This window comes from Telopea speciosissima, chromosome 6 (assembly GCF_018873765.1).
Source record: "Telopea speciosissima isolate NSW1024214 ecotype Mountain lineage chromosome 6, Tspe_v1, whole genome shotgun sequence".
Taxonomy (NCBI): domain Eukaryota; kingdom Viridiplantae; phylum Streptophyta; class Magnoliopsida; order Proteales; family Proteaceae; genus Telopea; species Telopea speciosissima.
The window spans coordinates 23,100,639-23,172,727 of record NC_057921.1 but is presented as its reverse complement, the minus strand read 5'-3'; the positions used below and the strand labels follow the sequence as shown (position 1 = coordinate 23,172,727).

The 72,089-nt window shown below is 39.5% G+C and overlaps 3 protein-coding genes across 3 annotated transcripts; 1 reads left to right on the top strand and 2 right to left on the bottom strand.

Annotated features, from left to right (window-relative positions):
- Positions 1 to 12,514: 12,514 nt before the first annotated feature.
- LOC122664881 lies at positions 12,515 to 45,183 on the bottom strand. Its single transcript, XM_043860904.1, has 11 exons — positions 44,974 to 45,183; positions 38,056 to 38,111; positions 30,078 to 30,202; positions 29,833 to 29,927; positions 27,187 to 27,392; positions 26,643 to 26,831; positions 26,356 to 26,556; positions 13,608 to 13,761; positions 13,407 to 13,470; positions 12,855 to 12,920; positions 12,515 to 12,766 (listed from the first exon to the last, which is right to left on the bottom strand). The coding sequence occupies exons 1-11, from the start codon at positions 45,091 to 45,093 to the stop codon at positions 12,690 to 12,692; spliced, it is 1,353 nt and encodes a 450-aa protein (XP_043716839.1). The 5' UTR covers positions 45,094 to 45,183; the 3' UTR covers positions 12,515 to 12,689.
- A 5,263-nt stretch (positions 45,184 to 50,446) lies between these two features.
- Positions 50,447 to 51,004, bottom strand: LOC122665527 (uncharacterized mitochondrial protein AtMg00310-like). The gene has a single exon (XM_043861678.1). The coding sequence runs from the start codon at positions 51,002 to 51,004 to the stop codon at positions 50,447 to 50,449; it is 558 nt and encodes a 185-aa protein (XP_043717613.1).
- A 6,390-nt stretch (positions 51,005 to 57,394) lies between these two features.
- Positions 57,395 to 57,715, top strand: LOC122665526 (spidroin-1-like). Its single transcript, XM_043861677.1, has one exon. It carries the CDS (start codon positions 57,395 to 57,397, stop codon positions 57,713 to 57,715), a length of 321 nt encoding a protein of 106 aa, XP_043717612.1.
- The last annotated feature ends 14,374 nt before the right edge of the window (positions 57,716 to 72,089 follow it).

Sequence of the window (72,089 nt, the reverse complement as noted above, 5' to 3'; positions counted from 1 at the left end):
TAAGTACCCCACTTATGCTGAGGTGGTTGAAGCTGCTAAGCTGATAGAAGATCAGCAGAGGGAGAATTATCGGGCTATCCAGGCAAGCAAAAGACCGATATCATCTCATGATTCTAGGGTACCTGGCAAGTTTCAAAGAAGAGGGTCTTATACCAATGCGGCCCCAATTCAATTCGGTAGGCTTGATTCAGCTCAAGGGCCTAAATCTGTACCTGCTTCCTATTATGGGGCACAGACTCTTATATGTTACAACTGCAAGGAGTCTGGTCATATGGTCAAGGATTGTTCACAATTAGGACAATCAGGTTCGTCATCGGTAGCGACTTCCAAACCTCCCCTGGCAAGGACTACTGTTCGTCCACTTGCTCCTGCTCCAGTGAGCAAAACCCAGGGGCAAATCTATTCTGTTACTCATGAGGAAGCCCAATCAGACCCTAGTGTTATCACAGGTACTACACTTAACCATCTTAGTCAAATTAATTAAATTTAGTTTACTATATTTGGCTATTCGGTGTTTGTCAGGCATGATTTCTGTGTGCTCCTTACCTGCTTATGTGTTATTTGATTCGAGGGCGTCACATTCCTTTGTATCCCCCTCCTTTGCCGAGAAGTTACCTATTGAACCGGTCATACTGGAGCAAAAGTTAATGGTTAGTATGCCGACTGGAAGCAAAGTTAAGCTAGATCGATCCTTTCACTCTTGCCCTGTTCGAGTAAGCGATCATGGGCTCGAGGCCAGTTTGATCATCCTAGACATGAAAGATTTTTATGTGATTCTGGGAATGGACTGGTTATCTACACATAGAGCTAGTCTGATTTGTGAGGAAAGGAAGATACTCTTCCGGACAGGAGAGGATAATGAGTTTGTGTTTAAGGGCAACAAAAGTAAGAAGCCCAAGAACCCAATCATATCAGCCCTCTAGGTCCAGAAGCTTTTAGCACAAGGTTGCCAATGTTACTTAGCCTTGGTAGTGGACATTGAAGCTAAGATTACACCGATGGAAGAAATAAGTGTGGTAAGAGATTTCCCTGAGGTCTTTCCGAAAGATCTCACACAGTTACCGCCGGATCAAGAGACGAAATTTATGATTGATCTGATACCTAGTGCTGCTCCAGTGTCCAAGGCACCGTACAGAATGGCCCCATCAGAACTGAAAGAACTTCAGGAACAGCTTAATGATCTACTGAAGAAGGGTTTATTAGGCCAAGTATTTCCCCGTGGGGTGTGCCTATTTTATTTGTGAAGAAGAAGGATGGTAGCATGTGCCTATGCATCGATTATCGTGAACTCAACAAGCTGACAATCAAGAATCGGTACTCGTTGCCGAGGATCGATGATTTATTTGATCAGTTGCAAGGTGCTAGGGTATTCTCTAAAATTGATCTCCGCTCAGGGTACCCCTAGTTGAAGATCAGAGGCAGCGACATTAGCAAGACTGCGTTTAGATCGTAATATGGTCATTATGAATTCTTAGTTATGTCTTTTGGGCTGACCAATGCCCCCATAGCCTTTATGGAGTTGATGAACAGGGTGTTTCATGATGTATTGGATAAATACGTGATTGTATTTATTGATGACATCCTGGTCTACTCTAAGAGCGAAGAAGAGCACGCTGACCATCTTCGATTTGTACTTCAAAGCTTGAGGGAAAAATAATTATATGTTAAGTTCAGCAAGTGCGAATTCTGGTCACAACAAGTAGCTTTTCTGGGTCATTTGGTGTCAGCGAAGGGCATTGAAGTTGACCCCCGCAAAGTACAGTCGGTAGTTGATTGGGAGACACCTAAGAATGTGGTAGACATTCCTAGTTTCCTTGGTCTAGCCAGTTATTATAGGAGATTCATCAAGAACTTTTCAAAATCTCTGCTCCTATGACTTCATTGACCTTGAAGGGAGTGAAATTCGAGTGGTCGAACGAATGTGAGAAGAACTTCCAAGACCTGAAGCAACGACTGATTTCTACTCCAGTGCTTACCATACCAAATGGTACTGGGGGAATGGTAGTCTACTGTAATGCATCAAAAATGGGACTTGGATGTGTGTTAATGCAAGGTGATAAAGTGGTGGCTTACGCTTCTCGTCAGTTGAAGGAATATGAGAGGAATTACCCGACTCATGATTTAGAGTTGGCAGTTGTGGTCTTTGCTCTGAAGATCTGGAGATACTATTTATATGGAGAGAAAAGTGAGATCTACAGTGATCATAAAAGCCTCAAGTATTTCTTCACTCAAAGGAACTCAATATGAGATAGAGGCGCTGGTTAGAACTCATGAAAGAGTATGACTGCACCATCCATTACCACCCGGGAAAACAAATGTTGTAGCAGACGCTCTCAGTCAAAAATCACAGACCTTATCTATAGCATCTCTAGCTGTCAGCAAGGAGCTTATAGAAGAAGCTAGAAAGATGGATTTGGAATTGTTAGTAGAGGGTGTTACCCTATCTTTAGCATCTTTATCGGTGCAGTCAACCTTGGTTGACAAGATTAAAGCAGCTCAAACTTCAGATGAACATTGTAAGGAAATTATTGAAGCTATCCAGGGTGACACGCGGCGTGATCTGGACTTCACATTGACAAATAGCGGCATTCTCATATTTAAAGATCATCTATGTGATCCCAAGAGCGATCAGCTGAGAAAGGAAGTGTTGGCAGAGGCACATTAATCTCCCTACTCAATTCACCCAAGTAGTACTAAAATGTACAGGGACCTGAAGGGACATTACTGGTGGAGTGGAATGAAGAGGGATGTGGCTGAATATGTAGCCCTGTGTCTCACTTATCAGCAAGTGAAAGCTGATAGACAGCGTCCCCATGGCCTATTGCAGCCATTGCCTGTGCCAGAATGGAAATGGGAACATGTGACTATGGACTTCGTCACAGAATTACCCCGTACACCTAGAGGCGTTGATGTTATATGGATCATTGTGGATAGGTTGACAAAGAAGGCACATTTCATCCCAATCAAAGTCACCTATTCTATGGATAGATTGGCCCGCTTGTACATTGATAACGTGGTTCACCTATGGAGTTCCAGTTAGCATTATCTCAGATTGGGATCCCAGGTTCACTTCTAAATTTTGGGGTGGATTCCAAAGATCTATGGGTACCATGTTGAGCTTTAGCACTGCTTTCCATCCACAGACCGATGGTCAGTCTAAAAGAACAATACAGACACTGGAAGATATGCTTCAAGCTTGTGCCATTGATATGTAGGGCAGCTGGGATGAGCACATTTCGCTTATCGAGTTCGCCTATAACAATAGTTACCAAGCTACTATTGGGATGGCACCCTTTGAAGCACAGTATGGTAAGAAGTATCAGACTCCCTTGTATTGGGATGAAGTGAGCGAACAGCGCATTCTTGGGCCGGAGCAAATCCAAGCAACCTGTGACAAGGTAGACTTAATCCGTGAAAGAATTAAAGTTGCCCAGTCTAGGCAGAAAGGTTATGCAGACTAAAGGCGGAAGGATCTGGAGTTCCTCGTTGGTGACAAGGTATTTCTCAAGGTGTCGCCTACAAAAGGTGTGATGCAGTTCAGTAAGAATGGTAAATTAAGCCTGAGATATATTGGGCCTTATGAGATTCTTGCAAGGGTTGGACCGGTGGCTTATCGGTTAGCACTCCCACCATCTCTCGACGGCGTACACGATGTCTTTCACATATCTATGTTGCAGAAGTATGTACATGACCCCAGTCATATCCTGTCTTAGGAGCCACCAGAGCTGGCGACAGATATGTCTTATAAGGAACAGCCTGAGAAGATTTTAGATAGTAAGGTGGTGAATCTCCGCAACCGACCCATTCATTATGTGAAGGTGATGTGGTGCAACCACTCGGAAGAAGAAGCCTCCTGGGAAGCTGAAGTGGAAATGCGAGCAAAATACCCTTCCCTTGGATTCCTACAAGGTACGTCAATTTCAAGGACAAAATTCTTGTAAGGTGGGGAGGATGTTACACCCGCGTTCGGGTTTATTATTTAATATTGTTTTCTCTCTCTTGTGACGTGTAGGTTCTACTACCGTGTATGCCAGCGAACTATTTTTTCTTGTGGTCGAACCTAGTCACAAGATTGTTGACCACATCACAGGTCTGCCTGTGGAAGAGAGGTTCCTTAACCGACAGTGGGGAAGGTTTGTCGATGGTGATTTTGTCGATCATCCTCCTAGCACGAGTCCGCAAAGTGAGGGGTACCGAAAGGCGTACCCCGTATCCCCACAGTTAGATACCTCCTTTGGAGATGAGCTTAGTATCACGATCGGGAAGCTATTCGGGATCACGAAGGACATGTCGTGATGGTTAAAGGGTGAGATTTTAATCTTGTAATGATATTGTACCTTACTCTAGTCGACCTTGAAGTGTCGGCCAAAGCCCGACCTTTTTCCCTTTGTTTCTCCCCTTACAGCAGCAACGGACACACTAGCAGACTCATCAGCACTACATCCGTCTGTTAGTCCGCCCGTGCTGTCTTTGGGGTTTGGTGTATTATCCTTGTGTGGGACCTACACCCCATACCTCGGGCACCCTAGTTTAGTCTGTTGGACGAGGTTGGCCTCATCCTTGTCTTTCCTTAGTTTGTAGGGTTGCCATTGGGTGGACCCATAGGCTAAGTAGGCCTTTTAATGAGTTTTGGCTCATTAAGCTCTAGACCAAATAGACCTTAGGAGGGAGATTAGTCTTAAAACCAAGACTTAACCCTCAAGCCTCATTACTTCTCTTTTCACCTACCCAAACCGTTGGAGCTGTGGGAGCATTGAAGGCTTGGGGAAGAAGGGCTTGAGAGGCTATGGAGGTGGAAGACATCGATTGGTTCAACTTGAGGTAAATGACCTCACCTACCTCTTCCTCTCTTCCATTTCTAGGTTTGGAGATCCTATAGGGATCGATTCCAAGCTTGGGGGTTCTCTGGGGAACCCATCAAACCTTATTATTTATTCCCTTTGAGACCTACAATCCCTCCGCTTGATGCATTCATAGCCTTGAATGACCTTAAGTTGTTAAATCATTGGAAACCTAGCTTAGGTTGGGAATAACCTTGGGAATGGACCTAAATCCCCAAATCCCCTTATCTTTGTGTAGGGCTACAAGTATTGGACCTCCAATGAAGGTCTGAGCTCACCTACCCTACCCCAATACTCTAATGGATCCATAAATGAAGGGCTAGAAGTGATGCTCTTCACAGCTGTTCAAAAGAGGGGCAACGGATGAACGACCGGTCTCACTATTGTGTATCCGTTCGTTAGTCCGTTCAACCTATTACGGCTTTCCTCTTGGGTGGAGTTACGAGCAAACTCACCTAAGTGAATCCGCCCGAAACCCAAAATCCTTAAGTTTCTTTCTGGCGTGTCTTAGGGTTGGAACTGATTTACGAACGGACTCACGTTCTGCATCTGCTCGTGAGTCTGTTCCATATATTTTTAAGGCATGGCCTGGGCAGATCCACGACCGGATTCACCTGCCTGGCTCCGTTCCTTCATCTGTTCCTGCTGTCTTGGCCCAAATCACATTCTTTTGTTGGGATCTTTTGTGGAACCCACCTATACAGTTCTAACACCATTCCCATGTATTCTCAGACCTTGGAATCTGCACGGAAGTATGTGCCCTAGTACAAACCTTTCCAAACACCCCGGTGGCCAAACAAGAAATCGATGAGTGGGCTTTGGGTGCTGTTTGGGATTGGCATATATATAGAAATGCAATATCTAGATTAATATATTGATTTCTGTGTTTACATCCATTCTTGCCATGTTGCATCTTGCATATGAAACCTATGGATATGAATTGATGAGATGTGGGCATGTTGTTTTATATTGTGATATTGGGTTACGGTGCCAGTTGCATTGGTGCCGGAATCCCATTACATTTATGAATACAATAACTACTTGTTTGCCATCCTGGTCTGTATGCGTCGTGTCGTGCTGGTACCCGGGTACTAGATGGAATGGGACGTTAATGCACCCGGAATACCTCTCGGGATGATAGGACTTACATTTAGTGTAACTGTGGTTAGGATGCTGGTTCCCTATGCTACGACCCTTGCCAACAGGGGTTTAGGTGTTGGATAGTCTGAGCACATGTGGTCTGTGGTGGTGGGAGAGGCCAGGACAAGGATTGTGATGACTATCGAGGTTTGTCACTGGGTGGTCATGATGGCCTCTACCGACGTAGGTCCCTTGTGATCATTGAGATTTCACTTGGGTGATAGAATAAGTGACCCTCAGTGTCTCCCGAGTTATCACAGTAGCATATGCCATGATTTAGATTGCTTGTTAGGTAGAAAAATTTGGATTTAACATTTCATGCATCATGGACTAAGTATGATTGTATGTATGTGCACTCCCCTTTCCCCTCACTGGCTCAGTGGAGCTAACCCCCTGTGTACACAACTTTTTAGACTTTAATGCAGGTGATGCTTACTCAACCGGCCTGGCTACGCAGTCGGTAGAGTATGAGGATATCGGGACAGAGGGACCTGGGTACGTGTCGGGGGAACACGGCGACGGTTGCCCCTGTGATGACTGTGCCTATGGGTACTGATACTTTCAGGGACCTTTCCCTAACTTTTGATTCTTTTGGGGTATTGTACTCGTTCTAGACCTTTTCTATAATAACTTATTATAGTTTTGAGTAGTTATGTCATGGTCAGTTGATGTCAGTACTACTACTATATTGTCACTTAGATGGCTGAACATACTATAACTGCTTATGTAATTAATGCTTCCGCTCATTATGACTCTGACAAATATTGGGATTGTATTCCTTTTTACTCAATGTATTTATTGGGTGGGCCCTTAGGTGATGATCATGCGCTAGGACATTGTGTCGCTGATCCTTGTAGGTATTGGGGTGACGTGTGCATCCCAATTACCCTCTTGACTGTGCTTGTGGCATAAGCTCGGGATACGGGGTGACATTAGGCTAAGCCAAATGTGCCCTAACCAATTAGACCTAATAGGGTTTGTGACCTTAGTCAAATAGGCCTTAAGGCCCACTTGAACTTAAGGCATTTTTAGCCTTGGGGGCACCTAGGCAAACAAGCCCTAAGGCCCATTTATCTTTTATAAAGGAGGGCTCAGCTCTAAACTCTCCCATCTCTCCCCCTCTAAGCCAAACTGTGGAGGAGAAGAATGAGAAAGAAAGAGGAATAGGAGGGGAAGGAAGAAAAAGAAAGGAGAAGGAAGAGGAGTCTTGTTGCCCTACCTCCTCTCCTCTTGTTGTCCGGACAAGGATTGAAGAAAAGAAGAAAAAGGGAAGGAGAGAGGAGAAGGTGGATCTTCAAGGCTAGCTGGAGTTGGGGTTTGACCTCCACTCACCTAAGTATGTCTCCATTTCATGTTATCTTCCTCTTCTCTATTTATTTTGGGTTTGGGTAGGTTTATTAGAGGAGGAGCTGATCTAAGGTTCCATTTGAGACTCAAGGTGGGGCTTAGCCCTTAATGGGACTCTATTAATGAAGACCAATCCCTACTGTAAGCTCCACTTAGCCAATTTACAGCCATTGTTGTTGTTCTATGGTTTTCAAACCCAAAGCCCTATATTGGACAAAAAGGAGTTAGATCCTTGTGTGACCTTGGATCCATGAGGTAGGACTAGGTTCTAGTGACCCTAGGAAGGCCTATGACTCTCCTCCATGACCTTGAGGGCCATATGAACTCCAGGTTCCAAGATGGGGAAGAAAATCTTAAGAAATCTTAGAAAGGCCTCGACGGATGCACGAACGGAGCCACCGTCGTGGTTCCGTCCGTAAATCCGTCCAGTGTATGTTGGTAACTGGTCCAAGCGGAGCTAGGAACGGATTCACTCTGTTGCCTCCATCCGTGGTTCTGTTCCCTCTCGGGAATTTCTCTAGGACCACACGGATTCATAGAGACGTTCCGCCTGTGGTTCTGTTCCTTCTTGGGAATGTCTTAGGGTTTGAATGGATGTAGGAACGATTCATGTGGAGGCTCCCTCCGTGAATCCGTCCCTCGTATTTTGACTTGTTAGCCTGAACTGAGCCAAGGATGGACTCACCCTATTGCTTCTATCCGTGAGTCCGTCCATGCTGTCATGTTTAAAACCCAACTTTAACTTTGGGGGCATAACATACGACCCCTCTATACATCTTTTAACACTTGCTTTCGGGTCTTTAGGCTACCCAACTCGTTGGAAAGAACGCGCACCAATGAGATTCATGTCAACCATGTCGCGTGATACCCGAGTTAGGTGAGTGGGTTTTGAGTGATTGTTTGGGTTTGCTATGCTTTAAATATTCATTATCATGTTATTATATGACTAATAAGCATCTTTCACGTTTGCATTATTTATCTTGATTGTGAATGGATTCGAATATGGATAGGTGAATCGCTTCATTAATGTATCGGGTTACAGTGTCGGGCTTACCGGTACCGAAACCCTAGAAATGTTATAAAACCTATTGACTGTCATCCTGCCCTGTTTATGACGTGTCGTACTGGTACCCAAGTACTAGATGGAATAGGGCATTGATGCACCCGGAATACCTCTCGGGACGAGAGGACTTACATATAGTATATCTGTGGCTAGGATTCTTATTCCCTTATACCACGACCCTTACCAACAGGGGTTTATATGTTGGATAGTCTGAGCACCAGTTGCCTGTGGGGGAGAGAGGCTAGGTCAAGGGTAGTGATAGCTATCGGGGTCTGCCAGTGGGTGGTCTGGCGGCTTCGACTAGTATAGGCTCCCTTGTGATAACTGAGGTTTCATTGTGGCGATAAGTTAAGTGACCCATAGTGTCTCTCGAGTTATCATAGTAGCATATACCTAACTTAAAATTTTGTGCTAGGTGGAAAATAAATCTAAGATGTGCATGCATCATGGATTGATTTCAAATTGTGTATTCGTGTGTATATGCATTCCCCTTTGCTCTCTCACTAGTTTATGGAGCTAACCCCGTTGTGCAACCTCTTTTAGTTGATATGCAGGTAATCTCTTGATGAGCTCCTAGGATGCGAATCGAGTGGAGCTAGTGACTTGGACTTGGATGTCGATGTACACCCAAGAATGGTGCCCCTGTGGCGTGATTTAAATCTTTACTTTTGTATTCATCTTTAGTCATGTACGAACTCCATGCATAAATTTATAGAATTTTTTTTATGAATACGGGATATAGTAGCTGCAATATATGATATCACTAGTGGACAAACATCTTGTATTATTCGATTTTTTTTAAAAAATGATTTACGCTTCCGCTAAATTCAATCTGTTTATTGTGGAATGAATTATTCCATTAGGTTAAGTTCTCTGACATTATCATGCCTTGATATTGGGTAGGCTGTGGATCCAGACACTGTATCTATGATCTTGGTAGTATTGGAATGACATCTGTCTTCCCAGTCACCCCTTTTCTTGTAATATGTCCTTTATTGTGATGGGGGCGTGACATTTGTAGTCCTGATTTACAAAAAATAAAGGTGATGTCCAGAGTTGCAATAATTACAAATGTATAAAACTAATGAGTCATATTATGAAATTATGAGAGGTTTATTGAAACACACTTGAGAAAAGAGACCACCATTTTGGAAAATCAATTTGGTTTTATGCCAGGAAGATCCACAATAAAAGTTAACCTACTTAGGAGACTCTTGGAAAGTTTAAAGAGAGCAATAAGGATCTCCAAATGGTCTTTATTAACCTAGCTAGAAAAAGCTTATGATAGAGTTCCTAGATATTTAATCGGGCATGTGCAAGGGAGGAGAAATGTTTCAAGTAAGTGAGTAGACATAATTAAAGATATGTATCATAGTGTGGTGACTAGTGTAAGAATCGTGAAGGGTCAAGGTAGTGAATTTCCAATTATATTTGGGTTACATCAAGGATCAGCATTAAGCCCTTATTTGTTTGCACTCATCATGGATGAGCTAATCAAAGACATAAAAAATGAAGTTCCTTGGTGCATGTGTTTTGTTGATCACACTATTTTGGTGGATGAAACAAAAGATGGAATTAATGCTACACTAGAATTATAGAGATCAAACCTTGGAATCAAAAGGTTTTAAGATAAGTAGAACGAAGACGATGTATATGGTATGTAACTTTAGCAACATCGGGACGGATAATGAAGGAGTGAAAATTGATAATATGGAGATTCCGCAAAGTAGCCTTTTCAGGTATCTAGGATCAATTATCAGTAAGAAAGGTGATATAGAAGATGATATCTCACAGAGGATTAAAGTAAGATGGTTGAAGTGGAGAGGTGCATCCGGAGTGTTATGTGATCGATGGATCCCTTTAAAGCTTAAAGGTAAATTTTACAAGACAATCATAAGCCCGGCTATGATGTATGGCACGAAGTGTTGGGTGGTTTAGAAGCGTCATATAGATAAGCTAAGTGTAGCGGAGATGGGGATGTTGAGATGGATTAGTGGCAAAACCAGGAAAGATAAAATAAGGAATGATCATATTAGAGCTGGTTTGGGAGTAACTCCGATTCAAGATAAGCTATGAGAAAGTCGCCTGAGGTGGAATGGCCATGTTCAACGGAGGGTGGCGGATGCTCCAGTCTGGAGGAGTGACTTGATTCAGATTGAAGGCTTTGAAAGAGCTAGGGGCAGGACTAAAATGACCCTAGGTAAAGTGATGAGGAAAGACATGCATAGTTTTGGTCTTGTTCCTAGTATGACGTTAAATAGAGCTGATTGGAAGGCAAGGATTCGTGAGGTCATTTGGGGTTGCAAGAGGTCATTTGCAGGAAAGGGGTTGCAAGAGGAGAAAGAAGAAGAAGAAGAGGTAAAAGGAAGGGAAGGAGAAGATAGCCGTAGAGGGAGTAGCAGCGGAAGGGGTCTCCGAGGGCTACTCGGGCAATAGCAGGGGACTCCAGCATAAGAGGAAGGAGTGGAAGAGGAGAGAGAAATTAACCAACAGGGTAGGGCTATAAATAAATGGGGGTAAATTTGTAAAAGCACCTTCATTAAAGGTATTATGGTCATTTAGTTAATATTTGGGTGATGACATCATCACTTAACTGTTCTCATCTAACGGTGGGGGTACGTTTGTAAGAATCTTTCAAAATACAAGGGAAGTTTATGAAATAGATGAAATCCCAAGGGTGGTAGACGTAATTCTTTGAAACCCCAAGGGTGGGAGATGGAAATTTCCCTATTATATATTATATATATTATATGGGCAAGAGATATCCGCTTGGTTGGATGGTCTCTACACCATTGTCTAGGACTCTAGGGCAATGGTATAGTGCGGCTTGGTATCCAGGAGCAAGGTCATCATTTCATGTTGCCTTATGAGATGGCATAGGGGGCGCAACCAAGCAAGGATTTTTTTCCCATATTGTATATTATAATATACGATAAGGAGGAAGATGGTTGAACACAAGCTTGGAAAAACAACTGTACTGTCTCTCTCAATCGAATTTTTTGGAAACTAAAATTTGTAAGTTTAATAAGAAAGAAAATAGTTACACTTCATCCTAGCAACTACCATGCAGCCATGCTTACTTGTTGGCCCAGGCAGGAAAAATGGCATTACTGTGGATGCCTTAAAGTACAGCCTTTACGTACAGCCTTTTTGAGAAAACTCCAAGAAATATTGAAGATATACTCACCCCAACCCAACCCCTAAAAGTCATTTGAAATAATACGCCTTTTCATAACCATGACTACTAATAAATGATGACCAAAGTCGACAATTGTTCATTTTAATTTTCAAATTAGCATTTTGTCAGTTTTGAGTAAGGGTGTCAATTGGGTACAGAATCGGATTTTCGATTCGGATCCGGTTCGGTTCCAAACAGTGGCAGTGAGATCCAAATTCGAACCAAGTCTTGGATCGGTTCTATAATTGAATACTCTATCCAATCCTGATCGGTTTGATTCGGATCTGAATACAATTCAGTTCTTCATTCTTGTATGCAGTTCTTATCTGGTTATTGCATTCGATTACTATATCCAATTTAAATTCGTTTATGCCATTCAATTCTCGTTCAGTTCTGATATTTAGGAGACGAGGCAAAACACAAATTTGAGAACAAAATATATGACATGCTTAAGTAAAAGAAATATTGATAGAATATTTTAATTAAAATAATATTAATTTAATTGGAACAGATTGACATAAAAGTGAGTCTATTTTCAAGTTCTATTATAACTATCAATTCATGAAGAGACCTGAGTTTTTTACTATTAAATCCTCCATCAAGCAACAGTTCTAAAAACTACCACATTCAGTAGATTACAGAGTACAAAAAGAAGACAGTTTTAGTTTCTAAACCTATACACTACTAGGATTTTAAGTTAACTTTTAAGGTGGGTATTCGGTTAGATCCGGATCCGATCCGATCCGATCTGATCTGAATTATAAAGACATTTTCAGATCCAAGACTTAACCATATTAAATTCGGTCCTGATCGATTCAGGTTATTTGGTCAGGATCCAGATTCGGTATTTGGTTCCTGGTTACTCCTTGACACCCTTAGTTTTGAGTTTTGTACGACTACAAAGAGATTGAATAAATAAATGTCAAAGGACTAAAAATACGGTAGGGGAAATATAACTGTTAATTTTATTCATACTTTTCTTCAGGTACTTCATTTATCTTTTCCCCAAAAAAAAAAATGTGAGGCTACAAAATTCTCACAAATGCAAGTCAATCTATAATTAGATAAAATGTGCACATTTTTATCATCAAGAAACAATAAGATACAATGCTGAATGGTTTCAGAATAAGAACTCCTCTGGAAGCTCTTGGAACTTACCAGAAATAAAGCTCTTGTACTTTGATTGGAGATCCCCAGCTGTGAAATTATAAAACAAATTCAGTAAACTACAGTTATCCCTGTTGACCAGGAGAAAGGAAAAGGGAATGATGATTGAAGAAGCTACCTTTAGGTTCAAAAGGAGATATAGTCTTGGACAGTGTGGATTCTGCCAGCTTAATCAGCTCCTTGCCTACATAAACATAAAGGGTTACTTTAGTTGCTTCAAAAATGGGCTCCAGAAATAAATGGCAGAATAGAAAAGGACTTTTAAGTATCGTTTGGAAGTACCCCAAAGCAAAATTTACAAAAAGAAAAAACAGTAATATAGTTGCTCTCAAAGAACAGTAATATCTTGTGTCTACAAATCAGTGACCCATGAGATTTTTCTTTTTCGTTCTTCTAGACGGTTCATAGACCAATAATAGACTGACAAAAGCTCCTAAGCACTCAATATTAGACCAATAAAACACAGAATTGTTTCAGTTGACAACATAAGAACTTTGGGGTAGAAATATTTTTCGCACGACTCGTCAAAATTCTCCCTTACACCGTCAACCCCAATCTACCAGCATTTCCATCAAAGGTGACAGGGAAGTTGCACAAGGCAACTCAATCCATAGGTGGACTACATTACGTGAAATTTCAAATTCCTCACCAATATTCCCCTCTAGCTTACCTGTCACTTTCTTTTCTCCTTCACTGAGGTTAATTAGGAAAGATGGAAGCTGCTTCTCATTCATCTGCAACAATCATACAGAAAACACAAGTGTTATAACAATAAGCAAGATCAATTAAACCTTGAAAAATATCAAACGCTAACGTTGACAACTGCACAAACAAGTAGGTTCCTTTTTTTTTTGTGGGGGTTTGTCCAGACCTTAGATAAGAGGGCCTTTGCAAGTTCCAGAGGATCAATAGCTGAGGGACCCTTGCTATAAACAGGTACAAACTTCCCATTCTGATAGCCAGCAAGGAAGTGATAAGCTGCCTGACCAGGGGAGAGCTTCGACAAAGAAGGAATGGTGCCAGAGCTGCTTCAAGGCAGAATTTATTAAAATTTTCAAAAACTGGAAACTTGGATGTATCATATAACTTAAGATTCGATAGGTTGCAGTAAGAAATGGGATCTAAGATGCTTGATGGAATAAAACAAGGTTAAGGTAGAAAGAAACAGATTTTAATACCAAAAAATAAATGTAGCAGCACCGTATCCAAAACTTTTAACTCAACTGAGCCTTTGCCAACTAAATGGGGTTGGCAACACAGGTTTTGTTTTGCCATTCAACCCTATTTTATAGTACCAAACCCAATCAATGGTAAAAATTACATCCATCAGACGGAAATATTTAGACAATGCTAGGTTTGTTTGTGGCTAATTGTTGGAACCGCTTCCTCCAAAAGGCCGACCTTGTAGGAAAGAGAGGAAACAATATGTATATCATACAAGAGCCCAAACACGGCGGACTATTCAACTGGTGGATAAATAATTTCAACACCTGCCCACTCCCAGAGGGACTTGATACCGTGATCCCTGCCTACTCTGATACCATGTTGGAACCGCTTCCCCTAAACGGCTGACCTTATAGGAAAGGGAGGAAACAATATGTATATCATACAAGAGCTTTAACACAATGGATTATTCAAAGGGAGACATGGGTGGATAAATAATTTCAACACTAATTAACAAATTGCAGTAATCTTTGGCTCCTCAAGTCGATGACGATTCCACACACTAAAACTCCACTATATGACAATAAATTTTGGATTGGTATCATCTCATAAAATTTTGGTTTTAACTCTTCCATGTTACCCAATTACAAAAGATGGCCAAAAGAATTCACATTAAAGAAAACAGTAGCTAAAATGACATAACTGGGATTTTGGCAACAGTAATTGCTCATTATTTTCCACAACACCTGTAATATAGCTCGCATAAGAAAGATATTCACTTCTTTATAGAATAATATGCATCTAGTATCCTATTGATAATCCAGGCTTCATTCCCTGCTTCAGTGTGGCAGGGGACAGACCAGCCTAACCATACTTCAGATTGAACTTGGTCCAGACACCTAGTAGCGCAACTGGTTTGGATGGACTCACCAATCCAAAAGAAGAAACACACAGAATTCATCTTGGCATACTGCTATATACTTTTTACCAAAGAAGAAACCATAATCCATCTTTCTATCCCTTTTTTTGTCTCCATATGTTCCTCCAGTCGGTCATCCTAATCAGATCTACCCTCACTATAGAGGGATAGTCTACTCTACATAAACGCTAACCTTCCTGCTAGGGCTTTTGGCTTGTAGAACCTTTTTACTGCCACCACATCCAAAGTGCTGAGGGATCCTTAGTACTATGACAGAAGGACCCAACCTGAACCCAAGTGATATGATCCTGAGTTTAAAAACCCCGTATGGGTCACTTAAGGGGCCACCCAAATATTAAACAACTCAAATATGAGAGTGATTGTTGAGACACGGTATATACACTTGGTTTTTGTTGATTACTAATTGCGTCCTCAATGGGAAAAGTCTATTGCAACTTGTGTTATCTAACCTCGCTTCTTGTCTCATAAGTGTGCAAGATGATTTGTAAGCAATGGTTGCTTGGATGGTCAAACCACTATCATGAGCTTGGCCTTCCCACGGTTGGCAGTTTCGTCCTAGCTACAAGAGGGGGTGTTTGGAGAATAATCCCACATCTGTTATCCCTGAGACCTTTTATTCCCTCATATACCTGTAAGTCCCTCCACCCAATAATTCAAGCTTTTGGATCGGAAACTTTACACCATGGTAAGTCCACCTACGGCATGTGGTGACACTCGGCAACATCAAAAGCATCTAAGTCCACCATTTTGCGGCATCATGAATGCTAAGCAAACTGGACTTATCAAGCTTCCATTAGTAAGACCAATTGGAGATCGTCAAAGTGACCATTCTTCAAAGATTTTATCAATGGTGGTGTATCTCTCTGATTTAGGATTTCACTTTTGTAAATTGTAATCTCTTGTACTCTTAAGCATGCATATGTGAGGTGATTCTAAACACTAGGACATCAGCAAGTAAACCAAGAAGACCTAACTTAAGCAAATTGGTATACCAGAATTACTTTTTGGGCATTTGGCCTTGGGTAACAAAATGTTTTAAATTGGTGATTTTGACTTGGAAAATATTGGAAAATATGTTCAAAATCACAAGTATCAAAATCTAGTCATAACACAGCCAAACCGAGGTTATTGGTCGATGTACCGGTCGACTGGTTCTTATCGGTTGGCGTTGCCCAAGAGCCTTGGGACCTACAGGCATGCATATCGGCCGACTTGTACCTGCCAGCCGATGTGTCCCAACAGGTGCTAGCTCAGCTGGCCTGAGCTAGTGGTCGGTGCTCAAGCACCGGTTGTCCGGCGATCAGCCAGTTACAAGAAACAGTCATAAATGGCTAGTTTTGCTCCAACAATCACTGCGTACTGGTCGACCGGCAAGCAAAAACTTTCCTGTTGGATTTGGTTTTTGAGATAAATTTTGGGCTCCTTTTGAGTTCTATTTAATGACCAAGTGAGAGAAATTTTAACCAACTTTGTGCCTTTAATTGAATATTATTTATTAAGTAATTAGTGCCCAAGTATGTTGCAGTTATCATTGTGCTTCTATCTTGCATATTTACCTACTTAGAGGTTTTCTTGTTAGAGCTTTAACTATCCTATTTGGCTTTTGAGCTTGTAAACTTCATCTCAACTCTGAGAATGTTGTAAGGTTTTTAGTGGTGAGCCTAGAAAAACACTAGGTTTGAGTGTGAGCCCAAACACTTGGGCATGTGTTGATTACAGAAAAGCATTGTGAAGGTTGATCGAGTTGATCACTTTAGTGGAAAGTCCAAAAGGATTCCTCTTGGTAATGGATATATGCAAGTTGCTGAACCACTCTAAAACATTGTATATCACTTATTGTCTCTCAATCCCCTTTTCAATTTTGATGTAGATCAAAACACAAAGAAGAAGAGGCCAAAACACTGCTCACGTTACTGTTCACGTAAACAGTGTCACAGCCCCATATTTTACTTGGTGAGAATGAAACTAGAAGATCCTGTGTGGCCCAGGACCAGGTCATGTGAAGACTTTTTAGAAGGTTCAATTTTCTCTATGCGTGGGGAATTAGGAGTTTAGTTTCTATTTTTAAAATTATTCTCTTAGATATTTTGTGGATGTCTATTAATCAACCTTAGCTCTTTAGTTTCTAATTCCAGATTTAGAAAATAGACTTAGCTTTTATTTAGAAGTTTCTAATTTTAGTTTGTTTCCTTTTCTTGCAAGTTTCTAATTTTCTCTTACTTGTAAGGCAAGCATAGCTGCCCATAAATATGTAATGCCCTTAGAGGCCCTCCATCAACGATTATGATAAATGAGAATATGCCTTTTGTGCAAAGTTTTATCATCCTATTGTGTGGATGAAGGGTTGAGAGGCCTGGCTGGTGAGAGCCAAAACCCTTAGGGCTGAGAGAGCCGAATCTCCTTGTCCCCTATTTTCTATGTTCTCTATTCTCCTTTTCCTTGCAATCGATCCTTGTACTTCTGCTGTTCTCTGTTGAGCAATCCCAGTGCTGTGAAGACTCATTCAAAAGTTGCAATCAACCCCAAACCATAGTTGTCACGTCGTCACGGCGATCCAAGTCAGTGGAGGGGTGTCATGTCGATATATCGACATGTCGCACGCCACGGCGTTGCCATGGCGATCATATCGACCATGGTTTATTTTTTATTTTCTCTATTTTTAATGTCATTTAGTATGCTATAATATATACCCTCTAACATCAAAAATTAACATGAAAGTGTACTATTAATCTACTATGGTTTAATTCATGAAAGTGTAATATCCATTAGTGTATATGAAATCATGGATTATCAAATAATTGATGGCAATAGTCTTGCTGATAATAAAGTTGAAAAATCATGAGAGTTGAGATATGATTCATATGAAAGTGACTACAAAAGTAACAAAACAAAAAAACAATTACAAGAACATATGTTATATAAGAGTGAATAAAGCTAATTAGTGTTAGTCAATAGTGTATTAGTGTTTTCTGTTTGAAATTTTTTTACTTTTTTTTATGTTAAGGAAAAAGCATTAAAATAAAAAATGGTTTAAAAAAATTATGATTAAAAAATTAAGTTTTATAATTTGAAACAACCATGTCGCCCGATATGGCTATATGTCGTGGTATGGCATCCATGGCGGCGCCATGGCGACGACATGGAGGCCATATTGGTCGATATTCTTACATCATCCATATCGGTGGTCGATATGCCCACTTCTCCAGCGATATGATGCCATGGCGCCGCCATAGCATCGATATGCCGACGCCATGACAACTATGCCCCAAACACTCCGAGACTGTTGCTTCTGTTGCTGCCATCGATTGAAGCCAGTTGCTGCTCCTACAAGGTGAATTGTTGCTACAACTCCATATTTCCATAACTCCATATCCCACCACCAGAACCTGCTGGGTTTTGGAGCACAGAATCACACCACCTACCCCTCCACTTGATCCCAATTCTAGCTTACTCTGCTGGCTGGATTGCCCTATACCACTAACCTTCTATTTTCAAGTTTAACCTTCTAATTTTGTGACCTGTGCATATCTTGACATCAGGCCATCAGAATTAGGCCCAATTTAGAGGCCTAATCCAGCCTACCTACATCTACACTTGACCTGAATTTTAACCCCCATCACTTGTCTGATTCTAGAGGTTCTGTCCACTTTCTAATTCTGATTTTGTTTAAAATTTGATGTTCTGCTGCCTATCATCGATCCTACTGTAGAGTGATTCTTAGCTGAATATTTTCTACACTAAATTCTCTTTTACACTCTCCTTGTTTTTACAACCTCACCTCTTTGGTTCATCGAGATTATTGGGTAGATAATTTTTTAATTTTCATTTTTATTCTCTCACCCAATTCACCCCCTCTTGGGTTGCCCGATCTAACAGTAATGGTGATTTTGTTAATATATTGAAGTTACAAAAAAGGTGACAATATGGTTGTAGTATGAAGGGGCTATTGAGGTGTAAGAGTAGAGGACAGAAGAGGAATTAAGAATTAGAGTTGGAGGGCAAACTAAGAATAAAAATAAAATAGAAGATAGACAAGAAACAAGAAAGGAGGGGCAGTTAATGGAAACAAGAAAAGGTATTGTAGTCCTAGATTGGTAGAAGACCAACTAGGAGCGCCAGTAAACCAAGATCTGTTATGAACAAGTGAATGGGTTTAGGTCAAGTTGAGGTACGAGAGTGTCAGTGAAGGTTAAGTTAAGTTTTGATGGAGGAATGTGTGCTTGAATGAATTGGCAGCAAGTTAGTTTTAGGGCTTTAGGTTTTGGAAGGTGGAAGATGATGGAATCTAGGGTTTATAATAATAGGAAATCAGGTGGTTGAATGGGCTTAATATTTAGGTTTAGTGTGGGTAGCGCGGAGGGGATTATATGCTGAAAGTTACGGTTAAATCAAATGAAAATCTGGAGTTATGGAGGTCTCCTAGAAGAGTTACGAGAGAAGGGTAAACGTGTAATTTCAGACAATCGGCTGGATGGATGGTAATGAAATTTGAATCAAGTCTCTCTTGGGGTTTGAGGATGATTCCATCAAAATTTTAGCAGGTTCTAACAGTTAGATTTGGCCAGGCAGAATTCTTGCGAAAATCACCTTGCATGAGACCACCTCCTAGAAGGGAAGAAGAATAGTTGCAGATTCTCAATTCTAGACTTGTGGATGAAGAACAGATTGGATCAGACTTGGGATGATGTTGTAGACTTGAACAGTGCTTGATGATGTAGAATCACTCTTGAAATCAGAACTTGAAGGTATCAGTAATGGAGAAAACAAATAGCCAATTCGAACCACCCAGGGTTCACACCGCAAGGTGTCAATTGGATCAAACACCGATTCCTTCAGATGATCCACCCAGGTTTCACACCGCAAGGTGTTGATTGGATCAAACCCCAATCCCACCAGCCTTTATCAAACACAAGAGAAAAATCTTCAATGGAGAAGAAGAGCAACAAAAAGCTTTTCATTAATCAAAATTCGTGTTTAATGTTTGCCCCCCTTACAACCTTATATAAAAGACTCAAAAATAGACTCTTATATTAAAAAGGAAAGGCCTAACCAAATCCTTAACCTATCAGGTAACTTAAACTGATTAGGAAACTGAAATAGACTCAAAACAGAGTCTTAATCCAGCTGCACTAAACACTTAAAAGAAAACTACTAAAATCACCTAAATTGAACCATTGGTTGGATCGGTTCAATTTATGAACAAAAACACCGAATCGGTTAAATTCATTAACAAAAACACCAAAATAAAACTAAGCATAGGACTAAAACAACTAATCCTATATGCAACCTAATTACCCATTTTTTTAGGCCCAAAAACGTGTCCTATTACATAGAAAACTCATGGGATCAAAGGCCCAACATGTATATAATCTAACCCTAGACTTATTCCCATCAAAATAAGCCTCATTTGGTGATGTATCTGCATCAAAAGGGAGTAATCATATCAAAGAGGGGGAGAAGATGAGAGGTTGTCTTAAACCTCTAACAAGGGAAAAAGATGACATAGAACAGGGCTGGTTTCAGGAGAAAAAACTCAGTCATGCAAACCATGCGTCGAGCTGAATTTTAGGTGACAGATCCATACCACCATTCCTTTGAGAATCACTCAACAACAGATTCTAAATCTCAAGTATTATAATATTATTTCAGGCTGCAACTGAACCTTGCATGAGGAGAAAAGGTTCAGATCTGGCTGTGGGTTAAACCCCCCCTCCCCCCCGCAGAAGATGATTCACGAGGAAGATCCCTACAGCTTAGGTCGCCTATAGAAGGGTTTCCTTTGCCCAAAATCTCAGACTCAATGGACAGCTTGTTAGAGAGTTAGATCGAGTCTCTTGTAGTTCAGTTGGTTCGACATTAACAGGGTAAAAGTAAGAACAGAATACAATAAAGAAGAGAGAGGGAGGATAAGAAGAGGATTACGTAGGGGAAGGGAAGAGAAAAGAGATGGTACCTGCGATGAGGAAGGAGCTGGAGAAAGAAGAACAGCAGTTGACCAGCAGGACAAACACAACACTCACCAGCGCATGCAACTCAACTCAACTCAATATTATTCAACTGTCTATCGATTACAGGCATACCCCTATATAAAGTTGTAAAACTAAGACTCCTATTCAAACTCTAAAACTAAATGGAGTTGAACTCTACCTATGTAGCCCATTCAAAGTAAAATGAAAGATTACAATATAAATCCAAAAACATAAATAAATAAATTGCTACCAGCCCTTGATAGACTGAAAACCCAGGTTGGGCTGGTTCTGTCAGGGCTTGCGTTTCCAAACCCGGTCGTGTTGGTCTAACCACTCGAGTGTCACTGCATCAATTCTCCTCTGAAAATGGAGTCGAGTTTGGACAAGGACCAATAAGACCATCTGAGTCAACACACTGGAGGAGAAACGATCCACATGTCCTTTGAAGCTTGATCGTCGAAAGGTCTTTAGCTGGAAGGAACTTCATCTCAAGTCTACCATATTTGAAAGAATATAAGTGTTCTTATAACCACAATGGGTTGTACCTTCTTATCAAACAACCACGGTTGCCCAAGAAGCATGACACACCTTCAAATGTAGAGCGGTACATTACACGGAATTGATCAACCCACCAATAGAGTACATGAGCAAACACCGATCATTGATCTTAATATTCTGGTTATTCACCCACACAAACTTGTAGGGGTTAAGCTACGGCTCTGTCTTCAAATCGAACTTGCAAATGGCATCTTCATAGACAATGTTCATACAACTACCATTGCAGATTACCATAGTGTATAGAATGTAGTTGCATCTTACTCTGGTTTGAAAAATACTGTTGTAACACCAACCATCTTTGTCAAAAACCTTGTAATGTAACTTATGTATGACTAGAACCTGAATAGGTCTAATTCCAGGCAGGATCAAATAGAAAACCCTTCAATAAACAAGAAATCATATGAGGGAAACAAGAGAACAATGGGAACTAAAAATAAGGGAAACAAGAGCAATGGGATCTCAAAATTGGTTGGAGAAGAATGATGAGATCTCAAAAGATAACCAAAAGAAAGAATCCCATAAAATTAATAACCTGTTGAACCCAATGGAGCTGCAATTGAATGATATTGTAGATGTAAAGAAACTCCCAGAAGCTTGTAACACTCTTGCACTCAATTTAACAGAAATTAGGGTTTGGAATCAAGAATCGATGGAAGGGGATGGGGGAAGGGAATGGCTATCTCACCCAACCTATCTCAGGATTTTTCACAAAGGCTAAGCCAATATTTCATTAATCAAATTCATGTACAACGCAGGCCTCCCTTGCAACCTTATATAGAGGACTCAAAAATAGACTTAGACACTAAAATGGAAAGGCTTAACCCTATCATTAACTAATAAAGTAACCTAAATTGACTAAGAAAGTTAAAAAATAAAGAACATAGACTCAAAATAGGACTCACACTAAACAAATGAAGCAAATCCCGTTTTCCTACTTTCTACCCCTATTTTAGGCTCATTAAATTGGCCAATTACAAAATAAACCCATGGGTCAAAGTCACAATACATGTATGACCCAACCCAAAACTTATTTCCACTAAAATAAGCCCCAAGTGACTTATCTACATCACCTTGTGCATAGTCAAAAGAGGACAAAGCAAGCAACAATGGTGCTGCTCTCCATCACTTTTGTTAAAGTGAATCGTGCTGCTCTCCATCACTATTGGTAAAGTGTATCGTGCTGTTCACTAAGGCATAGGAGTATGGTGTTCAATTATGCTACTTTACTTTAAGTTGTTATCTCTTTTAAGTTGTAATTAGACTCTTAATAGGTTTCTTACTATATGTAGGCTTCCAAATGTGTGTGTGTGTGTGTCAGAACTGTTATGTACTAATGTTGTAATACTAAGTGGGGTAGTTATTAGGAAGTTGTTGCTGCAGAAGTAGTTATTGCTGGAAAAGTGGAGAGGTGTGTCCGGAGTGCTTTGTGACCGACGTAAGGACTGTTGTATGACCGGCTATGATGCATGGGGAAGAATGCTGCGCAGTTAAGAAGTGTCATATTGAGAAGCTGTGTAACAGAAATGAGGATGATAAGATGGATTTGCGGAAAAACTAGGAGGGACAAAGTAAGGAATGAACGTATTAGAGCTGACTTGGGAATTGCCCCAACCAATGACAAGCTCAGAGAGAATCATTTGAGGTGGAAACCGTGGTATGATCATCTCCAACGAAGGCCTAGGGACGCTCCAGTAAGGAGGAGTGAAATGATCCCGATTGAAGGAGCTAAAAGAGCTAGGGACAGGCCTAAAATGACCATAGGAGACGTTCTGAAGGACAAGCATAGTCTAGGTCTTTTTCCAAGTATGACCTCGGATAGAGCTTATTGGAGGGCAAGGATCCATGTAGCAGACCCCATTTAGCTGAGATTCTCCTGACTTGCTGGGCTGTGCCTCTTTCCTCTTACTTTCATCTTTCATTTTTCCTTTTATCGTCCATCTTTCATTTGTCATTTTCCATTTTTCGTTTCTCTTCTCACTCCCCATCCCTCTTTTCCCATCTCTTCATTCCCTTTTTATTTAGACCTCAGTTTTGCCTATTTGTTTTGCTTGGATCCATGTAGCCGACCCAATTAAGTTGGGATAAGGCTGAGTTATTTGTTGTATTTCTCCTCTTTTTTTTTTTGGGGATTTTAAGAAACTGTATTTTGGGATGGAAGAAAATGAAAGATGATGGAACTTGTGAGATTTTTCTCCCATTCTCTGCAAATTGAGAGATTCCCTGCAAACCTTAGAGTGAATCCAAGTTGGTGTGAAGCCAACCCCCTGTCTCTTCCTAGCTCTTTTCTCTTAGGCTACCACCCTCTCCCTCTCCCTATTTCCTTTTCTACCAGTTCCAATTTTCCCACTTTTGGCTTAAATTATAGCCTCAAACGTATGGAGATTCATCAATTAACAAGCAAGGAACTAAAACTCAGAACTCGACCAGGTTTTGACCTTGGAAAAACCCGAGTTGACTTGAGATCTTGCGAGATCTAGGTCGAGTTAGTGTATTTTTTTTTTTTCAACTCAAAGGCTGGTTTCGGTGGGTTTTAGACCTAGTTTGGGTCTGAAACTGGTACTCAACCTATTTTAGGTCATCTAAACACAATGGCACTATCAGATTTTGCAAAAACAAAGTCCAAATAGGAGTTTCACTTAGTGGGAAACTAAGACAGAGTGATAAACACTTATGCTAGAAACCAGGACAGACACAGGACAAACACTTATTTATGCTTAATATCATTCATATTTTATATTTCATTTACTTAAGATATCATTCATAAATAAGCAAATAACCCCCTATTTGAATCCAATAAAAATAGTTCAAAAATCAAATTCCAAAAGGAAAAAAGCCAACCCCCAAGTTCAAGAACAAAAACTGGATTTTCGACGGTAGATGCAATTTTCAACTTTCTTTTCAACTTTCTAGTGCTTGGGTTTTTCTCAAATCTAAAAATTCCATAAATCTTAATATGGTAAAACATTGCTAAAAACCAGAAGTGTAGTAAAATATTCATTTGTTTAGATGTCCAAAAAAATACTTTCATTCCGAGCGATTCTGACAACATTTGCACACAGGGTCATAGTTGTCATGGCATCGCCATGGCGTCCTGGCGCTGGAGAGGGTTGCATGGCGACCTACGCCATGGCGACTCTCTTTGATTTCTTCTTCCTGTCTCTCTTTCCCTCTTCGATTTCTTCTTCTTGTCTTCGATTTCTTCTTCCCTCTTCGATTTCTTCTTTCCCTCTTCGATTTCTTTCGATTTCTTCTTTCCCTCTTCGATTTCTTCTTCGATTTCTGAATTTTCTTCTTAAAACTTGAGAAACAATAGAGAAAAAATAAAATGGCTTGAGTATACATCTATTAACACATTAAAAATAGAGAAAATAAAAAATAAAACATGGTCGACATGCTCGCCATGGCAACGCCATGGCGGGCGACATGTCAATATATCGACATGACACCCCTCCACCGACTTGGATCGCCGTGACGCCGTGACAACTATGGTTTGACCTATACATAACTCCTTCAATATAAATCAGATTTAAGCAATCTTGGACTTGTTGGAAAGCTTCCTAGAAAGTTGAAAATTGCATCTACCGCCGAAAATCTAGTTTTTGTTCCTAAACTGGGGGGTTGACTTTTATTCCTTTTGGAATTTGATTTTTTAACTATTTTTATTGGATTCAATTAAGGGGCTATTTGCTTATTTATGAATAATATCTTAAGTAAATGATTTCTGGCATAAATAAGTGTTTGTATACCAATTTTTGCATAAATAGGCATCTGTATACCAAGATTTTCCACCGAGATCTCAAGACTGGCACTCATATAAAGGAGTTTGGGTTGAGATCTCGAGATCTCGCGTTGTTGCACTTTTTTGTTTCATATGCCATCTCGTCTCGACCCTGGGAAAAACTGGGATCTCACGAGTTTTAGTTCCATGTTAACAACAAGGAAACACTGAGGACACATTCTTGGAGTTTGATAGTGACTTGGCAATTGATCACAACACTCCAACTCACGGGACAGCAAAAGAAGGTACTGACCTATCATGTATCCTTTATTAAATTTCCACCAATTTTCTGCACTTTGTATTTGGAAATTTTCATCATTTATGGCTGCTGTTAGATATGATTTTCTGCATGTACGTTGTGAGTTGTGTGTTAGTAGACCTTCCCAAACCCATATTTACTTAATCCTTAGGCTTCAGACTTGTATTAGATTTCTCAAACCTTTCCTACACCATTTGTACTTCTCCATACTCTGGGATCAGAATATTAGGCCTCCTCTTGGATAGGGCAAGGATGCAAACTTGACATAAATGTAGAAAATTTCAACCGTCTAATTGAGGAACTTCATTCCAGTGGGAACTTAACCATCTGATTTACTTGTCACAATCCAAACCATCAGAACAGAGTTAATTTAGGTTTCTAGTCAATTCACAGGCTAGCCATGTCAATAGAATGAATGTGTTACAAGTTAGGAAAATCTTAATTAAAATAGAAACTGGACGGGAGTGCTAGAGTCCTTTTCCTAAAATCTCTCACTAGAGATAATAAGATTTATGGTACAAATCGCTGCCCCCCAACCCTAAACAGAATCAGCAGGGAGAATTTAACAAGAGCAACCAATCAATGAGCCACAGACAAAGCCAACATACACCAGCCCCAGTCATATCCATCAACAACCATCTTTCGAGAAGTGAACAATAATAAGTTGAACACAGAACAGCCCCACACCCCAATCATACTCCATTAACTCCTCAAAATAAAGCAACATGATCAGAAATTTTTAGTATTGTTTTCAGCAAGCAACCTTTTTAGCTGACTCATCCAAGAGATGGACGAAGATTGGTCAGTTCTCACAAGCATATACACAGATTTAAAAGAACTAACGGATGGACCACCAATAAGTGGTAGTGCCAACTGCCAAGGTTACCACATCTGTGTATGTAATGTTTTATCAAATCAATTATAGTAACCTTCACATGGTTTTATGTTTACCTATCAACAGATGCAAGTACCACAGCAGCTGGCAACTTGAATAGATTGGGGGATCCAGAGTCTCCAGTTTGAAAGAGTGGTGCAACACCCTGAGAGGACAGAATTACACCTGCATCTGCAGAAACTAGCAGATCCGAGCAGCTCTGAAGATCATCCTCTGGAGCAAAAAGAAGAATCACAGACTCACCAGACACCAATAGCCTGAAAGACACTATGATAGGAAGTAAATTCCCAGTTTCACCATTATAATTCATATCAAGAATGAAAACAAATATGTAGTTCTTTACCTAGCAGATAAAGGCAGGCCTCCTCTAGCAGATATAACAGGTCCAGCCAAGGCAGCAAGTGCATCTTTGATTCCCTTGATATCAGAAAAGGCTTTACCACAAAGAATGAGTGATGAGCGCTCAATATCAGCAGCTATAAAACCACCATTTGCTTGAGACCCAAGACCAATAGTATCAGCAGCGGTTGGACTGCATAAACAGTAAAAATAAATAACAATTATCTTGCGATATGTCACCATTAGAGTGTTTATATAAACAAAGTTTGCAAAAGCTGGTGACCAAAATGCCATATAAATTGATGAAGGGCAAGTTCAGAGTGAAGTGAGAAGAAAGCAGCTAAAATTAGCAAATAAGAATCAAAGCCAGAAACTTGTAATGCTTTGAAAGATGTGATGGGAAAATACTTTGTGCAAGAAATCCATGCAACACTGAGAGTTACCACATACAGTGTGTTCTAAAACATGAAAGGTAACGAAAAAGCATATGGTTCAAATTGCAGCAATCATTCAAAACTAGAGCACACCAAGAAAGAACCAATTGTTACCTTAATGATGTAGCAACGTAAACAGTCAGAGGGCAAGAATCATGAGAAATTGCACGACTAGGAGTCCTAAATAGGACACTGGAAAGTGATAATACAGCAGATGGACTGTCACTTATAACACGGACTTTTGCATCATATTTTGATGAAGACCCAACAGCTCCATCTTGAACAAAGACATTTGATATGGATGAAATGTGAGTTGTAACCTAAAAAAAAAGATGTTAACATACATCAAGACACAGAAAAGAACGAGACACCACAGCGATGTGCATATACAGTAATCTCTCTCAACAATAGAGTCAAAGATCCAGCACATCAGAGCTATCAAGGATCTTGATTACACCAGGTTTGGATCAGATGAATCAAACCATTGAGAAAGGAAATGGACTACTCATTTTAACAAAAGTATGGGATGGATCATAATTGGAAAAAATAAAACTGACATCATAAGCTTCCATCCAACCAATTAAGGAACACAAGCTAAAATAAAATAAACCAGTGTTGGTTACTTGGTTAAACTAAGTTGTCAATTTAACGCTCACAATAACTCCAAGTTTAAAGGTATTAACTATAAAAGTCACACAGCAGAACAATCTTATATAGGCATTGATGCAGGTCAATCGTTGGATCTACAAGTGATGGGTTCACTTAAGAATTGGAGGAAGAAAATTCTCATCTGAAGGCTAGATTTGGATCTGATCTGATCTCAGATCTAACGATCAGATTTCAAGAGATTAAATATCATACCTGCATAACTGATTTCAGGAATAAAAACTCAGAAATAAAATATCCAAAATATAGAAGTCGATGAGGTGGCAAAGCGGAGAGAAAAGGGGATAATTGATAGTTAAGATAAGCAAAGAAATAATAGCAGACAGAAAAGAGAGAGAAAGAATCTTGCTAGCTGTCCAAGTAAGAAGAGACAACAACCACGCAAGAGAGAGAAAATAGGAAAGAAGGAAGAAGTTGTAATGGAGTGAGAACACTGAAAATCTTCCTAAAAAATAGGATCAGAAAACTAAATAAATTTATAAGAGAGAAGACAAAGGGAGAAAACTTCCTACCGTGGGGATGCAAAGAGAAATAATGAAAGGGATAAGAAAAGAAAGAAACAATGAGAGAGAGACACAGAGAACCATGCGGTGAGGAAGGAGAAAAAATATATAAAAGGGAGAGAGCTAACGTGGGGCAGGAGAGAGACCTCTACAGCTGTAAATGGCGACAACGTAATCAAAACCATATTCCATTCATTCAATTCCCCTGAATGAGGGGTGGTTACATATAAATAGACCCCACTAAGGACTCTTAACTTTCTTACTCTAAATAAACAACCAAAATTAAGAAAACTCGTACTAGCCTAAAATAACTAATAATAGAACTCTTGTACAGCTAAGGATAAACTCGGACTCTAGAAATGGGACCCACTAATAAAATAATAATTTTTGTGCATCCCCTTAACCGCCGGCTTTATCATTCAGCCCATTACAATGATAAAACCCAAAAACTAAGGCCCAACCTAAACCCATACTAAAATCTAGCCCAAATTTAAACCAGGCCTGCATTAGGGAACAACAAGGGGATCTTGTTCTTGTGCAGGAGAACAGTGTGCTGAACAGTCCATGGAAGTGTATAGTTGTAATCCTAGTAGCTTAATTAAGCATCAAAATGGACCTTTGCTCAAGCCAGTTTTCGAGGGTTAGCATGGGCCTAAAGAAGGGACTAGAGTTTGGCCTCCAAAATGGTTTGAGTATGGGGCACATATATCGTATATTATGTCCACTTTTGAACGTTGGACCTCTACCGTTTGTAATGCTTTGACCCAAATGATTGACCACCACAAGTGTTACTTTTGGATGTTAGAAGTTGAGCATCCAAAAAATCTTGCTTTTCTCTAATGGATGTTTATGTACTGCTTATTCAATGTGTGATGGTATTCAAGTTTCAACTAAATTTTCATAATATCCATAGCTTTAACAATATCATCAATTTTCACTAACAGATATTTATTTCCATTTCCATAAAAACCAAATAATAAACCAAAACTAACATTTGAAGTCCTACATGAAGTTGGAAGTGGTATTGAGATAAAAAGGTCTGAGAAAATGGGATGGATAATAAAATGTGCCATATAAACTCAGCTGTCAAGATCAAGTGTCAAATAAATAGGCTTCATTTTTCTAGCGTAAAATTCTTTCTCGATATTTCTGAATATTTGAACTTGGTCAGTTGGTCTTTCTAACTCATAGTTTGGGGACTTTAAGTGATTTCCCAATACAACCAGCCATGATGTAGGAAAGTCTTGTGTGACACTACTACTTATTTTTCTCGATAAACCAAGACATATCATTGAAAAGAAAGGCCTAGTACACAATACAATGCAACAAAGAGAGGCTATACAAACCAAGGCTAGAAAATCTTGTATGTTATAGTCGCAAATTTCAAAGGAATCATGCATCCCTAGCAAACTTATCAAAAAATATGTTGACATAGCAACAAGGGGACCAAAATTGTCGATATTCTTGATATTAAAATTTATATTTATAAATGACAAAATGAAGATAAAACTAAAAATCATCTTCAGGTTGAGCCAGAGGGTAAAGAAAGCCAATGAGAAAGATGATATTCATGCCTTGAACTAGGACTTGCCTGTTTCAAGAGTTTACTAAATTGTGCGTTGGAAATTTCAGAAGCCCCTCCAACCGCATTACCTCTTACATGAACAGGAAGACCAGACAAAGTCTCTACAAATATCCCAAATAAGAAAAAGGAAAATTTTCATGACCTTAGAATTGGGTACAAAGGAAATAATATTTACAAGACAAATGAAAAATAAATAGAAATAAAGCCAAATAAAATAAGGAAGTACGAAAGTAAGATATCAAAGTTGTTACCTGAAGTGGTTGCACCTTTCTGTTGTAGCTCAGAAGGCTTCAAGTTGTGAAAAGCTTTATCCTTTACAATTACACCTCTCCCTGCAAGAGCCCAATTAAGACCATAAGAGACACCTGGGCCTTCCCTGCATAATGAAAAGTACGACTAACAAAATCAGAGAATAACCTAACCAACTCCCACGAAAATATGGAGGATGCCCAATATAATGCAATTTATGTCAACACACTGAGCTCTTTGTGACACCCAAGTATGAAACAAAAAAGACCCAACAAAAACAATAAAAGTAAAAGATATTGTTTAAATAACACTTGTTATCATGAAGTGTATCACTAATACCGAGATATGTGAGGGGTATTTTTGTCTAGGTCCTTTATTCTCTTTATTTCTTTTGTTTTCCTGTTTTACCCTTCACTGAATATATAATGAAGTATTGAGGGAGACTACACATATCGTGTAACTTCCAAGTTGCACATCTCCTCTTCTCTTCTCCCTCTCGATTTCTCTTCTTCTTCTTCTTCTTCTTTATATTTTATTATTGACATGATATCAGAGCATTAGGTACTGCTACAGCTTTTGTGAGTCCCTTCTTCTTCTTTCTACAGCCTACAACTGAAGATTGAAGAGTGTTTGAGGACTTGAAGGGCTTGCGGTTTCTCCTATTCTTTGTTTGAAGGGGTGCAGCACCCTATGCTGTATTTTGGGACTGTTTAGAGACTAGTTCATGGCATAAATTAAGAACTAGGTCTCTTTTTCTGTTTGTGGATGTGTTTGTAGGAGTTGGATGGAGTGAAGATTGCATTGGAGACTCTAGCATCAAATTGGCAACACTTGTTAGGGTTTTGAGATCGATTTTTCTAGGGGGAGAAAAATCGATTTTTTAGCAGGGTTTTGAGATCTTGTGGATTGGCTGGATTTTTTGGAGAGTGTCGCCTTCTCTTTGTGGCAGAATTTTTTAGGAAAACAAATTCTGGTTATCTTCTCTATGGAATCGATTTGTGTCAAGGTTTCTGACAAAGTCGACTTTTGTCAGGGTTTTTGGAGAATCGGCTTTTGCTCACTTTTTCAGCACTCTTTGGGTTTCTCTTTTCAGTTTTCACTTCATCAATCCAATAGTGCATAATGGGTGATGTATCCAAATCTGGTGATGGTTCGAAGTCTGTAATGATTACAGAAATTTTTTCTTCCTCCTTCAATCGTATCACTGAGAAGAAGTTGGAGGGGATCACCAACTTTAAACAATGGAAGAAAATTGTTAAGTTGGTGTTGACAGGACGTGATCAGCAGAATCACCTATTCAAACCTAAGCCCGAAGATGATCCCTTGTGGGAAACAGTTGATGCTCGAATCTTGGGATAGATGCTAATTCTATGGAGAACCAAATCATGGATTTGGTAACACACATTGATACAGTGAAGGAGTTGTGGGAGTATCTCAATGTTTTGCGTTAACATTTCCCGAATTTATGACTTGTCCCAAGAATTGTACAAGGTTGATAGAAAGGGTCGTACTTTGACCAAATATTTTGCTGATTTTAAGAGGATGAATGAGGAGCTTAATTCCTTACTTCCTATCACTTCTAATGGGAACAAATGCAAAGTCAACGGGAGCAACTTGCTCTTATGGGGTTTTTAGGATGACATGGGAAGGAGTTTGACTCAGCTCGTTTCCAAATTCTTGGTGGTGACAAGATAGCCACTTTGTCTGAAACCTTTTCCAGAGTTCGTGTTTCTCATGAGAGCACTACTGATGATGACACTTCGGCTTTGGCTTCTTTTCCATCAAACCGTGAGCCCAACAGTGGGGCTGGTAGTGGTGGTAATGTTAATACTGGTGATGGCCGTGATCTTGGTGGTGGGGCTGGTTCTAGAAAACACCTACTTCGGTTACTCAAAGTAATTCTGATGGTTCTGGTGGTTTAGTGAGGACTTGTCAATAGTTGTCATCATTATGGTCGTCCAGAATATATCCAATGTTTCTGTTGGAAACTTCATGGCAAACCAAATCAGCAATAGTTTACCAACTCTGCTACTATTACTGAGTCTCCTGTTTCTACATCTCCACAACCTGAGGGTAAGACCGTAAAGATGTATGATGATGAATATGCCCGTTTTACACAGTTCCAGATTACTCAATCAGCCTAGCCTCCACTGCCACCTTTGTTCAGACAGGTAATGCCACTACATGCCTTCTGACTGCCACTTCTCGTCCCTAGATCATTGATTCAGGAGCCTCGGAACATATGACTGGTGTTTCAGGTATACTTTCTTCCTTTCAGAAATCTTCTTCTAGTGTCACCTTAGCTAATGGTTCCTTAGCGAAAGTAACTAGTACTGGTACTGCTCATGTTACACCTTCCCTGTCTTTGCCTTCAGTTCTTTATGTGCCTGATTTTCCTTTTAATCTTTTATCTGTTAGTCGGTTTATCAAAACCCATAATTGTTTTGTAACCTTTTCTTCGGATTCTTGTCTATTTCAGGATTTTTCGTAGAAGAGGGTGATTGGTAGAGGTCATGAGTTGGGAGGACTTTATATACTTGAGGACAGTTCATCTATGCCGTGTATCAGTGTGGCGTCACCCCACCAGATTCACTGTCGTTTAGGTCATCCTTTGTTGGAGAGTTTGAAGCTTCTTGATAGTCATTTCAGTTACTTTCTAGTTTAAATTGTGAGTCATGTCAGTTTGGGAAACTCCACCGTGTGAGTTATCCTCCTAGAGTCAATACACGATCTGACCAACCTTTTGCTTTAGTTCATTCAGATGTTTGGGGTCCGTGTCCTGTCATTTCTACTTTGGGTTTTCGTTACTTTGTAAGTTTTGTTGATGATCATTCTAGGGTTACCTGGATTTACTTAATGAAAAATTGGTCTGAGTTATTTTCTATCTTTTGTGCTTTTGTGAATGAGGTAACTAATCAATTTCCGAATCCTTTGCATGTTCTTCGTAGTGATAACGCTAAAGAATATTTTTCTGCCCCTTTTGCTGAATTTATGATTCAACGCGGTATTATTCATCAGTCCTTTTGTGCTTACACCCCACAACAAAATGGTGTAGCTGAGAGCGAGAATAGACATTTAATGGAGGTTACTCGTTCTCTTTTATTTGAAATGAAAGTAGTTAAATCCTTTTGGGCAGATGTTGTTTTAACTTCATGTTACCTCATTAATCGCATGTCTTCCTCTGTTTTACGTAGTGGTATACCATTTTCTTTATTGTTTCCTTTTGTGTCATTGTTTGTTTTGCCACCACGCGTGTTTGGTAGTGTTTGTTTTATTCGTGATCATCGTCATAGTGTTTCCAAGTTGGATCCCAAGGCTCTCAAGTGTCTATTTGTTGGTTATTCTCGTACCCAAAAGGGTTATCGTAGTTATTCTTTTGAGTTGCGAAAATACTTTGTTACAGCTGATATCTCTTTCTTTGAGTCTACACTGTGTGATAGTTCGTCCTTTTCTGTGTCTAACTTGGATGATGATCTTCCCGTTTCAATTGTTCAGTCTATTGTTCTCCATGTTTTGCAGGCTGCCTCATCACCGGCACCTCAACCTATTGTGTTTAAACGTCACCAATGAAAAGTATGTACTTGGACCCCTGCTCCTACGACTTCTGTCCCATCTCCTTCTTTGCCGGCAGATCATGCAATAGGTAATGATCCTTCTCCTTTGGAACCTCCTTCTGATCTTAATGTTCCTATTGCTCATCGTAAGGGGGTTCAGGCTTGTACCCAATACCCCATTTCTAACTTTGTTTCCTATGATGGTTTGTCTTCCATCTTTCATTCTTGTTTACACGCTATTGAAAATCATCATGTTCCTAAGTCTGTTGCAGAGGCATTGTCTAGTCCTGGTTGGAAGGCTGCTATGAATGAGGAATTGTTGGTATTGGAAGAAAATCAAACTTGGGATCTTGTTCCCTTACCTTCACGTAAATCGGCTATTGATTATCGGTGGGAGTATGTGGTGAAAGTGAACCCTGATGGGTCCTTGGCTCACTTGGAGGCCCGCCCTATGGCAAAGGGCTATGCCCAAGTATATGGTACCGATTAATTGGATACATTTTCTCCTGTGGCGAAGCTTACTTCTGTTCGAATTTTGATATCTCTTGCTGCTACTTACCATTGCCCTTTATATCAGCTAGATGTCAAGAATGCATTCTTGCATGGCGATTTGAATGAAGAGGTTTATATGGAGCAACCTCCTGGGTTTATTGCTCAGGGGAAGTCTGGTTTAGTGTGTAAGTTGAAGAAGTCTCTATATGGGCTGAAACAGTCTGATGTAGATCCTAGCCTCCTCGAATTGAAGAAGCCACCCTAAGCCTAGGGTTTCAGTGGGAGTCTTAGTTTAGTTTAGTTTATTTCCATAGTTAGTTTTTATTTTGTGTTTTTAATTGAACCGGTTTAAATTGGTTGCATCCAATTGGTTCAATTGGTCTAATTTAAGTGAAGTGATCCTATTGGCTAAGAGGTTCTTATATCCTATTGGCTAGTATATTTTAAGTAGTTTAAGTTGTTTTTAAGTCATTAGGACTCTATTTTGAGTCTATTTCAGTTTCCTAGTTAGTTTAAGTTAGCTAATAGGTTAAGGATTGGGTTAAGCCATTCCTTTTATATAAGATTTTAAGGGGGCCATGTATTGAAGACGAATTTTGATTAATAAAAACTCAGTTTTATGCTTGCTGCCTTTGTTGCTACCTTTGCTCCATCGTGAGTGTGCCTTGTGAGTAATATCAAGGTTGCCTTGTGAGTAATATCAAGGTGAAGGGATTGGTGGATCTCCAATCGACTCCTTGCATCTTGTAGATCGGGAGGTCCTTCTTCTTCTTCCATCAAGCTTCCTCAACTTGCTGTTACTGCAGATTTGCAGATCCGGTGAGTTGTTTGTTAATTTAGTTATTCACTTCATCCTCTAACCTAATCCACACCCCCCTCCATCCATCAAACCCTAATCTCCATTAAACCTGCAACTCCTACTTCAACTAGGACTCCCCCATAACTTCAGATCTGTCCATCAATTCCAAACCAAACTTCTAGCATATATCCCCCACACCTCTCCCTACACTCTATCCAAAATCCAGCTCATAACTCCCACTCTATTCCCTCCATTCCTCCACTCCATTAAACCCAAAACCTGCAACTCAATTCTGCCCCCAACTGTAGAATTTTAAAATCCCTTCAAACCCTAACCTTTTTATGTTATTAAGGTCCCCTAAACCTGCATGGTAAAACCCTATAAACCCCTTTCCCAAAATCTATCCATAAACCCTAGATCTTGCAAACAGTCCATTTTCACAAGGCCTCTAACCCGAAACCCTAGATTTCCAACCTTATCCAAATCCATCCAAACCTACACCATTAGACTCCTAAAAACCTACACATCTTTACCAAATAAAACCCTACCTCAAAACCCTAACCCTAACCCTAAATTTTGACCTAATTAGCCAAATCTGTCCCATTCGGCCAATCCTATTACTTAACCCTATTCCCCGGGTTCCTAGTGGAACTTGTCCTACCTAGGACTACATTACAGTCCCCTCGAGCTTGGTTCGGCAGATTCACTGAGGTTGTGTTAGAATTTGGGCTGACACGGTGTCATTATGTATTTTTCCGTCATTCTAATGCGGAAAAATTATTTCTTGCGGTTTATGTTGATGATATAGTCATCACAGGAGATGATGTTTCTGGTATTGAAGGTTTGAAGATACATTTGCAGCAAAAACTTCAGACCAAGGACCTGGGAAGGTTGAAATATTTTTTGAGTGTGGAAGTTGCTCAGTCAAAGAAAGGAATTTTGCTCTCACAACGAAAATATGTTCTTGATCTTCTGTCAGAGATAGGAATGTTGGGTTCTAAACCTCTAGATACTCCTATGGTTCCCAATTTGAAGCTTACTGCAGATGATGGAGATGTCTTGCCTAATCCAGAGAAGAATCGAAGGCTTGTTGGAAAGTTGAATTACCTAACAGTGACTAGGACTGATATAGCCTTTCCTATTAGTGTAGTGAGTCAGTTCTCGTCTGCTCCTCGGACGTCTCATTGGGAGGTTGTTATGCATATTTTACGCTATGTTAAAAAGGCTCCTGGATATGGTCTTCTCTACACTGATCATGGCCATGGGCGGATAAAGGGTTTTTCAGATGCTGATTGGGCAGGGTCTCCGGTTGATAGGAGGTCTACTACAGGTTATTATGTGTTTGTTGGTGGAAATTTGGTGTCGTGGAAGAGCAAGAAACAGACAGTAGTTGCTCGTTCCAATGCAGAGTTAAGAGTACAGGGCTATGGCACACGTTACCTGTGAGCTAATGTGGGTGAAACAGTTAATGGCTGAACTTGGCTTTGTTGGTGGTTCTCCAATGAAACTGTGGTGTGACAATCAAGCTGCTATCAATATTGCTTCAAATCCGGTGTTTCATGAAAGGACGAAACACATTAAAGTTGACTGTCATTTTGTTCAAGAGAAGCTACAACAAGGACTGATTTCTCTTGATCACGTTCGTACAGGAGAACAACTTGCAGATATGTTCACAAAGTCTTTGGGGAGTGTAAGAGTGGATTATATTTGTAACAAGTTGGGCATGATTAACATCTATGCTCCAGCTTGAGGGGGAGTATTATCGTGAAGTGTATAAGGCTCAGTATTAATGCCTTCACTAATACCGAGATATGTGAGGGGTATTTTTGTCTAGGTCCTTTTTTCTCTTTATTTCTTATGTTTTCCTGTTTTACCCTTCACTGAATATACAATGAAGTATTGAGGGAGATTACACATATCGTGTAACTCCCAAGTTGCACATCTCCTCTTCTCTTCTCCCTCTCAATTTCTCTTCTTCTTCTTCTTCTTTTTCTTTTATTATTGACAACACTATTGATCAATTTAGAACTTGTAACCCTCTATTGATTGCCCCTTGTCTTATTTCCAAAAGTTCCTTAAGTCAAGAGTAAAAAAAGATTTTCAAAATAATTTAAAGTGACTTATCATTATGTCTTTACCAAAAGCTATTATTGTCTTGCACATTTTTCGAGTACACGTGAAATGACAAGATTTACTCTCACTGAAAGAAAAATGTGTTAGAAGGGAGAAAAAGTAAGGTTACAAATTTTTGACACCTTAAAGGGGTGTCAATAAGAAAATCTCAAAGTAAAAAGATGCCTAGTAAAGATACGCCACAAATGAAGCAGCTTCTTGTTGTCTACTATCTCCACGTAGTTCTTTTCACTCTTAATAAACTCCTTGAAAGCCACTTTAAAAGTTTAACAACTCTGATATTCTATACCAAAAAACAAGTTCTACTGTTCTAGCACCTCTACCTGTATCTCTCCCTCATAGATAACTGCAGAAGTATAAAATCCATTTTACAGATTGATTAAATTTAATGGTTGTATTCACCCACAAAAAATTAATGGTGGTAAATTTGCAGCTAACTACAAAGGTAAGTTAAAGTCAAAGATGTACTATACATTGTGAAAATACTGTAGTCTGTTGATAGACAGAAAGCAGAAAAGTACGATAATTGAAGTCTACAGGTAGCATTCAGCCAAAACAATGAGTACTAAAAACAAGTGCAAACTTTGGAAGAAGATGAAGAAAAGGAGCAGAAGATTGCCAGGTAACATGGTAATTATGCACCACCTTCTTGATATCAGATGAGGGAATTGGATGTAACTTTGCAACAAAAGCTCATTCACAGAACAAAAAAAAAGAGCATCCCAGTGCACGAGGCTCCCACAACTGCAGGCTCTGGGAAGGGCAAATGTACGCAGCCTTACCCCCTGCTTCGCAAGAGAGGCTGTTTCTAAACATTTACCACATGATGAAGAAATACAGTAGTCTGTTGCAAGATAAATAAGACGAAAGTGAAGCTAATTGAAATTTAAAAGCAAGATTCAACCCAACAAAGAGAACAAAAAGTAAATACAAACTGAAGAGAAAGTTTAAAATGTGAATTTACATTTAAGCATCAAGTGCTTTTATCAGACAAGTAATTACCTAGGAAATGTAACTGTTTCTGCCTCCTCCTGAGCCAATGATGCAGAAGCAGCATACTACAGAACTCCATAACATGGAGATGATGTTAGATCATAAGGACTTTCAAACACTTTCATAAATTTCCATGCATGTAATAGAAAGAAGATACATTAGAAGCATTTTGTTTTTCTTTGTTGAGTATATTAGGAGAATAAGTTATGCACAACTATAGGATCAGAAAAGGATTAAGATGGAATAGTGCTAACTATTGGATTATTACTGACAATAGTTAAGTTTATGTTTGTACATGGTAAATATGTACTACAAGATACCATGGTGATGCAGTACGCACAGGTGATGCAGCTTCCTCCAAGAATGGAAGGTTTACCCACTTCAAAATGTACGAGTGTGTTACAGTGCACGTATAAGAGTTATATATGTATAAAATAGGGATGACAGATCCCCCACAACAAAGAACAGATACAGTGTTCCTTCCTACCTATATAATGGAGAACAGATATAGAGTTCCTTCCTACCTATATAATGGTGATCCCAACTCTTAGGGGGAAAACCACCTCAAGATATGCAAATCCTGTAAAGAGCATAAGCAACCTATCACATTAACAGCTTATACTCATGCATATTCTCAAAGGAGGGGATCTGACATTATAAAAAGTGAGCCTTTGCATTCTTTACATTCCCCCCCCCCCCAAAAAAAAAAATATTAGAGAAAACAAAATGGACCATATGATCTTTGACTTTCGGTCCGTTCACTCAAAAAGAGTGACGCTACCAAGAAGAGAACATCTGTAGCCACCAAAGATGATATGAATTCTCAAATGAAGGAATGAGGCAGGTACCTTGAACATGACATGTTCACATAATGCATCCACTAAATATACACACAATTTAGTAATCAGGTGAGTATCTTACCTAACCCCATCATCCAAGAGAAAACTTCAACTCTTAGAGGAGCCTCCTTTTATCCTGAATACATACATCTAGGATCATGGTTTGAATTTTTCTTCTTTATTCTCATAGTCAGCCAAACAAGGAGAGATAATATGTGGTGAAGGGCTGGTAAGGAGGAGATGGAAGCCTGGAAGAAATCAGAGTTGTAGGGGAGAAAAGGAACACACAAATCAGCCACGCAGGCTCTTCGCAAACACATACTCAATTCATCTTTTCAATCTACTTCAATTGGTTACACATGTAGTTATAAAACCCCAAAAACTAAAGACTCCTAATTACTACCTAAAACTTAGACTAACTAAAATAGAAACTCGATAAAACTCAAATTGGAAATTTCCCTATAAGTCTAATAGCTACCCCAAAATAAAAGATTACATATCTTTCCCAAATAAAATAAATTCTAAATATCCGATTGAACCACGACATGGTTGGGACCCGGTTCATCTTTGTTTGGATACCCAACTGGGTTTGGGTTTGTAATACCCATGCCCAAAATATAAGGATAATTTAGACATTTCATACTTTGGCGTAGATTCTGAACCGACGGCCAACTGAGGATCTTGATTTTTGGATGCACGATCACTGAAATATGAGGTAAGATGATTAAATTTTATTAATTATTTATTTTCTTGGGATTTGTGCATAAGTTAGCAACTAGCCTAGTGGTTGACATCATATTTAACTAAAAAGGTCTAAAGATCAACTGTTGTTGGAAGCAATTAAAAGGAATTTTATTTATTTTGCATTAAGCAGCTTGGTGGGCCCCACTTAAAAACTACTAGGTCAGAGAAAATAGGGACCTGGAGATTCCCCATGCTTGAGAAGAGAATGACAGTTTAAAAAAAACAGATAAATAAGAAAATAAGGAATTTAGTCGTGAAAAAGGAAAGAGAAAGGAGAGTTTGAGTTGAAAAAGGAAAGAGGGGCAAATCGTGAAAAGGGGGAGAGAGAGATAGAAATTCTGATCGAGTGGAAATAGGAATGAGTAGGAGAGACATAAATCATGTAAAGGGGAGAGAGAGAGAAACTGAATTCGTGAAAGAGGGAGAGAGATCGTGGAAAAGAGGAAGGAAGGAGATTGGTCCACCATTAGAGCACCTTCAAATTTTTTTGGGAATTCGACTTTCAGCAAACCTGTGAGTTAACATCTATTACCTTGTGCTTATTTTATATGAAAAATATTCTCCTCTCTTGATTCAAAAAATCTGATTTTTCAAGCATGTGTTTAAAAACTTTATTTGAGAAAACCATGTTGAAAATTTTATTGATTTAAAGGCATAATAGCATGAGATATAGTGAGAAGGACGTTATGGTAATATTCTTCACGATTATAGAAGCACGGCAACTCCTTGCGAGCTTATGGATGTATGGATGTTTTTTTATTTAATTGTGATTTGAGAAGATGAGCCTGTAGTACGGTACGGGGGCATATTTTTTGTCCTCACCTTTGGTGAATGAGCTACGCTTGTAGTACGGTACAAGGCAGATGATTGTGGTTACATTGATGTACATGTTCATGATTAAATTCGGATATCGTGGTTATGCTTTTGGCCAAGTGTAAGCATGGTGTTTGTACTTGATTATGTATATGTTATGTTGTTGTTTTTTTTGAAATTTGCTATAGGGATGAGTAACCTTAATTTTATGTATATATTTTTTCAACTCTGTTATGGTGCATGCTTTTTTTTTTAAATATTTGTATGAGATTTGGATGTTATCTCGTTAAGTTTCTTCCTGACGCTTACCCCTATCATGTTTTAGATGAGGAGACTATAGATATTGATCAGACCTTTGTGGAGAATCAAGAGGACGGAGCTTATAGTTGTGACGGAGACATTCTTTAGGATTGAATCTTCAAATTTATTTAAATTCTGTTTTAGACTTGAATTTTTAAGGATATGTAATTTTGATTAATTTGAGTTTTGAGACGATGTAATTAGTTAAATTTTCAGTACTATTGGAGACTTGAATTTAATCTTGTCGACTGAATGGATATGGATAGAGACTTCCACTGCAATTATGTTTGAAGTTACAGGATGACTTATAGTCGAGTTTACTCCGATTCACATTTCCCTAAGACGTATGATCTTGCGGACAGTTAACGACCAAACTCCTAGACGGATTTGGGGGCGTTACAAGGTTGGTCCAAGGTAGCGTATCTGCATCAATTCCCCCGGTGTTGAGAAAAACTTGCCCACGAGTTTTGTAGGATGGCATAAATAAAAGCTCACGAGCGGGGGCTGTAGGTTCCATGTCTGCAACTTGAAGAAAATCCAAAATATGAAGCTTTAAAGTGCATCCATGGCTGGAAAATCATGGGGAAGAATGAACTCATGATGTGGAATAGCTTTTACTACACTGGACTCCGTTGTTACTTGATCCAAGATCTGCTCATCTTCTGTTGCCACTATTGGTTGTTCTGGTTGAGGCTGTAGCACTGATGCTGCATCTTTTGGCTTGGAACAAACGTTGTCAACTAACCCATGAAGAATGAATGTCTGGGGCATGTGAAAAGGTTGTAGGGTGCACAGTTTCTATCACAATCAATGATGCCTTTTTGTTCTTCTAGCCATTCACGATCCAATTTCATAACATGCTGAGGAGAATCAAACACTTCACAATGCGCTCCATCGCAATAATAAAAAACAGAGAATTCGACGAATACATAATCCTCAGAATGAATAATGATCTGGTCATTCTTTGAGAGCATCTCAATCACAGATCGTGAGACAAAATTGTCGCTCTGCCTTTCATCAATAAACAGAGTAGCGAGTTTTCCGTTGGGCAACCATACTCTAAACTTGAACACAAAAGGGTCCATGGCCAGTTTGTAATTAAAGGAATCTTAAAGGGTTAAGAAGGCAGACCAAAGAAAGGATATGATGAATAATAAAATTAAAGACTAGGGATCTACTTGGAACAAAATAAAATTAAAGGGGAAAAGGTGATAAGAGAGAAAGACAGGGGTATTATGGGGAACGAAAAAAACAAAATAGGAAACATAAAGGAACCGTGAGAGGGAAGGGTAATTCTGGAACAAAGATAAAAGGACCTAAATAAACTAAAAGACTAAAGTGAGGGGTAATATGGGGAAAGTGGTTTTAAATGAAGGGATAATAACAGAATAAGGATAAACTAGAGGGGGCAGTTTAGGAAAATAAAAAGAGAAAGACACAAAAGGGGACTCGTGAGCATAGTTATCAAGGCATCGCCATGGCGTCCATGCTCCTTGGTCGCCTTGGACGCCTTGGGCGCCATGGCGGGCGCCTTGCCGCCATGGCGGTGTCGCCTTGAATTTTGCCCCTCTAAAACGCCATGGTCACTTTCCCACCTTGATAACTATGCTCGTGAGTGGGGTTACTGTGTTCGACTTGGGCAGGGAGAACCGGAGGAGTTTGGGTGCAAAGAAGGGTTCTTCCTCACGAGACTTTTGCGGAAAAAAATGGCTGAAGGACTTCGACAAGGAGAGGAACGATGCTTCATGACTTCGACGAAGGCTTTGATGACGACCTTCCAAAACCAGGTATGAGTTATGCTCTCTTCAATTCTCTGATTCTCGCTCTCTCTGTTTTTTTTTTTTTTTTTTCTTCAATCGGTGGAGCTGAAGGGTGGTTCTGTTAAGGGGAATCGGAAGAGAAAAGTCTGGGTTTCAATGGGCGGTGGGTTGGGGTTTGGGTTTCAGCGAGAGATGGGAGAGGTAAAGGGTTGCGCAGGAAGGGGTTGGGGTTTGGGTTTCAGTGAGAGATGGGAGAGGTAAAGGGTTACGGCGGGAGGGGGAGGAGATGGGGTTAGGGTCTTGATTCAACTGCTTTGTTTTTGTTTTTTTCACTGCTGTTGGTCACAGAACAGTAATGGAAAAGAGGCGATAAAGAAGAAGAATGAGATGAGAGAGATTGACAAGAGGGATGTAGGAGCTTTAGCTCAATACCAAATTGGAGAAGGGCCGGTTAGGAGAAGATGGAAGCCTGGAAGAAATCAGAATTGCAGGGGAGAGAAGGAACAAACACAAATAAGCCACGCAGGCTCTTCACAAACACAAACTCAATTCATCTTTTCAATCTACTTCAATTGTTGGTTACACATGTATTTATAAAACCCCAAAAAATAAAGACACCTAATTACTTACTAATACTTAGACTAACTAAAATAGAAACTCAATAAAACTCAAATTGGAATTTTCCCTATAAGTCTAATAGCTACCCCAAAATAAAAGATTACATATCTTTCCCAAATAAACTAAATTGTAAATATCCTACTGAACCACAACATGGTTGGGGCCCGGTTCATCTTTGTTTAGATACACAACTGGGTTTGGGTTGGTCCAAGGTAGTGTATCTACATCAATATGTCTTCCATCTGCTGGAAAATATCAGGCTTCTAGAGAGTAATGGGAAAATTCAATTCACCCCTTCTTTCTTCTTTCCTCAAAAAGTTCATCCGAGAACTTTTGATCAGGCAAGTCTGCCAGAAGCAGACCAAGATCAAATAGTTTATAAAAACCACTCCATTCAGTGTCCTCAAAGTCTCGTCGCCTTATCCCTACCTCAAAATGATTGGTATTTTGTCAAAGGAGATCTTAATTGTATGAAATAATTTTTAATGGAAAGCACGTGGGTATATCTCAAAGGCATGGTTCAAAACTGTCAACAGGCAACTTCCTATCATCAAGAATTTTCCCAAGCTGAGCAACCTTGCTCATTATGATGAAAACTTCAATATCGCAAGCTAATGATCTACAGGGATTGGGGGGGGAGATACTTATCAACAAATACTTGAAAGCAGAAACATTAGCCAAATCCATGTTGGTTGCACTTTCTTTTCTTCTGCCATTTATATGAAAGGAATCTCTGAAGTATAAATGAAAAAGAATACAGTTCCATAATGGAAATAAACATATTTAACCACAGCTGCCAGCCTGCTAAATTCCACAGTAAATCCCAATGCTGATGATTTGTATTGACAAGCCTCCATTGCAAGAATACATTCTGCTAGGAAACAAGATTGTATAACTCTTTACAAAGATAAGCAGCAAAACAACTATATCTCCCACCAAGTCTCACTTGTCACTACTACTAGTCAGCATTTGCATCTGCACCCCTAATAAACAAGGTAGATCCGTTTCAATCATCAAAGAAGAATAAGAGAAACTCTGTCAAAATATAAAACCCATACAAAGGACTCACTCCATTTACTTGGACTACTAAAATAAACCCCATTATTAATGCACAATTATAGTCTCATCGAACCACAATAATTCCACAAACACCAGTGCATGGAACTAACCAAACCACAATAATCAAAGGTCCACCAGTCATGCCTTCTCCCGAATTGAAAAGGAGTTCTTCCATGCCTCGCAAAGACTCATCCAAAATCCCTAGGGGAATCCACGCTAAAGCACATCAACTACTCTACCTCAACAGTGATCCTGCATGTCCCGTTGCAGTATTAACCTTGGAGAACATTGGGGGTGATAAAAAGAAATCAACTTCTTCCGTAGTATAAACCCTTGAAGCAGAGACCAAGTTTCAGCATGCGGGTAAGTCAACAGTGGAACTACAATGAATCAAGACCAACTCAACCAATACTTATCAATGAATGTTGCTACATCCGGTAAAATTTGTTATGCCAATGGTGCATTAATACATTAGAAGACTGATACAATTTTAGATAACTCGAAAGTGAATAGCTTTAAGTTCGCGCATATCTCAGAAGGCCTCAAGCGCGATAAACCATCAATTAAAAAATACATGTTAAATTACAGACAAGAAATAATTGCGGAATCCAAATCGATGAGGTAAAAATAAGAAATATATTTGCAGAAAACAAACCGAATTTCTCAAAAACTGCTACTACAAGATCATTGGACCTTTGGCTGACAGAATACTAATCAAACCAAAGCAATAAAACACAGAAAATCAAACGAAATTCTGGAGATATATTGTTGTGGAGGGAGGGGGAAGAACTCACTTGTCTGTACGAGAGGGCGATTGGTGAAGTAGTTGCAGATGAAATGGCGGGTCTCGATCTCAACCTTGATGATGAATTGAATGCACCTTGGACGAAACGCTTGAGGATGGCGTTCCTCATTTTTGTGCCGGGGATGATTTAGGGAACACGATAAGCTCTGCACAAAGCGAGGACGACTAACCACTGCTCGCACAGCAAAGACACCTGCCTCGGATTTTTTTCCTCTAAGGTTCCCTCACCCACACGGTTGTGAGGTTCTCTTTAGGGATGTTCGACACATGTCAGAGAAAAATCCAACGGCACGATGGTGATTCCCAAATAACGAGAGACTCTCTTTCTCCTCTCTCCACCCTCTTCTCTCTCCTCCCTCCACGTTTGCTGCAACTCTCGCGTCTCACTCCTCTCTCTACTCTCCTCTCTCGTCTCTCGTGTCTCTCTCTGCTCTTCCTGTTCGTTTTTCAAGATTACCTCATTTCTGGTTCTGTTTCGACTTTCAACTTCAATCAATCGGTAATTTATCTTTGTGCTCTTTTTCTCTGTATTTTTTTGTTCGTTTTTTTATACTCTCTTTTTGGTTTGTGTTCATGTATGTCTAGTCTACCTTTTGAAATGGGTAGAAGTGTAGAATGGTTTCAGAATTTTTCTTCTGCTCTGCTCTTCTGCTTCTTTGTTGAGGAGAGTGGAGAGTTGAGAGAGGAGAGAGACGAGAGAGAGGAGACATGAGAGCTGCAACAAACATGGAGAGAGAAGAGAGAAGAGAGTGGTTTTGAGGATAGAGTGGAGAGAGGAAAGAGGAGAGAGAAGAGAGTGGTTTTGATGAAAGAGTGAAGAGAGGAGAGAGAGAGAGTCACTCGTTGTTTGGGAATCACCATCGTGCCGTTGGATTTCTCTCTGACACGTATCGAACATCCCTAAAGAGAACCTCACAACTGTATGGATGAGGGAACCTTAGAGGAAAAAAATCCTATCACCAAAAAGCAGTCATGTTCTGAATCCTATGCAGTTACTGTACGGTGCAATGCTGCATCATGCGGCGGTGATGCCATGTGCACCATGTGGGGTCCGCTGTTCCACATGGCCTCTGCTGTGCCGCACGATGCAATACTGCACCGTACAGTAACAGGAGAGGATAACAATTCGTCTAGTTCTGCCCATAGTGGCTCAAAGATATCACTCTTTTTTTTTCTTTTTCTTTTTTTGACACATAAGATATCACTCCGTTGTGGCCCTCTACTCAAAGAAAAGAAGGTAAATTACGTGACACCCCTGAAAATGAAACGATCCTCAAGTCACCCACTCTTATTTGAAATACTGGCCAGTCCCCATGTATTAGAATCATGGTTCATAAACTCGACCGAAACCTGTCAAAATCGTCGTGTTGTCTCGGTTTCGACAGGTTCCGAGACAAGTTGGACTTGAACTTTTAAAGATCCCTTAACTCGCACTGGTTTCGACCGAAACCGACGGTTTTGGTCGAAACCAAGGCATATTGATATGCTTTTTCCTTGGTTTTAGCAATACACAGACCAAGCATCTTTACTTTTAAGTGCAAAACCGTATTACACTTTGTTATTTTTCTTTTTCCCATTCAAACCAACGACAGCCTTATCTTCTTCTCCTATCTTCTTCTCATATTCGAGAGCGTCGAATCAGCATCACATGGTGGGTATGGACCGTATGGGGGTGGATATGCTGGTGGAACATCTTTTGAGAGCACTGCTACATATGGATTTGGGGATGGGTTAGGTGTTGAGTCATCTCTTGGCGACAATATCTTCGGGTATCCATCCGAGCCATGTGTGCCAGCTCCACCTTCTTACAATCTCGGTGAGCCCTTCCCTAGATTGGGATATCTTGGACAAGTTGATGATGGGGCTTATCATTGGGCAGTAATGGACTATCAGATCAATTGATCCCATAACATGTTATGGGATATGTATGTTGTGCATTCGGAGGAACGACTTCGGAATCTTCAGTGGTATGCTGCTCGTGGATTAGACCCACCAAGAAACTCCGCATGAATTGAAGAGGGACATCTTAATGTGTTATTTGGATTAAATGTATGGTTCAAGTACTTTATAATTATGTGAACTAAGTATTTATAATACCACTTTAGTGTCTGTATCAGCGCGTATGTTAGTAAACTTGGGTCAATAATCACAAGTACCATTTTTAGTGATTTTTTTGGTGAATGTAATTCATGGATTGTGTTTAAAATGTGAAAAAATAGGCAACCTGTAAAAGATCAGACCTAAAAAAACCTTGTTTTGGGGTCGAAACCTTGGTTTCCCCATCAATGGGAAAAAATCCCAGGTTTCGATCGAGATATGGTCAAAACCGAGATGAACTCGATTTTTGGCTGGCCGAAACCCGAGTTTTAGAACCTTGATTAGAATACAATAAATTACACGTCAATCCTTGATTTTCAAACAAAACTCAGATCACCCTCTGATTTTTGAAAATACTCAAATCACCCTCTGGTTTAGAACCCAATATAACAAATTAGTTCTTACCGTTAGCTTTATGTTGTTAAGTGATGATGTCAGTCAGTTAAATAAATTTAAATCCCTAAACTACCCTTGACCAATGTTGAAGATGAAGGAAGGGTAATATTGCAAATTTAATTCTAATGTTTTAAAACAAGGGTAAAATAATCCTTTCACACCAATAACTAACAGCAAACTAACATTGTTACTATAGAGGGGTAATTTGAGTTTTTTCAAAAACCAGGGGTGATTTGAGTGTCATTTAAAACCAAGGGGGTGACGTGTAATTTACCCATATTACAACTTAGTCCCTACTATTAGTTTGATGTTGTTAACTTATGATGTCAGCAAGTTAAATATTTTTAAATCCCTAACTACCCTTGACCAGTGTAGAGTTGCTTTTTTACTCTTGGATCTAAAAAACTAACATGTACAATATGTGAGGTCTTACTTTTTTTTTTGGGGTGAATTATGAAACACCCCCTAAAAATGAAACGAATCTCAAGTCACCCCCTCTTATTTGAAAATACTCAGAACACCCCCTGCTTTAGAGCCCTATATTACAAATGTGAACTTATGAAGTCAACTAGTTAAGATTTTTAAAAACCCTAAACTACCCTTGACCAGTGTATAGTTACTATTTTGCCCTTGAAATCTAAAAACCCCAAATTCGACCCTGATCCTCTTCCTTCTTCACACCACTCTCTTTCTAACTGACCTACAACTCCAAACTGAAGCAGAAATTTGTCGGAGAGGAGAAAGACAATAAATTTCCAAGATTTCTTGCCAAGATACACATGAAAACCATAGAAGATTCTACTTTCATTCACTTCTTATTCTTCAACCTTCGTTCTTCTTCAACCTTCGTCTTCAATTTCTGACAGAGAAGCAACTCGGCCAGAAAGTGGGAAGCATCTCGGCCACCAGAGTACGGAGAAGGTTCTTCTTGAACCCTTGTCTTCAATTTCCCCATCCTTTTGTTCCACACTATTATATAGTGCTCATAATTTTGGGGTTTTTTATCACAAGAACCAAAACCCTAACCTGTAACCAACTTCCCAGACGATCATAGGTAACCTTCAATAACAATAGGGTTATTCATATTACATATTAATCCTATGCAATGCCCATATGTTCCCCTATGTTCTATGCTCTGATTATCCAAATTAATTTGCAAAGCATTCTATGAGAAAATATTGTCCTATTTGTTCCATTGTTATAATCCCCTTTGTTAGATGGTTTTCCGAATAATGATGAGGTGTCCTTCAGGTGGTTCTATTTTGAGTTTTAGTACTCTGATATTCAGTTTATAGAACATAATAATGAGTTACTAACTATATTTTATGTATTAGACTTCTGGATGAAATTGAGGATGCATACATGCGTGGGTTTTGATGGACTAACCCTACGATAGTTGCCATTAGATATGTGATTCTGGGGACCAAATTTGACATGGCACTTCCTATTGATGATGAGACCAGATAAAAACCTTCAAAATAGATTTCTGATTGATTGCTACACTGTAACATATGATGTATTTGCACCTTTTTTTTTTTTGGGGGTAAAAGATAGTCTATTTAGAAACTCGTGCTAAGCTCATGCGAGAAGTATTACAAAACTCCTCAATGCATGGATCGGAGTGTGGCCATATTGTCGAACACGAAATAGACAGGGCCTTCCTGGCTAGGAAATCTGCTAAAACATTAGCATTCCTAGGAATATAACTAAAGGAACATGTCCTAAAACATGGAGCTAGCTGAAGGATATCCTTGACAATCGGGTCGATTGTAAGTGTGGCCGGACGAGAAGGGTGAAGGATGTAACCTATAACCCTTTCAGCGTCTGATTCCACCAGAATATCATCCTATTCCTTCGAGGAGACCATGTCTGATTGCCAAAGCTTCACCCATTTCCACCTCATCAAAGTCTTCGATGATAGACTTAGCTAAGAGAATCTTCCCTTGGGTATCTCTGATTATAAAACCCACCCCTCCTTTCTTCTTGTCCTTTATTAGAGATGCGTCACAATTTAACTTCAGGGTTCCTGGAGGCAGAGGTAGCCAGACTTGTTGGGTTCCATTAGCTTGCGGTTTCTGGGTTGGATTCCCAAAGTTGTGGGCTTTAGCAAATTGGCTTTGACCGAGTTGGGCCGAAATAATAACCTGTTTTAGGCTCCACTTCTTACCACCAAACACCAAGTCATTGCGAGCCTTCCACAGACCCCACAAGAGGAAGTTGCATAGGCTCAGGAACCGTTTCCTCTCCCCCTTAGTAGGATGGGTCATCTTACTCAGGCTGTCGATCCAATCTCCAAGGGAAGAGTGGCTGGCCGTTGGAAACCTGAAGGAAAGCACCGACCCAAACCACACTGCCTGGGCGAAAGGGCAATGCAGCAAGATGTGTTCAGTTGACTCTAAAGCAGCGCTACAATGAGGGCAACAGGGATCGATAGGGACTTTGTAAAGATAGAGACCTTCTCTAGAGGGCAAACAAGAGGAGCATGCTCGCCAGATGAAGCTCCTGATTTTCGGAAGGGTAGGTAAGCTCCAAATGGCTCGCCACGTTTGAGAAGGGGTGTTCTCCCAAGTATTGATCTGTGGTGAAACCTGTGCTGGTTGTCCATGAGTTTGGAGGTTACAAGACAAGTGGTATGCTGATTTGACGGAGAAAACACCCGTTTTTTATCCTCCCCAAACCAAAGTATCTTCGGCTTCAAAGTTGGATAGCTTAATCTTCATGATAGCGCACTTCTCCTCCTGCGAAAATAGTGAGTTAAGCACATCAGCTTTCCACAGTCTATTCTCCCCATCGATGAGGTCGGCAACCCACTAGTATTGACAGGGATTGGGAACAGTGCTCTGAATCCTGAAGCTTGGCATGGATGGGATCCACTTATCCCTCCAGATATGCACCTTGGAATCGTTCCCAATCTTCCACAGTAAGCCCTCCACTAAAACCTTCTGAACTTCTATGATGCTCCTCCAGGCTCATGATGGGCTGTTGCCAAGCTGAGCCTCCAGGAAATCACAGTGAGGGAAGTAGATACTCTTCATAAACTGAGCCCAAGTGGATCCTGGATCTGAATAAAGCCTCCAAGCTACTTTTGAAAGGAGGGCTTTGTTATGTGTCCATTGGTCTCTCAGGCCAAGCTCTCCCCGCTCCTTAGAAGAACATAATCTCTTCCAGCTCATCCAGTGGATTTTGGGCTCATCCACAGTTCCTCCCCACAAAAAATGGGTGGCTTCCTTCCTTATAGAGTTATGGATGGACATTGGGATCTTAAAGTGAGAAGAGGCGAAGTTTGTGATTGGGAGGGCAGCAGACTTTAATAGGATCTCCTTGCCGGCATGGGTCAAGAACTTCTGAGACCACCCATGAAGTTTCCCACTTAGCTTGTCACTCAACGAATGGAATAATTCAGCCTTACTAACTCCAAATTCAGTTGGTAAACCTAAGTATTTACCTGGCCCATCCCCATATGGAAGTTTAAGAACTCTGCTAAGCCATCTCTTATGTTTCTGAGCTGTATTGGGACTGAAACACATACTTGATTTTTGACAGTTTAGTCCTTACCCACTAGCACGGTAGTAGAGATCCACACATTCCTTAAGGTTGCAGAGCTCCTCTAGCTTGACCTCCAAGAAGAGCAAGTAGTCATCGGTAAATAGTAAATGTGTCACTGGTTTGGCTTGGTTTCTAACTCTGACACCGTGAATGAGACCCTTCTCCTCAGCCCCATGAATAACACTGGAGAGGGCCTGAGAACAAATGATAAAGAGAGCTGGGGATAGGGGGTCTCCTTGACGTATTCCTCTGGAAGGGCACACTGCACATCGGATAGCCCCATTGATTAGGATAGAGTACTTGACTGAGGTAACTGTACCCATGATGAGAGAGGTCACCTTGTCACTGAAACCCATTTTGGGGAGGATCTGCCAAATAAACTCCCACTCCATTATGTCGTAGGCCCTCTTTATATCCAGTTTAATGGCCACCAATCTCTTCTTTCCCTTTCTTTTCTTCTTAATGTAATGGAAGGATTCGTGAGCCATAAATATGTTATCCGAGGTTACCCTCCCTAGGATGAACACTGACTGGTAAGGGGATATGATATTTGGTAAGATTGTATGCAACCTCATAGCCAGAACTTTAGAAATGACCTTTGCTGCCACCGTGCACAGGCTAATTGGGCTGTAGTGATCGATGGATTCAGGACAAGCAATTTTGGGGATCAGACATATGAAGGTGTCGTTGGCCTGATGAGGGATGATACCTATGGAGAAAAACTCATTGACAAAGGATAGAAGATCCACATGGGTTAGATCCCAGAAAGATTGAAAGAAAATGGGGGGGAAACCGTCGACACTTGGAGCCTTTAGCGGGCCCATATCGAAGAGTGCATCCTTGATCTCATCGAGCTGAGGGGAAGCAGCAATCCTGGTATTGTCCTCAGTTGAAATACAGTGTTGGACGCATTGGAGAACCGTTGCAAGAGCCTCTGCATCCACCCCTTCAGATTTGAAAATGTCTTGATAATGGTTGTGGACTTCTTGATACACCTGATTTTCCGAAGTAGTCTACGAACCGGACTAGAGTTTCAATTTAACGATGTGATTCTGTTGACGCCTTATAATAGTAGTCGCGTGAAAGAAGGTAGTATTCATATCACCACTGGTTAACCAGGAGACACGAGATTTTTGTAACCACCGGTCTTCTTCGCATTGAAGCGCCAAGGCCAGAGCATGAGAGATTTTGTTCTCCTTGGCTTGGGTTGCAGAGGAGCTTTCCATCATAAACACAATGATTTGAGCCATTAAACACAATGTATTTGCACCTTTATTCATCATAAACACAATGATTTGAGCTATTAGGGTATAGATGAATCACCATGCACAAACAGTATGGCCAACATCCAAGCCAATATGTCTGTGCAATTTTGATTGCCCATAGTATTATTGCAGACTAAGGCTTTCAACTAGTAAGGACTATCCTATGGTAGATTGATCTTATTAGACTCTAAGCTTGAAATAACATGCACTCAGATAGGCTTACCATTTTTGAAATAATTTAGTTATTCCTTTCCTTCCCACAAGGCCCACCAACCATTTCAACTATTATTCTTGATAAGATATGGGAACCAAGTTTAGAAAGCTCTCATGACCTCCAAGATAATCCCAAGTAAGATCATAGGAATGATCAAAGCCCAATAAGGAGTTATATTATTGATCCAAGCCTGCTATTCTTTGCAACCTGAGATCCAACAAAGCTGCAGTTCTGGGGATCTATTCTCCTGTCCAAAACCTCCACTTGATCACTCGGGATCCAGATATGAGGCCTGCTGATTGTAATTTCAGAGACCTCCATAATAGACCTGAGGTGCATGTTTTATGGGAAATAGTTTTGTGATTAGGGTCTGTTGTTCTCTGCATGCATTTTAAAGCTTCAAAAATTTTGAGGATCTAACTCTTTTATTTATTTCTCAAGGCATTAAAGACTCAGAACTGGTGTGCTATGCTACATATTCAAGACTTTTGAGTGTTAATTTACAGGAGCTACTTGTGTAGAGAAGAGGATATAGGATTATGGGGAACTCTAGAGAGTAACGGAGTGATTGTCTACACCGCCTATCTAAAAGGGTACCATACCATTTGCATCTTACCAAAATACTAAAACGAGGTTATATGCATTAGTCTTTTTTTTTTTTTAATCTCATTTGAATATAGACCCTATTTTGTATATACCATTGCAGGGTTGCCTTTCAAAGATACATAAAGTAATGGGTTTGAGGATACCAGTATTTTACTACTTCAATGGGCAAACAACTGAGAGATGGATAGACCCAGACAGGTATGGGTATTTGGATGTAGTGTTTGATATTTACAATTCATTGATTAGGGATGAGGCCCCTGTGGGGCATACGGTATATTTTAGTGTGAGGTAGGTGTATATTACCAGATCAAGCTCAAAGTCTCTGATACAAGTAATGTGTTTACATAAGAAAGCAAAGAAGATGTGTTTATTTGTGCATGAATTACAAGTGCATGAGTCTGTGGTTGATGGGAACACAATTAATGGCTTCCCTAGTTTATTGGTTCCCAGATTATGAACCAAGGATTGGGACAAGTAGGTTTGGAAAGCAACCTATGAGAAGAGGGGATATTTCTATTAATTTTGTTGGAAGGGCATCCAGTAGTGCTACTGGAACTTGCAGGAATGCCACTACTCGTGTAAATAATAGGAGTGAATTTACTGGGTTAAGAATGTCCAGTAATATGGATGCAAATACTAGTGGAAGAGGTAGCACTTCAGGTGGTGCTAGTGCTAACATTAGTTGGCAGATTATGAAAATAAAGGGAATGAAGAAGACAACAGAGGAAGTGATAATCCAAATGAAGAAGATTATGGAAATTAATGGAATGAAGAAGAAATCAGAGGAAGTGTTAATCAAAATCAAGAAGTTTATGGAAATCAAGGGAATAGAAGATTATGGAAATCAAGCAGATGATGAAAGTGACAAGGAACTAGAAGATGACTTTGATAGGGAACTCAATGCCACACCAGAGGAAGAGGAAGGGGGGGGGAGGCAGATGGAAATTATGAAGTGGAAGAAGAAGATTTTGACATGGATGAAGAAAACTTATTAGAATATGATTCTGATGAATATCATGGTCAATTTGACAAAGAGTTTGATGTAAATAATGATGTGGATTGACTTTGGCTTGGAATCATTATTTACTGATGTGCACAACACTTCAGGGCTGCACTTGGTGAGTATGCTATCAGAAGGGGTTTTGATATATTGAAAACCAAAAATGAGAAGGACAGGGTAACATCCACATGTGATGGAGATGGTTGCCTATGGAGGGTTCATGCATCAGTTCTTGCAAATAAAAGAACTTTTATAATCAAGACACTCAACTCACAACATACCTGTAAAAGAGTTGGAAAAAACAGTAATGCTACTGAAAAATGGATTGCTCAGAAGCTTTAATCCAGGTTGAGGACAAACCTTGATATGAGGGTTAAGAACATGGTAGATGTGATTAGAGAGTTGTATAGCATAAAAGTAGGTCGGATGCAATGCCATAGGGTACGGTTGATTGTGAAGGGAGAGAGTGAGCTAATGCGTAAGAACGAATATGCAAAATTACCCATGTATGAGAATATTTTGAGAGATAGGAATCCTGGTACTATATTTGTACTCAAACCCTATGAGAGACATGACTTGATGCATGCAAGAAAGGTTTTATTGATGGTTGTAGACCTTTTATACGTCTAGATGGTTGTTATCTAAAGGGCAGATATGGAGGAATACTATAATCAACAATTTCAATGGATGAGAACAATGGGTTGTTTCCCATTGAATACAATATAGTTGAAGTGGAGAATAAAAATAGTTGGAGGTGGTTCCTATACAACTTAGAAGAAGTGTTGAGGAAAACACCTTATACACTCCAAGCCATGTTTTGATGATAACAAATAATGCCTCTCTTATACTAACATTTGTTTAAGATGTTTAGATGAGAGTGTAGCACCAAATGAGGGGGAGCGTACATAGGAGCGTACATAAGAGCGTACACAAGAACAAACACAAGAACATATATAAATACATACAAGATTAATGCTCAAGATGATTCCAAAGAGATGGAAGTCAATGAGTCAAACTTGAAGACTAAAGAAGCCTGTTGAAGATTGAAGACTTTTGAAGATTTTGTAATTATGTACTTGGATATTTAAGACACAAATGATGTAATGCACGCACACACGCATACATCCATGTAGAATGTCCTTAGGAGGTGAATTGACCCCTTAGACATGTGACCATTTGGGTTTAAAACCCCCCAAACCAAACTCTTAATGGAATTGGACTAATTTCCACTGAAATTGCCCAATCCGGCATATCGGTTCCTGATCTGGCGTACTGGATTAATGGGAATCTTAGGAAAATCGTCACAGTAGCCCTCCGGAGTACGCTGGATCATGATCCAGTGTACCAGATCCTTTTGGCTTGTGTTTTACCCTGATCCGGCATACCGGATCAGTGTATTACTGTTAAAATCTGACCGTTATTCGTCTAAATACTGGATCGGAATCCAGCATACCGGATTTTATATAGCTGTTGGAATCCGATCTTAATCTAGATTCCTAATTAATTTAAGCCATCTAGCCTATAAATACCCACTTGTTTAAGGCTCTAAACACCACTACTAATCACAATCAAGAGCCTCCAAGAACAAGTCACTCTCAAGTGAGAATTCAAGCACCAATCCAAGGCATTCAATCTCACTTAGCTCCCTTCATTCATATTTGCATTAAAGCTTATAGTTTGAAAGGTAACACATCTTTACTAAGGTTTGAGGTAATTCTAAACCCCTTAGTACCATTTTTACTTTATATAAGTAGATTGAGTTCTCTTGCTCGGAATCAAGAGTAGGTTGAGTCCTCTTGCTCATTAACTCAAGATTAGTTGTCGTTGAGTCTTCTTGCTCGCTTCTCAAGAGTTGTACGAGTCCTCTTGCTCTTACTCAAGATTTGATATAGTGAAATTCCCTCTAAGGTGAGAGGAGTGGACGTAGGCAAGTATTGGCCGAACCACTATAAATCTCTTGTGTCACTATTTGATTTATTGCTAGTTTATTGCTTGTCTTTACTTGGTTATTTTCGCATATTTTATTTATTTTCCTATCTTCACCTATTCACCCCTCCTCTAGGTGAATTCACAAGAAGCACTTCGCTTGGACCATAATGCAATTGGCTTGACATTTATGTCAGATAAATAAAAGGTAATAATTCAAAAAGTTACTTTTACTTTTATATATCCAGTTTACAATATCTGTTAATATGATACCATCCTAATATTGTATCTAAATTTTGCTATAGGGCCTACAAGATGCAATTGTTGAAGTCTTTCCCTATGCCAACCATAGGAATTTGTTACAAACACATCTACAACAATTTCAAGGAAAGATTTCCTAGTCTATGGTTGAAGACCCAGTTTTGGGCTACAGCCAAAGCACCAAATGAGTTTTTTTTTTCAGAAAGCAATGAAGAAGATATAATTAGCTGACAAGGATGCATATGACTGACTGATGAGGAGTCACCCTTTTACTTAGAGCAGGCATGCATTTGATTTCTCCTGTAAGAGTGATCACATAACCAATAGCATGATAGAGTCCTTCAATCAATAGATAAAAGATGTGAGGAGCAAGCCAATTCTAATCTTAGTCGACGAGATTAGGGTGAAATTGATGAGAAGGTTTTACAAGAGGTATTCACAGGCATTGCCCATGGAGGGGAAGGCGACACCTGCCATTAAGAAGAGACTCAAGTTAGTTAACAAAGAAGCCAAAAACTGTAAGACTATTTAAGCTTCAGATTATGAATCTGAACTGTTAGAAGGGTTTACTAAATTTGAAGTGAATTTAGTAAACAAGACTAGTTCTTATAGAGTTTGGGAAGTCCCTTGTAAACATGTAGCAGTATGTGTTACATATAAAAGAGAAAAAATTGATGCATATTGTGACCCATTTTATTCTGTTGAGAGATACAGATTGGCACACAGACAGGTTATTCACCCATTTTCTAGTTTAGAGGAACTGGAAGTTTTGATGATGCAACCTCCACCCTTGAAGAGATAACCAGGTAGACCACGGAAAAATAGGAGGAGGGAAGAAGGTAAATCAGACCCTTCAGATTTTAGAAGGAGGACTAATACTGTTAGGTATGATGTATGCAAGTAGGTGGGGCATAATAGTTTCAACACAACAACTTTTAAATAACTTAATATAACTTCATTATATTATATTATTTCTTTTTTTTACTGATGAACTTATATTGTGTGGAGAAAGAGAATTGATGACACAAGTGGCTCCCAGAGTCAACTTACCACACAGGAATTGAAAAGAGCATATAGAGTTGTGAAGCAATCAAGGAGAATGGAAAGGAGAGGTGCAGCAGTTGCTGGTGTGAGAGGAGCAGGAGCAGCAAGTGGCACAGGATCAGGAGATGCAAGTGGAATAGGACCAGGAATAGGAGCAACAAGTGGCAGAGGAACAAGAGTAGTAAGTGGCAGAGAAGCAGTAGGTGTTGGTGGCAAAGGGGCAATGGGTGTTGGTAACAGAGAGGCAACAAGTGCTGGGGGAAAAGGACCAGCAGGTGCTGGTGGCAGAGGACCATCAAGAACAAGTGCAAAGGAGCAACAGGTGCTGGTGGAAGAGGATCAGCAAGAGCAAGTGGCAGAGGAGCAGGAGCAGTAAGAGGTGGTGGCAGAGGTGCATCAGTTGTTGCTAGCAGAGGACTAGCTAGACTTTGTGGGAGAGGTGTAGCAGTTGCTACTGGGAGAGGACCAAGACCTGGTGGCAGAGGCGCAGGAGAAAGTTGAAACCCTTGGATGATTTAGGAGCAACAGTTTCAGCTTTGATAAATTATGAATTGTTTTTTAGAATATGTATTAAGTTGATTTGGTTAGTGAGATATGAATGTACTTGTGTTTGGCAGTATTGAATGGACAAGAGTATGGTTTGAAGACAATGTAATGAATATTGGGTTTGAATTGAGGTTGGAAGTATTCAGATTTCAATGGGAATGATTTCTAAATCTTGATGTGTTTTTCTTTACTTTACTATTGTTATGTTGTTCTCTAAGAGAAAATGGAAACCAGAATTTTCTGTCCTTTTCATGAGTCATTAGTTTGAAGTCATGACCTGTAAGAATTTTTCATGGTCTTCTAGTTCATCCATCTAACTTTGATAGACCTCTTTTCCCTAATTATTTTTGGGTCCAAGTTATCCTATAATTTCTGTTTTTAAAAACTCCATACCATTTGCATGGTTTGTGGCAAGAATGCAAAACTGAAAATGTGCATCAGTTTCTTCTAGGTATCATTAGACGATCTTCATGAACGAAACCAACTTCTTCCACCCTGCATGCATTAGAAGTTCACACAAACCACATTTTGACATATTCAGAGTTGATTATAGTAACAACCAAATGTTATTTTCTTACATTGAGAAAGCACAATTACCATAACAACCAACCCAAGTGCAAATTAACCCAAATGTCATTACCTTACATTAAGCACTGTTAATACCAAAACAGCCAACCCAAGTAAAAATTAATCCAATAATCATTTTGTTACAATCAACACCACTACCACCAAAACAAACAAAGCTATTACAAAATAACCCAAAAGTTCTACTCTTGAATCTGACTTCTCCATATTACTGTTCATAATATTCCTCAAACTTCGGATCTCTTCCGGATTGTATTTCCCTTTCCATCTCAAATAAATAAATAAATAAATAAAAATAATTTGTATAGGATTGTATTCCATTTGCATAGAATTGTGTTTCCCTATGCATCTCTAAAAAAAAATTATTTGTATAGGATCATTTTTCTTTGCATTTCAAATTATGTTTGCATAGGATTATGTTTTCCTTTTGCATTTTAGATTATGTTTGCCTACGATTGTGACTCATATAGGATTGTATTTTTACTTTTTCATTCCTATCTATTTTGTGAATGTTAGCACAAGATTGTGTTTCTCTAATCTCTGTCGCCGTGTGTACTACCTAGCTTCCAATGGAATACATTATGGATCATTTTTTTGTTTTCGTTATAGATTTATGTCCATGCGATTACATTTTTCTTTGTACTTTGATTATGGCAGCATTCGTATGTTATCTGATCTCTGTCACTGTAGTACTAGCATACTACCTGACTTCCAGTGGTACATTGGATTCGTATTCCATTTTCATCATGGATTTTTTGTGCATGATATTGCATCTTCCTTTTTACTCCTCCGAAGTTTGAAGATTAGCCACGAGTCAAGTAGATCGACCAAAATTATATCATTTTTTTTGGATCAACCAAAGGGTTTCACTTCGAGGTTCCATTTTCTAGGATCGACCTAGGGTGTATTTCCATATACAATTTTCTTAGATCGACTGAAGGGTGTCGTTTAAAAATACCATTTTTTGGCATCGACTAAGGGTGTCTTTCCACATACCATTTTCTGGGATCGACCGAAGGGTGTCATTCCAAAATACATTTTTCTGGTATTAGCCAAGGGTGTCTTCCTATGGTACCTTTTCTGAGATCGATCAAGGGTGTCTTTCCACATATCATTTTCTTAGATCAACCGAAGGGTATTGGTCAAAGGTACCTTTTTCTAGGGATCGATCAAGGGTGTCTTTCCACATATCATTTTCATGGACCGACCAAAGGTATCGCTCCAAAGTTCCAATTTCATGGATTGATAGAAGGGTGTCGCTTCATAATACCAACATTTGTGATCATTCGAAGGGTGCTGAATCACTCCCATGCATCTTTGATCGGTCAAGTGGTGCCTTATCACTTTGATATATCTTTAATCGGTTGAGTGGTGCCTTATCACCCCCATTGTCCATCATTTCCTAGTGCAGTCAACACATCTGTAATCGGTTGAGTGGTGCCATGTCACCCTCGTCTATTTGTGATCAGCCAAAGGGTGCCCAAATCACTACTGTTTCGATCATTACCCGAAGGGCATTGTTCCTTTCCTCTCAGGTTTGTAGCCAGAGTTCGACCGATAAGGAGTACTAATGTCATTTGACTACAGTTACTACCTTTGATCCTCGATCCTCTGAAACCCTTAGGTTAATAGACTGTTTGGACTACCAATAGGGAGTATCATCCGAAACTCTTAGGTTGATAGCCTATTTGGGCTGCAATTAGGGAGAATCATCTAAAACCCTTATATAGCTGTGGGGCTGCCGATAGAGAGAATTATCTAAAATCCTTAGGATAATAGTCGTGGGGCTACCAATAAGGAGAATTATCTAAAACCCATTGATTTATAGTTGTGAGGCTGCCAATAGGGGCTGTTACTAAAAAACCCTTAGGTTTATAGTCATGAGGCTGCCAATAGGGATTGTTACTCAAAAACCTTTAGGTTGATAGCCTATTTGGGCTTCCAATGGAGAGAATTATCTGAACCCTTAGGTTGATAGTCTGTTTGGGTTGCCAGTAGGGAGTATCATTAAAAAATTGTTAGATAGCCGTGGGCTACCAATAGGGAGTGTCTTCCAAACCCACCATAAGTAAATAACCGTATGAATGCTTTTTGTGGTGGATCATATGAATATTACCAATCTGCCTATTTTCACCATAGGTAATCTGCATATTTTCAGTCTCATGAAAGGAAATCTCCATATTTTCAGCCTTATGGAAGGCAACCTACATGTTATCAGATTTTATGGGGTCATAGTTTAACTTATTGATTTTACCTAGTTTGATTTATCGTGCATATTGTTTATTTTTTCCTTGTCACCCGTGAGCAAGGTGCAGTAGTACATGCTCAAGGTGACAAAATCAGATGTTCTTTTATCTTTGCCCTTCGACTGGTGCACAAGCCTCGACCAAAAAGGGGCATTCTGTAGGCCCTAAATTTTGTCACTCGCTAGTAATGATGACAACCGGACGGGGATTCACAAAGTATCCCTCTCAAGAAGAACTTGATCACATAACCTACCCCACCATGACCCCAATAAGGTTTGGACATTTTTTTTAAGTGCAAATACTTGATGCTAGTCAAGGTTGCAAAAGAAGTGATTAAAAAGACTGCCAAGAATTTTCCTGGCACCAAATTAGGGTTAGTCTTTATTCTGAAATTCAAAATATTTTTTGACCAAATATTGGAATAAGACTTGAACCATTAGATAGTTCTCGGCAATATGATTCCAACAGTATATTACATGTCTAAACCCGATACCCGGGCGCGAAATGGTGCCCAAAATAGTCAAAATCGGTATTTTCAGGCCCACGTGGAGGCCCATGGATCTCTTAGAGGTTCCACCGATCCGTGGAACCACCCTTGGATCCGTTGAACAAATATCTAAAAATATCTTTATTATTGATATCCCCCTTCACCTTTCAGGAGATTGGATTTTTCTGAAAAAATCAAAGTTTCCTTTGATCTCCAGCGATGAAGAATCAACTGTAGTTTTGAAAATCTCTCCTTTTTAAGTTTCTTTTAACCTTTTTCGACATAGTTTGACACCCCGATGTCCCATTATTTTGCGAAAAGTCCCTCAATAAGTTCCTCGAAAACCCGAATCCATGGAAAACGAGATATTTTCCACATTAAGGTTTAAGAAATGGGTGAGTTATCCAATTCTAAACCCTACTGTGAGGATCCACTCCGCCGTGCGTGGGGTGTGTGATTATGGATCCAATGCAAATTTTGCACCCATTGCGAATCACAATCTGTACCAATCTATGATCGCACCAAATCAACAACCTATGGAAACATAGCCTACAATTCTTGGGACTGCAAATTAGTTAAAGGTTCAAGTTGTGATTGCCAAAATGTGTGTAATTACCGCATTCAATATGAGGATCGGAGTTACGGCTATGGCTTTCTCGCAACCGAGTTTCTATCATTCAAGAATTCCAAAGAAGAAGTCACGGGCACAGTTAAGAATATGGCTTTTGGTTGTGATATTAACAACCATAATTCAGTTCTTGGCCCAGTGAGTGGAATACTAGGCCTTGCTGCAACTCCATTGTCATTGGTCACTCGATTACATCCCACAACACAACCAAAATTCTCTTGTTGCTTGAACAACGCAAGTGATCCATCTTCTAAAGGTAATTTGATAATTGGTGAAGATTCACATATTAGTGGCTTCTCAACTCCTTTTATATTCAACCATGGTTGTTACCAAGTCTTTCTTGTTGATATTAAATTGGGGCAAAAAAGTCTTGATATTCCTCGAAAGGTATTTGGTTCATCAGGGAATGTGATATTAGATAGTGGGACCACATACACATTTCTACCACCGGAAGCACATAATAAGGTAGTAGATGCAATATCTCAAACAATCAAAAAATTTAAGGTCAGACAAATTGCAAGCATAAGAAAAGGGGAGTTATGTTACTCAGGAAGTATTGGAAAGGATTTAAATGGATTTCCAACTATGACCATTAATTTTCTAGGAAATGCCAAGTTGGTTTTAGAGAGACGGAGTATTTTCATCCCAGAAGAAAATTCAACATTTTGCTTAGCTTTCCTCCCTACTAATGGTCTAAATGAGAAAAGCATTATTGGTAGCATGTCTCAACAGTTGTACTTGGGTTTGACTTTGCTACATACCATGTGTCTATTATCCATTCTGTTTGCATTTACTAGGAAACGTTATTGGTCTTCTAATGGATATTGGTTTTTCCTTTTCTTTTGTATTAATAAGAATAATATGAGATGAAACTCTTTTGCATATATATATGATGGGTTTAAGGCCCTGTCTGTTGTGTGTGTGTTTGTGTGTTTTTCAATCTCTGTCATGATTTCTTGAATGTGTAATAAAAGTCTTTTTAACTTTTGTAAATTAAATGGAGGATTGAGTTCCCTATCCGGCTGTGTAGTGTTTGCTAGTGTCTCCTTGTATCTGTCTCTTTCCTCCCTCAATAAGAGGTAGATATGTCATTTCACATATAGGAAGGAGGACAGAGATAGATACAGGGCGACACTAGCATACTCTACGTAACTGAGAACCTTCTTTTCCCCATTAAATGGGAAAAAGCTTCACACCCATAATTTAAGTTATTGCCCTTTCACAATGGGATTTTTGACCATGTGCACTTTATGTAGGTGATACCGTTCCTTGCACTGCTATTAATGTGGCATGGAAGATTCTTCCAACACTGGCAGCATGAAAAACCTTCTCCCATGTTATATATCATACTATCATACTTTCATACCATTATATAAAAGCACGTTGTGGCAAATCTTTCAGTTACCTATTCTACCCTTCATTCTTATCTAAAATTTCATTATTCAATTTTTAATTTTTATGTCATTCTTTCTTATAATTTTATAATCTTAGGTACCCTTTGTATTAATTATTATTGTTTTAAAATAGTGGTAAATCTTTCATTTACCTATTGTTCCCTTCAAAATTAGATTTCCCAAAAGTAAATTGGTTAACAATTATGGAGAGAAAATCTTTCCAATTCTCTCGCATAAAATTAAGGCAATAAATCATACTATTATATAAATTAATATTAATAATATTTATTATTACTTAAAGCAAATCTCTCCAATTCTCTCTAAAAAATTAGATTTACCAAAAGTAAATCGATTAACAATTATGGAGAGAAAATCTCTCCACTTCTCTCTCATAAAATTAAGGCCATAAAAAAAAACCTTTTAGTTAAATATTAAATTAGGTAGATATTCATGCTCTCTCTATGTTACACCCGTGACCCAACTCGTACTAATAATACTTGTGTGTGTTGTTGCGTAGCTTGTACAACCCTACGAAGTCTCAAAGGAAGACCTTGACTAGGTAAGCTTTAAACTTAGACTATGTATGTTGTTGTTTGCTCATTTTACATGATTTGATTCTTGATCATTGCCTTACCTCCTATGTGTATTATTGATACTCTTTCATGTCCTCCCTTCATGTATAACAACCCCAATTAGAACCCCTTTTAAATTGTTATCTTAATATCCTTGAAGTAGACAAGATCGTCGGAGTCAATTCAAATTCTGGTATGCTGTCAATGCACTACAACCATCTTTGAACCCAATTTCGAGGACCTTCCCTTAGAATTTGATCAATGGTCTCTTCATGAAAAATATAGCTCTTTAAGTCTAGTTTACAACGCATTTTGAATTGCATCATCTCGTTATTTATTGACCGAGTTATGGCCAAAATAGTGGGAAGAGGTCTGCTGTATTTTGACCCTGTGGCTCATGCCTGGGAAACTAGTGAACGATGCACACAGTCCGCCACTGGATCATCCGCCAAGTACAAAAATGATGTTATTTTGGTCTAGTTTCATCTTGCCTCGACCCAGGGCGTAACCCTTGGTTATTTTAGACTATTTGTGGTCCATATGACCTAACTAAACCCTAAGACCATAGACCTAAGACCTATTTGGATTCTATTATGTTTTAAATCCCATTTCAAGCCCCAAATCAACCCCCAATCAAACACACCTTTGGATCCTTATCAAAATTGATGGAAACCACAGCCCCCTCTCATTTCTCCCACTTCCAACACCTAAGAGAAGAGAGAGAACGTGGGAAGCAAGAAGGAAAGGGAGAAGGAGGAAGAAGAAAGAGAAAGAAGAAAGAAGAAGGAAGAAGATCACTCCCTTGCTGTCCCAAATCCATCTTTGCACCATTTGTGAGCTTCACCTTCTTTCCAGCACCATTGGAGCCCATTCTAACCTTGGAGCTCATGGAGGAGAAGAAGATTGAACCACTCCAAGCTCAAGAACACCTCACCTCTGCTATCCCATTGATTCCCCATTGTAAGCAACCCTTTCCCTCTTTATTTCTATTGATTCCTCTTAGGTTTAGATGAGTTAATGATCAATATTAGTTCAGGTCTTGGGGCTTCTTGCTCTAAATGTTTTATCCATTCTATTTGATGTTAGAAACATCAACTATTGACCTAGAATCACCCATCCTCAGCCCCATGGCTTAATTGTCATGAACCCCTCTTGAAGAACCTCCAATTTGAGGATTCTTGATGTTGGAATCCATCCAATCCCTACCAAACCATAGGGCTTCTATTTCTAATTAGTTTATTCACCTAATTGGATGCCTAGAGAAACATTTGGAACCCTTGAACACCCCATTCCCTTGTCTTTGGCTAAGATGCCATGAAACCCCTTTTATAGACCTTCATTTTGAGGTTTTGAGCATTGAACCTACAATCCATGCCATGGGACCTAATTAGGATCCAATGTACATGTTTAATGGCTCATTTGGAGGCCTAATACATTACCCCATAGGTCCCAACCAATCCCATGGCCATTAACCAAGGTTTGGAATCAATCCAAGCCATTTCCTACACTTTTGGACTCTGGCGGACGATACAGCTGGCGGAGGAGGCCATTGTCCGCCAGGGTAAAATTAAGCACAGCCCATCTATTTTATTGAAAGGCCACACTGCCTGCACAGTCCTCCAGACTGGCGGATGATGGCCAGGTGCATGATCCGCCTAGGCCAAATTGGTACTGAATTGGAGTTTTTGACTATGGACCTTGGACACTGACACTCCCTCACCTACTATATACTTGTATGATGACATTCTAGGCTAGCGTACACATACGGGAGGACCATACACTACACGGAAGATAAGATTACCTACGCTTCAACGATGTGAGTGGATCGAACACTTGAACTATTTTATGGAGTGTTTCTCATTAGGCATCTGGTTAGTCATGCATGTTGAATTAATTATGTATCATGAGCATGACTAACTCTGTCACACCCCAAACCACCCCTGGGAGGATTAGGTAGTTGACCCGAATTGCATAACGGCAATCCGTCAAAATCTACGGATCTAGAAGCAGTTATTACATTCATGAAATCACATTCGTTCACTTTACCAAAAGCAAGATCAGAGTGCTGCAGATAAACTATAATTTTACAATTATAAAGAGAAAGCGTAGCAATACGGGAAAGAAAGTGATATATATATATATAAAGTGTTTTGAAACATTCCCGCCCAAGTACAACCCACAACAAACAGCTACACAGCTGAAAGCTAAAGGAAAGAAATATAAACATATATATATATATACACACAAGGTGAGATAACTCAACCCCAAAAAGGAATACAGAAGAAACTACACTGAACCTCAACCAGCACGGGGATAAACTCCTAGACAAAACAAAAAGGAGTCCCCAAAACAAAAATCATCAAATGCACTCGTCAACGGTCTTCATCAATGATCACCGAGAATTAATGCATCATCGGCACGACCTCCGTCGGGGTCCATACCAAGATCATCATAACAATCAGGGCTCTCCTCCTCGTAATGAGCCTCCATGCCACAGCGGCATCGATCTACAAAATCATCTAAAGAAAAACATATATAACAGAGTGTGAACCCCACTGAGCTCGTGAGCAAATATATCATCATGCATGCACGTGCAATCACAATCCACATGATCCTATATGATATGCAAGTCTAGTTTATTATTAGCCACCTAGCAATACAACTAAGTCAGGTCTGTGCTACTACAATCCCCAATACATGTATCCCTGGTGCAGGCTTGGTTACCTCTTCCCGCGATACACCCATTGAGTTGTCGGAGAGGACTAGTCAGCTCCCGCATTCGTTCACCAAGGTCAGCCCGACCAGCCCTCTATGATTAACCCGTGGGACAATCCATTTCTTTTCTCTTTTCTTTTCTTTTCTGGCTTATAGCCCATATTCACCATTCTGGTGCGTAGCACGGGTGATGAAACTCTAACCCCATGTCTATACGGCATCATATAAGTTGGATGGTGTCAACCGCATCGCATTTTATGGGCTACCACAGGCCTCATTTCCAAGCCGACTACGGCATCTAATCTAACATTCACAATCATCATATAAGAATTCACAGTGTTGATCAACAGATAGTCATTATGCAGTGATTTGAGTAATTTGAAACAGAAGTAAGTAACACAGCATTTATAATTACAATTCTTAATAGCCGGCATATCATCATAATTACACATGCACATATGATAATATTATTCACTCACCTGAGTTGGGTTCTAAGGCCTCGGTTGCAAACTCAGTTCCAATAGCAGTCTGGTTGTTGACCTCGAGCGCGGGTGTTTGAGTTAAAATAATACCGCAAGCGTACGGGTCAATCGTAGCTACAGGTCGAACACGAGGAGATGTACGCCACTCTATTTAACTAACTTAAAAATAATATAAAGTGAACCAGATTAAAGTGTTAAATTAAACTAATTAAACTAATGAAAAATTAATGCATCCTAACAAAATTAAGGGATTAAATTGGCGTCCTAACACATGAGCATCTCATCTATCAAACTAACGTGAATTGGAATGAATTGGAAGGAATAAAAATAAAATGCAGCCACACTTCACAACCACATAAACAAAATAACCACATAAAAGGAAAAAAATAAAAGAAATAGAGGGAGAAGAAGAAGAAGAGAGAGAGAATGAGATAGAGGAGAGGGAGAATGAGGTTAAGGGTTTAGAGAATGAGGTACCTTGATGTGCTTGAACCAGATTGAACTTGCTTGCATGAATACTTGAATACCATGGCTTCCTCTTCTAAATCTCCAAGTCTTGTCATCAATATAGGAACTTAGACTAGGAAGCTTTAAACTAGAACTATTACAATCATATTGAAGACATTAAAGCATGAATTAAACCTATTACAACCATTAAACTAGACTTATGAAATAAAAATTAAGAACTAGAAAGAACTAATCTTATGAAATCAAAACAAAGAATTAGAAAGAGCTAATCTTATGAAATCAAAACTAATAACTAGAAAGCCAAAAATCACAATTTAGAAGAAAAAGAAAAGAAGAAATTTCACTAAGAATTGAACAACTTTTACAAGAGAAGTAGGGGGTATTTATAGGGGGAAGGGATGAAAAGAGAGAAGAGGGAAGTGTAGGAGAAATATTCCCTAAGAAAAGAGAATATTCTCTTCTCCTTCCTCTTTTACAATGCTTGACTCCTAAGAAAAAAAAGAAAAAATGGAAAGAGGGAGAGAAGAGAATATTGTTTTCATAAACCTTCTATTTTTAGAAAAGTAAATTTTTAATTTTAACTTGTGCTTCCTTTTCTTTGTAGATATCTTCTCCAAGCAATGAGATCAAAGCATCTTTGACTTTTCAACCTTTTATAGATGAGAAAATATCTTTTAAAATAAATTTATCCCAAGTAGAATTTCAGAAGTACCCTTGGAAAGTTGAAGGAGAGAAAAAGTGATGACTAGGATTCCACTTATAATTAATGAAAAGCCAAATCTATCCTTCAAAAAAAACGTGGAGCATGGGGTGCTTATATAGGCCTCACCATTGTGTTTCTTGCAAAAAATCACCCAAAATAGACCCAAATTTTGTCCAATTTGGAGTTCTGGAGCCCAAGATATCTCAAGTTGAAGTTGGACTGTCCAGAGCCTTCCAAATGGAATCTCTAGGCTAACAGAAAAACTTTTTAGAATTGCACTAAAGCCCCTCGAATCCGAACTTCCGCTTTACTTTTTCCCCAGTCAATTTTTGATAATTATAAACAAACCCCTATAGACCATTTTCGTGCGTCGTTACGGAAACGGCCATAACTTCTTCGTATCAATTCGGAATCAAGTGTTGTTTGAACCATTGCGAAGTTGACTCAATGGGCTACGTATCCATATCATTAACACCTCAAAATTATGCTAAGGGGCTCACTGTAATCATGTTCAAATTTGGTTAATTGGCATGATTCTTTCAGTGCTCAATCCAAACTTGATTTTCTCGACTCCTGGACGCTTCCGACCACTCTTATCATCTTTTGCTCCATTTTCACAAGAATTCACCTAAAACCTAAAAAGCACAAGAAAGCACCAAAGTAACTTTGTCCAATATAGTAAAATGTATGATTTATGCCCTAAGATTTCACACATAAATGTGCTCATCAGATTCCCCCACACTTGAATGTTACTTGTCCTCAAGTAAGCAAAAAGAAAAACTAACCTAGAATCCAAAAAATCCTAACTCACTTTCGTAGGAATCACGGTTACACTTAGCATGTGCAACAAGCCTTTAAACCCCTAGGTTACCCCTAGTGGACGAGTTGTGTCTAGTGGGTGTTTGCAGTTAATATACACCCAAAATTCAATAAATCAAAAAGAATGATGTAAATTTTTCTCATGGCATAAGTGAGTTAGTGCCCACAATCTCAAAGAAGTACTCAACTAAAGATTAAGGAGCCAAAGATTCCCCCACACTTGAATTTTATCACCCCACATCAATTCAAGCAACTAGCATATATCAAGATTAAGGGATCTCCTCTTATCTTTTGAACACTACTCACCTTCAAGTAAATCACTCATAGCATCGATGGAACCAAAGACTTAGGCATTGAGTATTTTTTACCATACTTTCTTTTTCAGGCATTAAGGCAAAAACTGTTTCTTTTTTTTTTCTTTTTCTTTCTCAACCATAAACTCTATTTCTACTCCACTACTGTTCCCTGAATGACATGGTGGAGCATACATCAAACACCCAAATACTTGGTAGCTTCGCTTTTTGCATATATCCATAAGACATTGAGATATTGATGCAAGAGTTTTTTCTTTTTTCTTTTTTTTGAGTTTCCTTCCAAGGAATTTCGATCAAGTCACCTTGCTTCGTGAGGCACAGTGCCCTGTCTAGTCCCAAGGAATTCCACTTTTCTATCTTTTTCTTTTTTTTGTCCTCTCATTCACTTTCATGCCTTGCCTTACCATAAACAAATTGGTCTCAACTACTAGCCAAAAGATCAAAAGGGTCCATAAACACATAGAGGAATTTAACCATCAAATGAAGTAGCACTCATATTTTCAAACTCAATCCCCATCACCGGATACAAACCAACTACCATCTTTGAAAAGGGATTTTTTTATTATTTCACATGCTAGGGAACCTAATTCCCTCTTTATCTCGCTTTACAATCAAAGAGGCTCATGCACATAACCAAACCATCGTCACAATCAAAATTTACAAAATTCACAAATTAAATCAATTAAGTCCAACACACCCCCCACACTTAATTTATGCAATGTCCTCAATGCATGCAGAAAAGAAAGAGTGAGGATAAGGGAGGGTAAATATACCAAGAGGTCATTCTTGAAGGTAAAGAGGCTCATGGAGATCCATGACATCTTCTACAAGTGGAATGGGCATCTCAATGTAAGACTTCAATCTTTGGCCATTGACCTTGAAAGTAGCACCTATACTAGGATTGGCAACCTCAACAGCCCCATGAGAATAAACTGTTTGAACAATATAGGGACCATCCCATCTAGAACGCAGCTTACCTGGAAAGATGTGTAAATGAGAATTGTAGAACAAAACTTTTTGGCCTACTTCAAAAGATTTTCTCAAAATGTGCCTATCATGGAAAGCCTTGGTTTTTACCTTATAAATCCGGGCATTCTCATATGTCTCATTCCTAAGCTCTTCCAACTCAAATAGTTGGAGTTTCCCATGGGCACCTGCAGTGAGTAGGTCAAAGTTAAGCTTCTTCATAGCCTAAAAGGCCTTGTGCTCAAGCTCAACAGGTAAGTGACATACCTTTCCATACACCAGATGGTACGGAGATTGACCAAGATCGATTTTAAAGGCTATCCTATGGGCCCACAAAGCATCTACCAACCGGTTAGACCAATCCTTGTGGTTCAGGTTGATAATTTTTTCAAGAATTTGCTTTATATGTCTATTTGAAACCTCAACTTGGCCACTAGTCTGTGGATGGTAGGGTGTAGCCAACTTGTGAATGACACCATATTTCCTCATGAGGGCCTCAAAAGGTCGATTACAAAAATATTTGTCCCGATCACTAATGATAGCACGGGAAGTACTAAAACGGAAGAAGATGTTCTCCTTCAAAAATTTCACAACCACCTTGTGGTCATTGGTCTTACAAGCAATAGCCACAATCCACTTGAACACATAGTCCACAACAAGTAATATGTACATGTTACCAAAAGAAATAGGGAAAGGCCAAATCAATACCCCATACAACAAACACCTCAACCACCAGAATTGGGTTGAGGGGCATCATATTTCTCTTAGAAAGACGTCCTAAAGATTGACATGAAGAACACGCCTTGCAATAAGTAAAAGTGTCTTTAAACAGACTACGCCAATAAAATCCACACTGTAAAACCTTGGCCGCAGTCTTATTAGGCCCAAAGTGGCCACCACAAGCCTGATCATGGCAAAAAGATAAGACAGATTGTTGCTCATGATCAGGAACACATCTTCGGATTAGTTGACCCGGACAAGTCTTAAAAAGATAAGGATCATCCCAAAAGAAATATTTAACCTGTGAAAAGAAACGATTCTTATCTTAGGTGGACCAATGTGCAGGTGTCACACCCGTAACCAGGTAATTGACAATATCAGCAAACCATGGTTCACTAGACACTGCCATCAGATACTCATCAGAAAAGTTCTCGTTGACTGGAGAATCATCAGTCAAAGAATTAGGCAGCCGGGATAGATGGTCTGCAACCAAATTTTCACACCCTTTCTTATCCCTAATTTTAAGATCAAATTCTTGCAACAAAAGGACCCACCTAATGAGGCGAGCCTTGGCATCTTTCTTCTGCACAAGATATTTGATAGCTTCATGGTCAGTATAAATAATCACATGTGATCCAACCAAGTAGGGCCTAAACTTTTCTAAAGCAAACACAACAGCTAAAAATTCTTTCTCAGTGATGGTATAATTAAGCTGTGTATCATTAAGAGTCATACTTGCATAATAAATCACATGGGGCAATTTGTTGATTCTTTACCCAAGAACAGCCTCTATAGTAAAATCAGAGGCATTACACATAAGCTCAAATGGCACTGTCCATTTTGGAGCTTGCATAATGGGGGCTGAGGTCAACGCTCTTTTCAATTGCTCAAAACTATCATGACATTTAGAAGAGAAATCAAATGGGCAGTCCTTTGCCAAAAGAGAGGTGAGAGGTTTAGCTATCTGGCTAAAATCTTTGATGAATCTTCTATAAAAACCTGCATGGCCAAGAAAAGATCTAATGTCCTTCACACTTTTGGGTCGTAGTAAATTGATAATAAGGTCCACCTTAGATCTATCAACCTTGATCCCCTCTTTGGGCAC

What these genes read in the sequence shown, in the direction of transcription:
- LOC122665527 (XM_043861678.1), bottom strand. Translation starts at nt 51,004, where the DNA reads ATGTGTTTCAGTCCCAATACAGCTCAGAAACATAAGAGATGGCTTAGC.
- LOC122665526 (XM_043861677.1), top strand. Translation starts at nt 57,395, where the DNA reads ATGGAAAGGAGAGGTGCAGCAGTTGCTGGTGTGAGAGGAGCAGGAGCA.
- LOC122664881 (XM_043860904.1), bottom strand. Translation starts at nt 45,093, where the DNA reads ATGAGGAACGCCATCCTCAAGCGTTTCGTCCAAGGTGCATTCAATTCA. An exon ending in TCGCCCTCTCGTACAGACAA is followed by an intron (nt 38,112 to 44,973) that starts GTGAGTTCTTCC and finishes GGAGTTCTGTAG; the next exon opens with TATGCTGCTTCTGCATCATT. An exon ending in GGCCTGCCTTTATCTGCTAG is followed by an intron (nt 26,557 to 26,642) that starts GTAAAGAACTAC and finishes AGTGTCTTTCAG; the next exon opens with GCTATTGGTGTCTGGTGAGT.